The 72,089-nt window shown below is 47.3% G+C and overlaps 3 protein-coding genes across 6 annotated transcripts in view; all 3 read right to left on the minus strand.

Annotated features, from left to right (window-relative positions):
• The window catches only part of pxk (PX domain containing serine/threonine kinase), a 39,674-nt gene extending 33,103 nt beyond the window's left edge, over positions 1–6,571 (minus strand). The window contains exon 1 of one of the 2 annotated variants that reach the window (XM_078414584.1): positions 6,124–6,567. In XM_078414584.1, coding sequence (XP_078270710.1) covers positions 6,124–6,225 — 102 coding nt within the window. In that variant the 5' untranslated portion in view covers positions 6,226–6,567. Of the gene's footprint in view, positions 1–6,123 lie in introns of both variants that reach the window. The other variant, XM_078414585.1, reaches the window with a different exon arrangement.
• Positions 6,572–14,085: 7,514 nt separating this feature from the next.
• Positions 14,086–23,434, minus strand: rpp14 (ribonuclease P/MRP 14 subunit). Of its 2 annotated transcripts, XM_078414588.1 has the most exons (5): positions 23,303–23,434; positions 23,112–23,202; positions 20,305–20,381; positions 17,854–17,932; positions 16,209–16,396 (listed from the first exon to the last, which is right to left on the minus strand). In XM_078414588.1, exons 1-5 carry the CDS (start codon positions 23,392–23,394, stop codon positions 16,340–16,342), a joined length of 396 nt encoding a protein of 131 aa, XP_078270714.1. In that variant the 5' UTR covers positions 23,395–23,434; the 3' UTR covers positions 16,209–16,339. The 2 variants fall into 2 exon arrangements, with proteins under 2 accessions (XP_078270713.1, XP_078270714.1); XM_078414587.1 differs by lacking the exon at positions 20,305–20,381 and having other exon boundaries at positions 14,086–16,396; positions 23,303–23,350.
• A 4,058-nt stretch (positions 23,435–27,492) lies between these two features.
• On the minus strand, positions 27,493–52,632 carry abhd6a (abhydrolase domain containing 6, acylglycerol lipase a). Of its 2 annotated transcripts, XM_078414590.1 has the most exons (8): positions 52,503–52,632; positions 51,864–52,020; positions 48,388–48,501; positions 42,142–42,274; positions 39,226–39,383; positions 36,953–37,007; positions 33,484–33,584; positions 27,493–31,499 (listed from the first exon to the last, which is right to left on the minus strand). In XM_078414590.1, exons 1-8 carry the CDS (start codon positions 52,619–52,621, stop codon positions 31,317–31,319), a joined length of 1,020 nt encoding a protein of 339 aa, XP_078270716.1. In that variant the 5' UTR covers positions 52,622–52,632; the 3' UTR covers positions 27,493–31,316. The 2 variants fall into 2 exon arrangements, with proteins under 2 accessions (XP_078270716.1, XP_078270717.1); XM_078414591.1 differs by lacking the exon at positions 48,388–48,501.
• Positions 52,633–72,089: the final 19,457 nt, after the last annotated feature.

Genomic DNA, 72,089 nt, shown 5'->3' on the forward strand with positions numbered 1-72,089 from the left:
ATTTGCAGACTTCACAGCTGGTAAAACCAATTCAGAATTGAATTGAATTATAAGATACAGCAACTGAAACAGGCCCTTTGGCCCACTGAGTCCACGCCGACCAACGATCACCCATTTACATTAGTTCAATGTTATCACACTTTTGCATCCACTCCCTGCACACCATGGGGAATTTATGGAAGGCGGATTCACCTACAAACCTGCACGTCTTTGGGACGTGAGAGGAAACCGGAGTGGTTACCGCATGTGATCACAGGGAGAACATACTAACTTCACAGACAGCATCCGACATCGGGATCAAACCCGGTTTAGTTTAGTTTAGAGATACAGCGCGGAAACAGGCCCTTCAGCCCACCGAGTCCACGCCGACCAGCGATCCCCGCACACTAACACTATCCTACACACACTAGGGACAATTTACACATCCACCAAGCCAATTGGCCTACAAACCTGTACGTCTTTGGAATGTGGGAGGAAACCAAAGATCTTGGAGAAAACCCACTGCTCGAGGAGATAGTTGGGGTAGGTACTATAACAGATACGTGGATGGGAAAAGTTTAGAGAGATATGGGTCAAATGTGACTAGCTTAGATGGGCATCTTGGTCAGCATGAATGAGTTGGGCTGAAGGGCCTGTTTCCCTGCTGTATGACTCTGACATAATCTGGTCATTATTGGTTCTATTTACTGGTCTAAATTGGCAGGTAAGAGTGGGATCTTGAGAAAACACAGAATGGCAGAGGAGTTAAATCCATGCAGCAAATTAAGAGAATACGTAGCAGGAACTGATTTAGAATAGCCAAACTTTCCATCAAAACAGTTTCACGTGAGGGAACCAGGGTTTGATTTTATTCCCAGTAACCTCCAGATTTGTCCATTATGCAATAATGAAACTTAAACCGAGGAAACTAAACCTGGGAACTGCAGATGCTGGTTTACAAATAAAGATTGACAAAGTGATGGAGTAACTCAGCGGATCAGGCAGCATTCCCTGGAGAACATGGAATCAAAGCAACGAAAGGGAACATGGATAGGCAACGTTTCGGGTCAGGACCCTCCTTCAGACTAAACCTGTCAGGTACAGCTCAGAAATACGCACATTCTAGCAAAGTCTATAAATAAAAGCTGAAAAGAGGAAGCTTCCTCTTAAACCGTTACTAACTGAATAATTCAGAAACTCATAGTAACTACGAGGAATTCTCCAATCAATTCATAAAAAGAGTCAAATTATTAGATGGAAATGAAACATGCCTTTCCAGCGTATCCTTTCCAATGTGTGTTCTTAAAAACAGTAATGATTCAAAACTTTCTAAATATGACAGTAGCATTTGAGACTTTCAGTTAGACTCATGGGATTTGTATGCAATGCAGGGATATGGATTATGTGTAAGCAGATATGTGTTGGTCTTGGCATCATGTTGGGCAGTCATTGTGGGCCGAAGGGCATGTTCCTATGCTGCACTAGTCTATGTTCTATCCACCAAATGAATAAAATAATAAACAAATTTCAACGTTACAACTGAGACATAGCCAGAATTGTTACAAGAAATGCAGGAGTCAAGTCAATACGTAATTATAAGGCGGAGGTTGACAGATTCTTGATTAGTAATGGTGTCAGGGGTGATGGGGAGAAGGCAGGAGAATGGGGTTGAGAGGGAGAGATAGATCAGTCATGATTGAGGGGCCGAATGGTCTAATATTGCTCCTAGAACTTATGAGATGATTGTTCGCTGTCAGTCAGCCATAACTCCTTAAAATGATTTTATTAAAAGCTTTAAGGCATAAACATATTAAGAAGTATTGCCAAGTGTTTAAAATATTGAATAAGGTTAACAACTGTGAGACCTACAAAAACCTGCTTCAAAATGTTTGTTGGCATTAGTCAAGCCGAGTGGGTTGCACAGTGGTGCAGCGCGTGGGTTTTCTCCGAGATCTTCGATTTCCCCCCACACTCCAAAGACGTACAGGTATGTAGGTTAATTGGCTGGGTAAATGTAAAAAATTGTCCCTAGTGGGTGTAGGATAGTGTTAATGTACGGGGATCGTTGGGCGGCACGGACTTGGAGGGCCGAAAAGGCCTGTCTCCGGCTGTATATATATGATATGATATGATATGATATGATATGATAGAGCCGCTGCCTCACAGCACCAGAGACGGGTTTGCGATCCCGACCTCGGGTTCTGTCTTGTCTGGAGTTTGCATGCTTTCCTTGTGATCGCGCGAGTTTCCTCTGGCTTCCTCCTACATCCCAAAGACGTGCGGGTTTGTAGGTTAATTGGTCCTCTGTAAATTGCCCTTAATGTGCAGGGAGTGGATGAGAAAGTGAGATGACATAGAACTAGAGTGAACAGGCGATCGCTGGTCAGCGTGGACTCGGTGGGCCGAAGGGCCTGTTTCCATGACACATTTCTAAACAACTTAAATTCCTAAGGAATTCACAGCCAAGAACTTAATCTTTATCAAAGCCTCTATAATTCTAATTTCAAGCCTTCAAAATTCAGACTGGAATGAGAGAAGAGGCCAGTTCACTGCCGGAGACACAGGCTCATGCCTGCAATTTAGTATGGTAACACTCATAGAGTAGGCTTCTGCACAGCCCAACAAACTCAGCTTCTAATCCAGCCACATGCCCTCACAATTATCTCAGTACATCAACAACGGCCTTAAAGCTTAAACCATCCCACTTCTGCTGTAATGTGATAGCTGTGTTCCAAAGAAACCTTGTGTTATAGAAAATTGCATTACACACACAGTTATGTCAGAGGGGCAAAGGAGGTTAGGGACTAGAGAATTTCAGACTGGAAAAACACTTTTTTTTTCCCCACCCCCAGGATTTTCAACAGTAAGTTATTAGAAAGGCATTTTTGTTACTGCAAGCTAAAAATGCTAAAGGCTGCAAGTTACATTGCTTAATATGCCTTTCTAATAACTTATACTGTTGAAAGTCCTGGGGGTGGGGGGAAATAACTGTTTTTTTCAAATTTGAAATTCTCTAAAACTTAGAAACTGCGCAATCAAGGGATATGGGGAGAAGACAGGCATGGGTTATTGATTGTGGATGATCAGCCATGATCACAATGAATGGCGATGTTGACTTGAAGGGCCAAATGGTCTCCTCCTGCACCTTTTTTCTACGTTTTCTATGTTAATAGACTAATATTGCACAATTGTCAACATTGTCCATTTCACTTTTGCATCCACTCCCTGCACACCAGGGGCAATTTACAGAGGCCAATCAACCTACGTTTTTGGGATGTGGGAGGAAATCAGAGCGCCCCGAGGAAACCCACGTGGTCACGGGGAGAACGTGTAAACTCCACACTGACAGCACCCAAAGTCAGGATCAAACCCGGGCCTCTGGTGCCGAGAGGCAGTGGCTCTACCAGCTGCGACAACGTAACACCCTTAATTTGTGTTGTAGGTATGTGCATATTGGCAGAACGCCCTGCACTAAATTCAGTTCCTGGTGGAATCGGTGATTCATTTGATGTTTCCAGTTTTGTTTTACTGTGACATACTTTATTTCACTTTCATTTCTACAGTGTAATCATTTCTCATCTTGAAAGTGAGAGGAAATGAATTATCATCAAATGTCACCATGAAAGCATCAAACCTCTTTGAAAATTATGTTCCAGGGTATTACAGAACTAATCTGCTTTTGTGATAAACACTAATTAGAATCAAAGTATCGCAAAACAACAAAGGAATTAAGTACAATAGTAATAGCTAATATATAATTTCAACATTTGATGCCAGGATTTCGACTACCTGTTCACACTAGTTCTGTGTTATCCCACTTTCTCATCCCCTCCCTTCACACTAGGAACAATTTACAGAGGGCCAATTAACCTACAAACCTGCACCTTTGGAATGTGGGAGGAAACCGGAGCACCCGGAGGAAACACACGTGGTCACAGGGAGAACGTGCAAACTCCACACAGACAGCACCCGAGGACACTCCACATAGACAGCACCCGAAGTCAGGATCAAACCCGGGTCACTGGCGTTATGAGGCAGTAGTTCCACCAGCTGCACTATTGTGCCTCTGGATAGAGGAGGCAGAAATACTATGTGTGGCAATCAGTCCAACTAAAGGGAAGTGTTCCTGGCCCAGATGTCGGACGGGAATCAGTGGGAGACAGTGTACTCAGCAATGTCAAAGGGTGCAAAAAGGTCAGCAGAATTAAGATCAATTGTGCAACTCGCCCACAAAGATTATTATTTATGGACACACAAAAAAACAGTAGATGCTACAAATAGGAGCAAAACACAAAATGCTAGAACTCAGCGGGGCAGGTAGCACCTGGGGAGGGGATGGACAGGCGCCATTTTGAGTTGGGACCCTTTTGACTCACCCGCGCAGTTCCTCCAGCACTTGTTTTTTTTTAATTCCCAAAGACAGCTCCCTCCCATCTCTGTAAGGGTTACACCTTATGCAGGTAGCCAAAAGGGCAGAGATTCATAATTTGTATGATTTGTTTTGGGCTGGGACCCTTCTTCAGACTGACCTCTGCCATCTGAAGAAGGTGTCCTGATTCAAAACATTGCCTGCCCATTCCGTCCTCAGATGTCTGACCTGCTGAGTTCCTCCAGCACCTTTTGTTTTGATGTGCAGGAAAATAACTGCAGATGCTGGTACAAATCGAAGGTATCACAAAATGTTGGAGTAACTCAGCGGGTCAGGCAGCATCTGACCCGCTGAGTTACTCCAGCATTTTGTTTTGATGTCATTTATTATGACTTTGTTTAGGGCAATCTGAGGCAAAATAATTAAACTCCACCTCAAATGTGTAATTTTAAACTATACATATATTAAAATCCTACACTGCTTGTGCCTGTTCATTTGCTGTAACATCGTGGCTGGTTGCTAGACTTTGACCACACCAACAACTTTAAATATCTACTTTTAGGCAAATGAGACCTATAAATAAAACAGAGTAAACACATATCTGACATTATTATATTCCAGGAGACAAAGGAAGGAATAAGATAGACTAAACTGAAAATGTCAGCATAGTTTTGTGATGTTGCAACCGTTATGGGGATGGGTTATGGAGCAATCAAAGGATGGGGCAATACTTGATGCGAAACACAGTAATCCAGAGATGGGGTGATAGATGATGGGGAACACAGTAGTGCAGGGATGGGGTGATAGATGATGGGGAACACAGTAGTGCAGGGATGGGGTGATAGATGATGGGGAACACAGTAGTGCAGGGATGGGGTGATAGATGATGGGGAACACAGTAGTGCAGGGATGGGGCAGTTGTTTATGGGGCTGGGGGAAGACGGGATAGTTGGATGTGAGCGAGGTTCACGATTGATTGAACTGCTCCATCCCCAGGCTGGGATCTCCTGCGCGGCCGACAGTGACAGGGGGGGCCCCGGGGTAACCGGCCCTCCCTCTCCCCCTCCCCCTCCCCACACCGGGCCCCTGGGGTGACCACTGGACCCATAGTTACAGCCGCCACTCCCACTGGCCCCCGGGTTGTGGCCCTCCTCCTCACATTGGGCCCCGGGCCCTCATCCCCCACACACCGGGCCCTCTCCATACCCACCCCCACCCCCCACACCGCTCGGGCCCCGGGCCCTCATCCCCCCACACACCGGGCCCTCTCCATACCCACCCACCCCACCCCCCACACCGCTCGGGCCCCGGGCCCTCATCCCCCCACACACCGGGCCCTCTCCATACCCCCCCCACCCCCCACCCCCCACACCGCTCGGGCCCCGGGCCCTCATCCCCCCACACACCGGGCCCTCTCCATACCCCCCCCACCCCCCACCCCCCACACCGCTCGGGCCCCGGGCCCTCATCCCCCCACACACCGGGCCCTCTCCATACCCACCCACCCCACCCCCCACACCGCTCGGGCCCCGGGCCCTCATCCCCCCACACACCGGGCCCTCTCCATACCCCCCCCACCCCCCACACCGCTCGGGCCCCGGGCCATCTTCCCCCCCCACGCTCGGGCCCCGGGCCATCTTCCCCCCCCACACCGGGCCCCGGGCCATCTTCCCCCACCCCCCCCCCCCACACCGCTCGGGCCCCGGGCCATCTCCCCCCCCCCCCCCCCCCCACACCCACACCGCTCGGGCCCCGGGGGCCGGGCCGGGCCTCACCGTGTGCGACTGTAGGTTCTGGCTGGCCTCGATCACGCAGCGCAGCGGCACCGTGTCGTCCAGCAGCACCTTGCCCGTGCTCCGCTTCTCCATCAGCGCCATCCGTCCGTCCGTCCGTCCGCCCGGCCAGCGGGAGGGGAGAGAGGCCGCAGCCGACCCACCGACACCGACACCGCGACCCACCAGCGTCACCGTCACCGACGACCGACGGACGCTCGCTCGCTCGCTCACTGCCCGGCTCCCGCCCCCGCCAAGCGCCCGGCCTGCGCCGCCCGGTCCTAGCGCCGACCCTCCCTCACACCGGGTCCGCCGGGTCCCACCGCCCGCTCCCCAGCTGCCAGACCCAAGGCAGCGCCAACCGCACACAGCGTCCACCGGGTCCTAGCGCCGACCTCCCGTCACACGGGCTCCGCCGGCCAAGTGCCGCCTCCCGACCGACAGACCTCCACACTGGGTCCTAGTGCCCGCCTAACCGTGTCTCGCCGCCGCCACCAGGACCCGACCTCCCGTCCCGTCCACACCCGGGTCCTACCGCCCGCCCTCCAGCAGCCAGGCCCAAGCGCCCGCCAGCCAGCAACACAGACCCAGTTGATGAAATGTGCTACAATACAATACAATACAATATATCTTTATTGTCATTGTACAGGGGTACAACGAGATTGGGAATGCGCCTCCCATACGATGCAATAAATTAATTAGCCAGTCAGTATTAATTTATACAACCCAATGAAACAAAATTAGAAACAGTTTTAAAACAGAATAAAGTGCAAGTAGGTCTGTGCTGGATCACTGTGCGATGTGACCATCCGGCTCAGCAGGACCGGTTCATAGCAGCTATGGCCCTGGGGATGAAGCTGTTCCTGAGTCTGGAGGTGCGGGCGTAGAAGGCCTTGTAGCGTCTGCCCGATGGTAGAAGTTCAAACAGACTGTTGCAGGGGTGTGAAGAGTCTTTGTGGATGCTGGTGGCTTTTCTGAGGCATCGTGTGTTGTAGATGCCCTCCAAGGCTGGTAGCTGTGTTCCGATGGTCCTCTGAGCTCTATGGACTACCCGCTGAAGAGCTTTCCTCTCTGCCTCCGTGCAGCTGAGGTACCACACAGGGATGCCATATGTTAGGATGCTCTCTATGGTGCAGCGGTAGAAGGTCGACAGCAGCTGTTGGGGTAGACCAGACTTCTTCAGTGTTCTCAGGTAGAACAGTCGTTGCTGTGCCTTCTTGACCAGCGCAGCAGTGTTAGTGGATCATGTTAGGTCCTCCGAAATGTGAGTGCCCAGAAACAGATAGAGCTCTTAAGGATAGCGGAGTCAGGGGGTATGGGGAGAAGGCAGGAACGGGGTACTGATTTAGAATGATCAGCCATGATCACATTGAATGGCGGTGCTGGCTCGAAGGGCCGAATGGCCTCCTCCTGCACCTATTGTCTAAACGTGAAGCTGGACACTCTCTCCACACTGTCCCCGTTGATTAAGATCAAGGAACTGCAGATGCTGGTTTTACACAAAGTGCTGGAGTAACTCAGCTGGGCAGACAACATCTCGGGAGAGAAGCAATGGGTCAAGTCCCTTCTGCAGGAATCTCCGCCCAGAAATGTCTCTGCAACTCCAATCACCAAACCCTCAAAATGGAAAGCTGGTGGTTACCAAAGACTAGAGATGGATAAATAAAACACTTGCTCAGAAATAACTATTATATAAATATACCATCGACTGTTAGCAATTAAATGTACCCTCAATTGTTGCCAATTTAATGTATTTCTCAAAAATATAGCCTAGATATAAGTAAATAAAATACTTGCTCAGGAATAACTATTATATAAATATCCCCTCAACTGTTATCAAATAAAGAAGACAGACACAAAATGCTGGAGTAACTCAGCAGGACAGGCAGGCAGCATCTCTGGAGAGAAGGAATGGGTGACGTTTCGGGTCCAGACCCTTCTTCAGAATAAATATATCCTCAACTGGTATCAAATATTACATCCCAGATAATTTATTTTAAAAATAACAAAGTAGAACACGGCTAACATTCAAGAACCTAAACGATGAACAACCACCTTCAGTGGTCAGAGTCGCTCCACAAATCTGCAGGATCTCCACAAATAGATCTACAGGAGATAACGCCTCAGTAAGGCAGTCGACATCATCAGAGACCCACACCACCCTGACCATGCTCTCATTTCACTCCTGCCATTGGGAAGCAGATTTCGAAGCCTGAAAACTGCAACATCCAGGTTCAGGAACAGCTTCTTCTAAACAGAACAGTGAATCAACAGTGGAGTTGCTGCCTTACAGCACCATAGACCTGGGTTTGATCCTGACCACGGGTGCTGTCTGTACAGAATTTGCACATTCTCCCTGTGACTGTGTGGGTTTTCTCCAGGTGCTCCAGTTTACTCCCACGCTCCAAAAAGGTACAGGTTTGTAGGTTAATTGGCTTCTGTAAATTATCTGTAACGTGTAGGATAGTGCTAGTGTATGGTGTGATTGTTGGTGGGCCGAAGGGCTTGTTTTCACACAGTGATTATTCACCATATCTATGCCCCCTCATGAACTTGTTCACCACAATATGGTCACCTCCCAGCCTCCTACGCTCCGAAGAAAAACATCTCTATGTTTTGGTTGCTGAAAGAGCTGAGTGGAATGTTGCTGTATGCGTTGGTGAGTTGGCCTTGCCATGCTGGAGTTGGCTGGAACATTGTGTTAATTACAGGAACTGCAAAGTAAACGTCAGCGAGTGGTGTTCCATTGCCCAATGCTTACACTGCACAAAGTCCACACAACGGGGAATTATTGTTAACTTTTCCAGTAAGAACATTGCCAACTAACCTCCCAGTCACAGGCAGAAGATACAGAAGCTTGAAAGCTCGTACCACCAGTCTCAGGAACAGCTTCTTCCCCTCTGCGATCAGGCTTCTGAACGGCCCTTCCATAAGCTAGGGTACTGTCCGATTCACCTCTACCCCATTGCGGACATTGGATTTTGTCTATATCTTCCCCTTAGATCTACCTATTGTACTTGTTTGAACTGACTGTATTTATGTACAGTATCTGATCTGTGTGGATAGCATGCAAAACAAGCTTTTCACTGTAGCTTGGTACACATGTCAATACTAAACCTAAACAATATTGTTGCATCTACTACTCCCCAATGATTTCAGAAGAATTTACTTATAACTCATCAGTATGGAGAAGGGTCCCGACCCGAAACATAGTCTGTCCATTCCTTCCACAGATGCTGCCTGACCCATTGAGTTCCTCCAGCACACTGTGTTTTGCTAATGATTCCAGCATCTGCAGTTGCACACGTCTCCATTTACCAAACCGCTTACCTTCTCCATCTGGTAGAGCAGTGCAGGGGAATAACCCTTTCAACGTGTTATTGTCTTGAGACACAAGAGACTGCAGATGGGGAATGTGGAGCATGTGTAGTCACTCCCTCTCCCATCAGGCAAGAGGTACAGAAGTGTGAAAATACACACTTCCAAATATGCAGCAGGTATGATGTTGTAGGCATTACAGAGACGTGGCTTCAAGAGGATCAGAGCTCGGAGCCGAGTATTCAGGGGTATACATCCTATCGGAAATACAGAAAGGTGGGCAGAGGGGATGGGGTAGCTCTGTTTTTCAGGAATTAAATTCAGTCCTGAGCGAGAGGGTGACATAGGATCAGAAGATGTAGACTCATTGGGGATAGAGCTCAGAATCTATGGGTAAAAAGACCCTAATGGGAGGAATTTACAGGCCCCCAAACAGTAGCCAGAATATAGGGTACAAGTTACATCAGGAGATAAAATTGGCCTGTAAAAAAGGCAATGCTATGGTGGTTATGGGAGGTTTCAACATGCAGGTAGACTGGGGAAATCAGGTTGGTACTGGACCCCATGAAAGGGAATTTGTAGAGTGCCTCTGAGATGGATTCTTAGAGCAGCTTGTGGTGGAGCCTACCAGGGAAAAGGCAATTCTGGATTTAGTGTTATGTAATGTAATGAACCAGATTTGATAAGGGAAATCAAGATAAAGGAACCATTAGCAGATAGTGACCATAACATGATAAGTTTTAATCTGCAATTTTAGAGGGAGAAGATGAATGAATGAATTGGCCAAGTATGTGCATATACAAGGAATGTGCCTTGGTGCTCCGCTCACAAATGACAACACAAACATACAGTTAACAATTAAGAATAAAGCATAAACACATCAAAACAATAAGGATATAACATGTGGGTGAAAATAAACCAGAGCAAAAAAGAGACTACAGACTTTGGTTATTGAGTAGAACTATCGCTCGTGGAAAAAAGCTGTTTTTATGTCTGGCTGTGGCTGCTTTGAAAGTCCGGAGTTGCCTTCCAGAGGGAAGTGCTTCAAAGAGTTTGTGGCCAGGGTGAGAGGGGCCAGAGGTGATCTTGCCCGCTCGCTTCCTGGCCCTTGCAGTGTACAGTTCATCAATGGGGGGAAGGTTGCAGCCAACAACCTTCTCAGCTGTGCGAACATCCGTTGCAGCCTCCGGATGTCGTGCTTGGTGGCTGAGCCAACCAGACCATGATGGAGAAGGTCGAGGACGGACTCAATGATAGCAGTATAGAATTGGACCATCATTGCCTGTGGCAGATTGTGTTTCTTCAGTTGCCGCAGGAAGTACATCCTCTGTTGGGCCTTTTTGATTTTGGAGTCGATGGTGGCCCCCCATTTAAGGTCCCTGGAGATGATGGTTCCAAGGAACTTAAATGACTCCACAGATGTGACTATGGTGTTGTTGATGGTGAGTGGGGGGAGGGGAGGGGGATCTCTTCGAAAGTCTACAATTAGTTCCACTGTCTTGAGAGCATTGAGCTCCAGGTTGTTGCGATGGCACCAGGACGCCAGCTGTGATCGATGTGTCGGTATTGCAAAAGGGACTACAGAGGTATGAGGGAGAAGCTGGTCAAAGTTGACTGGAAAGGGACCCTAGCAGAGGTGACAGTGGAACAGCAATGGCAAGAATTTCTGGGAATAATTCAGAAGATACAGGATCTTTTCATTCCAAAGGGGAAGAAAGATTCTAGGGGGAGAAAGAGGCGACCGTGGCTGACAAGGGAAGTCAAGGACAGTATAAAACTAAAAAAGAAGGCGTATAACATAGCAAAGATTAGTGGTAAACCAGAGGATTGGGAAGCTTTTAAAGAACAACATACGGTAACTAAAAAGACAATACAGGGAGAAAAGTTTAAATACGAAGGTAAGGAGCCAATAATATAAAAGAGGATAGCACGAGGTTCTTCAGTTATATAAAGAGCAAGAAAGAGGCAAGAGTGGACATTGGACCGCTGGAGAATGATGCAGGAGAAGCGATAATGGGGAATAAAGAAATGGCAGAGGAGTTGAATAACCTTTTTGCGTCAGTCTTCACAGTGGAAGACACCAGCAACGTGCCTGAAATTCAAGAGAGTCAGGGGGTGGAAGTTAGTGGAGTGGCTATTACTAGGGAGAAAGTGCTTGGGAAGCTGAAAGGGCTGAAGGTGGATAAGTCACCTGGACCAGATGGACTGCACCCAAGGGTTCTGAAAGAGATGGCTTTAGAGATTGTGGAGGCATCGATAGTGATATTTCAAGAATCACTAGAGTCAGGAGAGGTCCCAGAATATTACCCCGCTGCGCAAGGGAGCAAAGCAGAATAGTGGGAACTGGTCTGACCAGTGGTTGGTAAGATTTTAAAGTGCATTAAAAGGATAAGGTTACAGAGTACTTAAAAGTTCACAATAAAATAAGTCAGCATGGCTTTGTGAAGGGGAGGTCTTGCTTGACAGATTTGCTGGAATTCTTTGAGGAAGTAAATAGCAGGACAGACAAAGGAGAGCCAGTAGATGTTGTTTACTTAGATTTTCAGAAAGCCTTAGATAAGGTACCACACATGAGGCTGCTTAGGAAGATGAGAGCCCACGGTATCAAAGGACAGATACTAGCATGGATAGCAGGTTGGCTGGATGGCAGAAGACAGAGTGGCAATAAAGGGGGCTGTTTCTGGTTGGCTGCCAGTGACTAGCGGAGTTCCGCAGGGCTCGGTGCTGGGGCCGCTACTCTTCACGTTGTGCATTAATGATTTGGATGATGGGATTACAAGCATTGTGGCCATGTTTGCGGGTGGTACGAAAATAGGTGGAAGGGCAGGTACATGTGACAATACAGTACCATTGAACCATTGAGAAAGTCCTTATAATTAATGGCATATCTATATCTGAGGAAAGACGTGCTGGCTGTGGAGAGGGTCCAGAGGAGGTTTACAAGATTAATCCCAGGAATGAGTAGGTTAACCCACGAAGAGCGTTTGTAAGCACTGGGCCTGTACTCGCTGGAGTTTAGAAGAATGAGGGGGACCTCATTGAACCATACAGAATAGTGAAAGGCTGATGAATCTGTGGATTTTTTTTGCCACAGAAGGCTGTGGAGGCCAAGTCAGTGGATATTTTTAAGGCAGAGATATATAGATTCTTGATCAATACGGGTGTTCGAGGTTATGGGGAGGAGGCAGGAGAATGGGGATAGGAGGGAGAGATAGATCAGCCATGATTGAATGGCGGAGTAAACATAATGGGCCGAATGGCCTAATTCTACTCCTATTACTTATGACTTTATGATTTAGGGGGTTTCTTCCCAACTCTATCAGGTAACGGAACCATCCTATCACCAGCCAGAGAGTGGTCCTGACCTACCACCTACCTAACTGGAGAACCTCGGCCTATCTTTAAACGGACTTTACTGGACTTTATCTTGCATGAAACGTTATTCCCTTTATCCTGTATCTGTACACGGTGGATGGCTTGATTGTAATCATGTATAGTCTTTCCGCTAAACTGGATAGCACGCAATAAAAAAGCTTTTCACTGTACCTCAGCACATAGGATAATGATAAACCAAACTAAACAATCTGCTGGAGGAACTCAACTGTTTGCACCGAGGAAAGGAATGGTGGACATTTCAGGTCAAAACCATGCATCAGGACTGAAAATGTATAGCTTAGAGATACAGTGCGGAAACAGGCCCTTTCGGCCCACCGGGTCCGTGCCGACCAACATTAACACCATCCTACACCCACTAGGGACAATTTTTACATTTACCAAGCCAATTTAGCTACAAACCTGCACGTCTTTGGAGTGGAAACCAAAGATCCCGGAGAAAACCCACGCAGGTCACTGGGAGAACGTACAAACTCCGTACAGACAGCACCCGTAGTGGGGATGGAACCCGGGTCTCCGGCGCTGCATTCGCTGCAAGGCAGCAACTCTACCGCCGCGCTGCCGTGCCACCCTGTTGAGAGGTGAGACGAACGCAAGAGATAATTGGTGTACCAGGAACAGGTGATGGAGCCAGGCAGGGGAGAGGGAGGGCTGGAGTTGGGAGATAGAGGAACCATGGCAGGAGGCAGGCAGAAGAGGCGAGCAGTGCTGTTAGCTGATATGACCTGACCCACTGAGTTCCCTCAGCACTTTGTGTTTTGTTTAAGATTCTAGCATCTGCAATTCCCTGTGTCTCTGAATCCTTCCTATTGTCAGCATTACCTCCAACATAATTCCTTCAGGATATATCCTGGATACATTGTCCTAATAAAGCTTATTATCCATTTAATCATAGGTAGGGCATCTGTAATAATGGAGTAAAATTATTCCCATCCCTAAATCATTACCTCCTGCGTTGATTCCTCTCCCCTACCCCAATATCAGGAATGATCACAATATTTAATGCGTGCAAGCATTCACCTACCCCCAGAGGGTAAATTCAAACCTTTGATATTGGTCATGACCCAGGATGGTTAAATGTTTAGCTACAGTAAAAATGCAACTAGAAAAACATGTTTTAAAAAAAGACACAAAGTGCTGGAATAACTGGAATAAGATCAGGTCTGTAGGGTCTCGACCTGAAACGTCACCCATTCCTTCTCTCCAGAGATGCTGCCTGTCCCGCTGAGTTACTCCAGCATTTTGTGTCTACCTGGAATAACCTAGATGGTCAGGCAGCATCTCTGGAGAACCTGGATAGGTGATGAATTGAGAAAGGGTCTCGGCCCACATCAGCTCAAGGGAGCCGATCCAAACACCTGTTCATGTTCTCCAGATGCCACCTGACCCACTGAGTTAGTCCGGTACTTTGTCTTTTTTTATATAAACCATCATCTGCAGTTCCTTGTTTCTAGAAGATTGTTACAATACAATACATCTTTATTGTCATTGTACAGGGGTACAACGAGATTGGGAATGCGCCTCCCATACGATGCAATAAATGAATGAGCTAGTCAGTATTAATTTAAACAACCCAATAAAACAAATTAGAACAGTTTTAAAACAGAATAAAGTGCAAGTAGATCTGTGCCGGTTCACTGTGCCATGTGACCATCCGGCTCAGCAGGACCGGTTCATAGCAGCTATGGCCCTGGGGATGAAGCTGTTCCCGAGTCTGGACGTGCGGGCGTAGAAGGCCTTGTATCGTCTGCCCGATGGAAGGAGTTCGAACAGACCGTTGCAGGGGTGTGAAGAGTCTCTGTGGATGCTGGTGGCTTTTCTGAGGCATCGTGTGTTGTAGATGCCTTCCAAGGCTGGTAGCTGTGTTCCGATGGTCCTCTGAGCTCTATGGACTATGAGCTCTATTAGACGTTGCAGTAAAAATTAAACTGGTCTCTCCTCTTTAGAAATACTTACATGAAATCACAGGGATAATGAATGGCCATCTATCATTTAAGTGTTCAAACATATGAACACACCAGGCTGCATTTTGTTCCATTTATATTTCGTGTAAGCCAGCATTAATGATCCTTACCGCCATCATGTGTCCAGTTCATGCATTACAATCAGTAATGGAGCATTTAATTTTGGGTCCTTGGATGGAGTTGAGGGGGGAGGTAAAGGTAAATAATTACAATGAGTAATGTCATCTATTTCGGGCTGAAAAAGCCTTCCAAATCTTATTGGGCATTGCAGTCTTGCATTGTACACATGAAATAACGAAATTCAAAACTAGAAGGGCCAAAAAAATTTTTGTAGGAGTGTTTGATATATTAATATATTTAGAAAATAACTTTTAACACTTCCTGTAAAGCTCTGGGACAGTTAAATAATGGGCTAGATATGGCAATGTGGCACAGCGGGTAGAGTTGCTGCCTTATAACGCCAGAGGCCCGGGTTCGATCCTGACTGCATGTGCTGTCTATATGGAGTTTGTACGTTCTCCCCGTTGGTTTCCCCCAGGTGCTCTGGTTTGTATGTTAATTGGCTTCGGTAAAATTGTAAATTGCCCCTAGAGTGTAAGATAGCGCTAGTGTACAGGGTGCTCGCCGGTTGGCATGGACTGTGGGCCAAAGGGCCTGTTTCCACACTGTATCTCAAAACTAAACACAGGATTTATAAAAGATTTAATACCAAAGCTTGATTTCCATGCTCGTAGTATTGGAATAACACGCTCAAATTTACACCTGGCAGCGTAGTCACGTATACGTTGAATCCACACGTTTTTGAATTACCTCCGCTACGTTTCAAGAACGTAATCCCCAGGTGAAATGCAAGGTGCCCGAATTGTCCATTTTCACATCACATGTTTTTAACAACTTGTACAGAATATACAATGATAGCATTCAAAGAAAAGTGTTCACAAATCTCTCAGATTTCAGTCGAATTACACATTTTCACCTTTATCTTCCGGCAGCATTACCCTGACCTCCCCTTTCAAAATGACTGTCTTATTTTCTTTGATAATACACGACACTGCAATCCAGGCAATGGACCTCTTTATTTTGACGATCTCCACGGTGGCCAGGACCTCTTCCCCTGGATGCAGAGGCGTGAGGAAACGCAGCTCTTGTGACAGAAGAATGCAGCCAGGTATTTTGGTTCCCAGAACTGCAGATATTAACCCACCAACCAAAGCGCCGTGCACAACTGGCTTTTCAAACCTGTGGGTTTGGGCATAATCCGTGCTCAGGTGAAGTGGATTAGTATCGCCTGTTAATTCTGAAAATGCAAATACGTCATTCTGGGTAAATACTCTGGTAAGTTCAGCTTTCTCTCCAGCTTGAATATGCACAGACCTGAGAAAATTGTCTTGCAGCACCACAGTGCCACCTGCATGCCACTGGCCCAAGTTCAATGTTCTCCGGAATACACCAAACATCATTCTTGGACCACTGGAAAACATTCTTCCAAAAATCTTACAACTCAGTATGGATGAAGTTACTTCGAACATCACTTATCAAAGTTCTCAATCCAAGAGAAATTCTCTGCTGTTGCCTGCTAGTGCAAGAAGAAATGGGGAGACCTAGACAAGAGAAATAAAAAGGCAATTAATTCATTGGTGCAAACCCAATGGTCGGCAGCATTTTCAAAGTAAAATAAACTATTAAAGATCAGTTTCTTAGTTCATCGTCCTTAAAAGACAACATTTTAATCAACAACTTAGTTTCAGGGAGAAAGCCACAGAGTGCTGGAGTAACTCAGCGGGCCAGGCAGCATCTCCGGAGAACATGGATTGGTGACTTTTCGGGTCGGGACCCTTCTCCAGAGACATGTTCTCCACAGATGCTGTCTAACATGCTGAGTTACTCCAGCATTTTGTGTCTTTCTTTGCACTTCCTTATTATTAATTTCAGGGAGGACAGAAATAAACATTAACTTTATATCAGTGCATTCATCTTGACACACATTTCATTTTTCTTTCCAATCAGATGCACTGCCTATCTGTACTGAATTCATGAATGTTTCACTTACACCTAGTCCTTAGTGAATTGCTGGATGGAATTACTGACTTAGCCGAACTATTAAACCAGCCCATCACACAACAATACTAAAGCTTTTTGTAAGATGGCATAACTTCACAGCAACATTGGCAGATTATTTGTTGAACGGAGACAGTTACCCGACTGGTTCCTATTAAATCTTTCCCCCTCACCTTAAACCAATGTCCTCTGTTTCTCGATTCCCCTACCCTGGGTAATCTAGTTTTAATTGAACTGTTTTGCAGAACATTGAACTTTAGCTCTAAAATCGTGACTTTTTTTCCCCTTGCATGCGCCATTCTGAATTTAAAATTGAAAGTAGGCAGAATCTATGAAGGGATCATAGGTGGGCCAGATGAGACCACTGTGTGTGTTCGGACTAGTGTCAGCAGCAACAGGGGCCTTGGATCAACTACATCCCAGTGACTTCCAATACAACGAACACACACTTCCATTTTCATGTTTGCAAATTATTTTTGTAAACTTTCAGCAACGGCTTAGAAAAGGAAATAACTAGGAAATTTTAAATTCAAAATGGCATATGCTAGGAAAAAAATTTGTCATGATTTTATGTTCAATGCTAACTCTGTGTTCTGCAAAACTGTTACATTAAAACTAAGTTGCCCAGGGTGGGAGAATCGACAACCAGAGGACATAAGTTTAAGGTGAGGGGGGAAAGATTTAAAAGGAACCTAAATGGTAGTGTTTTTTTACACAAAGGGTGGGGGGTGTATGGAACGAGCTGCCAGTGGAGGTAGTTAAGGCAGGGACCATCGCAACGTTTAAGAAACATTTAGACAGGTACATGGATAGGAAAGCTTTAGAGGGATATGGGCCAAACGCAGGCACGTGGGACTAGTGTATGTTGGGGCATGTTGGTCTGTGTGGGCAAGTTGGGCCGAAGGGCCAGTTTCCACGTTGTGAGACTCTAGCCAATTTACCTATGGATTGTCTTCTGCAAGTAAATAACTTAGATTTTAACCATTTAAACATACAATACCTGAATGACTCTGAAAGCACACTTCTTATCTTTACAAGATACCACGAGGGTCAATGCACTCCACACCTTCACCAGGTCACTGTAAACAAGCACACATTGCAGCAGTTTAGACTGTAATGATCATTTTAACAAGGGTCTCGACCCGAAACATCACCCATTCCTTCTCTCCCGAGATGCTGCCTGACCTGCTGAGTTACTCCAGCATTTTGTGAATAAATACCTTCGATTTGTACCAGCATCTGCAGTTATTTTCTTATTTTAACAAGCACCTATGAAATCAACCATTGCATGGCACATCAATGAAGAGAATGTATTTGGAGGTATAACCAAAATTATTAGCAATATTAAGGTTTTAAAGCAAAGGAGAAAACCACTGAAGCAGAAGAGATAAGTAATGGGATGGTAACTAATAGATGAATGAAGAAAATGAACACTTCAAAGGACAGGAATTGGGGTTTTTTTAAATGCAGCTGCTGGAAATGCAAAAAGAAAAACAGACAGTGTTCTGAGGGATCTTCACTGTGAAATGTTAACACCTTTTCCCTTTCACTGTGGGCCAAAAGGCCAGTTCCTCAGATGTACATTTCTGAGAACTATACTCCACACTCGGTATCCTTACCTTTAGACAATAGGTGCAGGAGGAGGCCATTCGGCCCTTCGAGCCAGCACCGCCATTCAATGTGATCATGGCTGATCATTCTCAATCAGTACCCCGTTCCTGCCTTCTCCCCATACCCCCTGACTCCGCTATCCTTAAGAGCTCTATCCAGCTCTCTCTTGAATGCATTCAGAGAATTGGCCTCCACTGCCTCTGAGGCAGAGAATTCCACAGATTCACAACTCTCTGACTGAAAAAGTTTTTCCTCATCTCGGTTCTAAATGGCCTATCCCTTATTCTTAAACTGTGGCCCCTTGTTCTGGACTCCCCCAACATTGGGAACATGTTTCCTGCCTCTAACGTGTCCAACCCCTTAATAATCTGATACGTTTCGATAAGATCTCCTCTCATCCTTCTAAATTCCAGTGCTGTCTATTGTACTTGAGTTTGATTTGATTATATTCAACTCAACAACCTCTTTGGTTGTTGAGCTCTTCTCAAAACCAAAAATGTATAGCCTCCTTTTGCCCTGGTATTTTATTTCATTCTTCACGTTTAAATTGTAACGTTTTATTCTTAATTTTCATATTTTTTTATTTTCATATTTCAGATACAGCGCGGAAACAGGCCTTTTCGGCCCTCCAAGTCCGCACCGCCCAGCGATCCCCACACATTAACACTATCCTACACACACTAGGGACAATTTTTACATTTACCCAGTCAATTAACCTACATACCTGTACGTCTTTGGAGTGTGGGAGGAAACCGAAGATCTCGGAGAAAACCCACACAGGTCACGGGGAGAACGTACAAACTCCTTACAGTACAGCGCCCGTAGTCAGGATCGAACCTGAGTCTCCGGCGCTGCATTCGCTGTAAGGCAGCAACTCTACCGCTGCGCCACCGTGTGAGAAAAGCACCAAGGCAAATTCCTTGTATGTATACATACTTGGCTAATAAAATTTATTCAATTCAATATTCATGTACGGTATTATCTGAGCTGACTGGATGGAATGCAAAACAAGGCTTCTCACTGTATGTCGGTGCACGTGAATGAGGATGGTGAAAATCAGGTGCAATGGAGGAAAGAGAGAAAGCACAGAGTGTCCAAGTGGGAAAAATAAGAGATACATTAGATGAACGTTCTGGGCAAGCCTTGTATTCATAAGTTCATAAGTAATAGGAGCAGAATTAGGCCATTCGTCCCATCAAGTCTTCTCCACCATTCAATCATGGCTGATCTATCTTTCCCTCTCAATCCCATTCTCCTGCCTTCTCCCCATAACCCCTGACACCTGGTTTAGCAGTGTGGAATGGAGCAGATCAAAATAGGAGACTTACCCATCCACTCAATCTAAACAAAAGTCTAGGGACCCCTCATAAGTAGTTGGAATTGAGGATGGCAAAAGTAAGTTTAACAAGATAGTTGCCATTGGAGAAACAAAACAATTAGTCCTCCAGAATAAAGTGTTGTTTTGATAGAAAAGGCTACAGACAGACTACTCAAAATGCTGGAAAAACTCAGCGGGTCAGGCAACATCTCTGGAGGAAAGGAATAGGTGACGTTTCGGGTTGGAATGTCCGATCTAAGACGTCACCTATTGCTTTTCTCCAGAGATGCTGCCTGACCTGCTGAGTTACTCCAGCATTTTGTGTCTATCTTCGGTGTGAGCCAGCATCTGCAGTTCCTTCCTATACAGGCCAGACTATTCAATTTGCTTATGGAATCTAAACCGGTTTTGTGTTACATATGCACGTGATAGGATTGTGTTGATATTTTAAAAGGGCACTACAGTACTGATATTAATGTATTCAAAGCAGCAACTGTCTCTGAGGATCACTATTGTACCCACCTTCCTCGTACCCTCAGAATGGCCGTTAATGATCGCTCTTCAAATTTTAGAACGTCAACAGGTAAGGCAGCTCCAATCTGCAACATCAACATTCACACCACAATCATTCCTGAAGCACCTGGTTTCCATTTCTATTTCAGATTCCAATGCATTTTAAAGATAAGTTTACATAACGATTGATCACTGTAACCACTAACTGTGCAACAACCACATAAATAAGCAATAGACAGAAAAAGAGATTGTAAATGCAAGATCTTTTCTCGCCTCCAGTTTATTCCCCCCCCCCACCCCTACTTTCCATGCCATATCACTCTATGTTAGAGGGCTAACATGAATGTGCTGTGGTGGCTAGCACAGAGTCTGTGGGCCAAAGGGCCCATTTCCATACTGTATGACTCTATGTTAGAGGGCTATGGGCCAAATGGGACTAGCCCAATATGCCAAAGGGGCTGGCATGGACGCTGTGGGCCGAAGGACCTGGCCCTGCACTGTATGACAACGTTAGAGGATTGACATGGATGTTTTGCGATGACTGGTGCAGACTCTGTGGGCTGAAGGGCCTGATTCCATCCTGTATGACTCTGCGTTAGAGGACTGATGGCCAAAGCAGACTAGCCTACTGTATTGTGGGGGCTAGTATAGACTCTGTGGGTCGAGGGGCCTGATTGCATGCTGCATGACTCTAGACACAGAAAGCTGGAGTAACTCAGCAGGACACGCAGCATCTCTGGAGTATGCTGCCTGTCCCACTGAGTTACTCCAACTTTATGTGTTTTTCTTTGGTTTAAACCAGCGTCTGCAGTTCCTTCATACACTATATGACTCTAAGTTAGAGGGCCGGCATGGATGTTCTGTGGTGGCTAGTAAAGACCCATTGGGCCAAATGGGGACTATCCCCAACGTGCTGAGGCGGCTAGTATAGAGTATATGGGCCAAAAGTGCTAGTACCATATGCAAAGTTGGCTAGTATAGACTCTGTGGGCCGAAGGGGACTAGCCCCATGTGCAAAGGTGGCTAGTAGAGACTCTGTGGGCCGAAGGGGACTAGCCCCATGTGCAAAGGTGGCTAGTAGAGACTGTGTGGGCCGAAGGGGACTAGGCCCATGTGCAAAGGTGGCTAGTAGAGACTCTGTGGGCCGAAGGGGACTAGCCCCATGTGCAAAGGTGGCTAGTAGAGACTGTGTGGGCCGAAGGGGACTAGGCCCATGTGCAAAGGTGGCTAGTAGAGACTCTGTGGGCCGAAGGGGACTAGCCCCATGTGCAGAGGTGGCCAGTATAGACTCTATGGGCTGAAGGGGACTAGCCCCATGTGCACAGGTGGCGAGTAGAGACTCTATTGGACGAAGGGGCTAGCCCCATGTGCAGTAACGGGATCATTCCGAGTCAGGATGGATTTACGAAGGGGAAATCATGCTTGACAAATCTACTGGAATTTTTTGAGGATGTAACTAGGAAAATTGACAGGGGAGAGTCAGTGGATGTGGTGTACCTCGACTTTCAGAAAGCCTTCGACAAGGTCCCACATAGGAGATTAGTGGGCAAAATTAGGGCACATGGTATTGGGGGTAGGGTACTGACATGGATAGAAAATTGGTTGACAGACAGAAAGCAAAGAGTGGGGATAAATGGGTCCCTTTCGGAATGGCAGGCAGTGATCAGTGGGGTACCGCAAGGTTCGGTGCTGGGACCCCAGCTATTTACGATATACATTAATGACTTAGACGAAGGGATTAAAAGTACCATTAGCAAATTTGCAGATGATACTAAGCTGGGGGGTAGTGTGAATTGTGAGGAAGATGCAATAAGGCTGCAGGGTGACTTGGACAGGTTGTGTGAGTGGGCAAGGATACATGGCAGATGCAGTTTAATGTAGATAAGTGTGAGGTTATTCACTTTGGAAGTAAGAATAGAAAGGCAGATTATTATCTGAATGGTGTCAAGTTAGGAGGAGGGGGAGTTCAACGAGATCTGGGTGTCCTAGTGCATCAGTCAATGAAAGGAAGCATGCAGGTACAGCAGGCAGTGAAGAAAGCCAATGGAATGTTGGCCTTCGTAACAAGAGGAGTTGAGTATAGGAGCAAAGAGGTCCTTCTACAGTTGTACCGGGCCCTGGTGAGACCGCACCTGGAGTACTGTGTGCAGTTTTGGTCTCCAAATTTGAGGAAGGATATTCTTGCTATGGAGGGCGTGCAGCGTAGGTTCACTAGGTTAATTCCCGGAATGGCGGGACTGTCGTATGTTGAAAGGCTGGAGCGATTGGGCTTGTATACACTGGAATTTAGAAGGATGAGGGGGGATCTTATTGAAACATATAAGATAATTAGGGGATTGGACACATTAGAGGCAGGAAACATGTTCCCAATGTTGGGGGAGTCCAGAACAAGGGGCCACAGTTTAAGAATAAGGGGTAGGCCATTTAGAACGGAGATGAGGAAGAACTTTTTCAGTCAGAGAGTTGTGAAGGTGTGGAATTCTCTGCCTCAGAAGGCAGTGGAGGCCAGTTCGTTGGATGCTTTCAAGAGAGAGCTGGATAGAGCTCTTAAGGATAGCGGAGTGAGGGGGTATGGGGAGAAGGCAGGAACGGGGTACTGATTGAGAGTGATCAGCCATGATAGCATTGAATGGCGGTGCTGGCTCGAAGGGCTGAATGGCCTACTCCTGCACCTATTGTCTATAGTAGGGACTCTGTGGGCCGAAGGGGACTAGCCCAATGGTCTGTGATAGCTAGTAGACTGTGTGGGCCGAAGGGACTGTCTTTCCCCCCCCCCCCCCTCCCCGCTCTGTGCTGGCCGTGGGCTGCGCTCCTACCTCGCCGTGCAAGCCCCTGAGGGCGGCCACGATCGTCTGCTTGAAGGCGGCGTCGCTGAGCCGGAGCCCGGGGCCGCGGGCCTCGCACACCCTGCGGGTTTACACACAAAACAACCAGTCAGCGGTGGGGGGGACCGGGAGACGTGAGGGGGGGGACGGGACGGAGCGCGGCTTCTCTCTCTCTCACTCACAGGCCGACCTTCAGGTACTGGTAGTGGGAGGGGTTGCGGTGAACAAGCCGCTCAGCGGCGGAGCACCCCCGCTCCACGCCCGGGCGGCTCATCGTCCGGCCGGGCCTGCGGTCGGTAGGCCCCACTTCCGGTGCCGGGCTCCACGGCGTCACTGCCGGTCTGCTGCTGTCCAATGGGCGTTCGGTTACCGCCCCGAGGGGGTGGGACCTGGGCCGTTGAGTGACGGGTGAGAGGAGCGATGGGTGGATAAAGGCAGGGCTGGGGGTGGGCCAAGGAGGACAACATGGTGGGCCAAGGAGGACAACATGGTGGGCCAAGGAGGACAACATGGTGGGCCAAGGAGGACAACATGGTGGGCCAAGGAGGACAACATGGTGGGCCTGAAGGAGGTAAAAATGAGGCGGAATGGCGAGGACGCAGGACTAAAGGAGGCGAAAGTGTGAAAAAATGGGCCAAAAGGAGGCAAAAAGTCGAGAAAAGGGGACTAAAGGAGACACAAGAAGGGGGGGTCTCGACACAAAACGTCACCTATCCACGTTCTCCAGAGATGCTACCTGTGCCCTGGGGAGACCACACCTGGAGTATTGTGTGCAGTTTTGGTCTCCTAATTTGAGGAAGGACATTCTTGCAATTGAGGGAGTGTAGCGTAGGTTCACCAGGTTAATTCCCGGGATGGCGGGACTGACATATGATGTAAGAATACAGCGACTGGGCTTGTATTCAATGGAATTTAGAAGGATGAGAGGGGATCTTATAGAAACATGTTAAATTCTTAAGGGATTGGACAGGCTAGATGCAGGAAAAATGTTCCCGATGCTGGGGTAGTCCAGAAACAGGGACCACATTTAAGAATAAGGGGTAAGCCATTTAGAACTGAGATGAGGAACACCACCCATTCCTTCTCTCCAGAGATGCTGCCTGTCCCGCTGAGTTATTCCAGCATTTTGTGTCTATCAAAGATCTGCAGTTGCCGGTTTATACCAAAGATAGACACAAGGTGCTGGAGTAGCTCAGCGGGTCAGGCAGTATTCTCTAGAAATGTTGCCTGTCCCGTTGAGTTACTCCAGCACTTTGTGAAACGTTACCTATCCATGTTCTCCAGAGATGCTGCCTGACTCGCTAAGTTACACCAGCACTCTGTGAAATGTCACCTATCCATGTTCTCCAGAGAGCTGCCTAACCCGCTGAGTTACTCTAGCTTTATGTGTTTATCTAAAAGAGTGAAAAGTGTGGAAAAAAAGGGGCCTAAAGGAGACAAAAAGAAGGCAAAAGTGTGAAAAAATGAGACTAAAGTGTAACAAAAGGGGATCAATTGAGACATAAATAAGTTAAAGGGTGAGAAAATGGTGACAAAATGGAATTAAAGGAGACAACAGTGTCAGATAGGGAGAATCATAGTATAAAAACAGGCCCTTTGCCAAACCAAGTCTGAAGAAGGGTCTCGATCTGAAACGTCACGCTTTCCTTCTCTTTAGAGATGCTGCCTGTCCTGCTGTTACTGCAGCTTTTTGTGTCTATCTTCGGTTCCAATCAAGATGCCCCATCTACACTAGAACTGTCTACCTGCGTTTGGCCAGTCTGCCTTTAGCCCTTTCCTATCCATGTACCGTGTCTTTTGAACTTTGCGACAGTACCTTCAACTATCTCCTTTAGCAGCTCGTTCCATATACACTCTCCCCTCTGTGTGAGAAAGTTGCTCTCGGGTTCCTATTAATTACTTCCCCTCTCACCTTAAACCAATTCCCTCTGGTCCTTGGTTCCCCTACTCTCTGCATTCACCCTATCTATTCCACAAATTGCCTAATTCTACTCCTATCACATGATCTTATGGGGAGAAGGCAGAAGATTGGGGTTAGGCGGGATAGATGAGCCATGATTGAATGTCGGAGTAGACTTGATGGGCCGAATGGTCTAATTCTACTCCTATCCCTTATGATCATATGACATGGATGATTTGGGCTGAAGGGCCTGTTTCCATACCGCTGCTACATGGAAGAGGAAGGCAGGAAATTACTTAAATGGTTTCTTTAATGTCACATGTACCAGGTACAGTGAAATATTGTTTTCATAGACTTGCTGAGCTGCATGCAAAAAATGTATCTCACTGTACCTAATACCTGTGACATTAAAGAAACCATAGAAACCACTGAAGCGATTTCCTGCCTTATGAATATTTGAGCTGGCATTTGCATGTGATGTTGCTCAATGATATCGAGCTGTTTTCACAGTGCTGCTGTTCAGTAGTGCTGCCTGAACCGTGTATCCCATTACATCTACGTTTATTATTGTTCACAGCTACGTTCACAAGCTCAAGTGAAAAGCTTTGTTTTGCATGCTATCCCACAATCAGATAATAATGTACATAAATACAATGAAGCCAAACTCCAGCGACACAGCAGTAGATTTGCTGCCTCACAGCGCCAACGACCGGGATCCGATCCTGACCTCAGGTACTGTCCTGTGTGGAGTTTGCACGTTCTCCCTGTGACAGCGTGGGTTTCCTCCCACATCCCAAAGACCTGCGGGTTTGTAGATTAATTGCCCCTCTGTAATTTGCCCTGAGTGTGTAGGAAGTGGGACAACATAGAACTAGTGTGAATGGGTGATCGATGGTCGGTGTCGACTCGGTGGGCCGAAGGGCCTGTTTCTGTGCCTTATCTTTCAATCAATCAAAAGCGACTTTTAAAAAATGGCATGCACGGAGCTGGAAATCAGGATTTCAGACAACGTTTGAATCACAGATTGTCGTGAAAGAAAGTCTTTATTAAGATATTACTGGACATGATTTGTGAATTACATAAGGAATTCTGTAGTGTTAAAACAAAGGTCATAAGATATTTGTTTAAGTCATTTTCATTTGTTTGAAAACATGCACATTTAATACCACACATCGATCTCTCGTGGTTGCAGCCAAAATGGAAGAGGTTAAAAAAGTTTATTTACATCCTTCTCTACAACCAACATTTGTTCTTCTACGATCAAGTACGTTGAGATAAAACAAAGATTAGTCAGGATAACTAAAACAATTGCTCACAACTGCAACACAGAGTGAATTACTGGGGGTGAAACAATGAATAGGGATTGTCAAGAAGTTTTACTTAATTAAAATTCTATGGGTGAAACATATTTTTTGCGCCTCTTGGATTATTCTAGCGGCTATTCACAGTTATTTCTAACAAGCTTTAATGCATTCTTGATTGCACCTTTGCCAAATTCACAAATCTACCACAAACACCAGAGGGGCTACGCCACAAACTCTAAGGTGAAAAGACACTTTCTTCACCAATGGAGTAAACTTGTGTGGCCAATTACCCTCCAATTGATTTTTAACTAGAAAATAATTCTAAAATTGAAACTAATCATCATATCTTATGTACGAACGCTATGGAAGACAATTAAAAGTTAAATGAAACGTGCGTTAGCTTTGTAGATTGTAACCCCTTTAAAATATAAACAAGTAATATAGGACCAGGGTTGCCAACTGTCCCGTATTAGCCGGGACATCCCGTATTTTGGGCTAAATTGGTTTGTCCCGTATGGGACCGCCCTTGTCTCGTATTCGGCCCGTGGGCCGCTGTCGGCCGGGACAGTGTAGGCTAACAGAGTGTGTTCGGGGAGCGAGGCCGAGTGTGTTTGTCTAATGGAGGTTGCATAGCAACCCGCCTCCCGGCCCGGGCGGCCGCCATTGGTAGAGCGGGAGCACGTGGCCGCTGGCTGGGTGAGGTCACGTGGGGCGCTGGGCGGTGATGTCACCTTGTCCCATATTTGGGAGTGAGGAAGTTGGCAACCCCTATACAGGCCAAACGTCCAAAATGCAAAGTTTCCTGAATTCAAACCCCCACGTGCATCAGCTTAGGAACATCAGCCTCACAGGATACTTTCTTTTCTGTAGTTCCATATTCCCAATATCTACATGAATCACATTTGTCAGAGTAGTAAATTCCATTTATTTCAATGACGTTAACTTTTCAAAAGGAAGAAAAAACAAAGTATTTTGTATTCAGCGCTGGCTTAGAGAGATGATTCCGATCATCAAAAACAAAGCCAATATTAATTAATATAGAAGATAGACACAAAATGCCAGAGTAACTCAGAGGGTCAGGCAGCATCTCTGGAGAGAAGGAATGGGTGACTCTTTGGGTCGAGACCCTTTTTCAGACTGAAGAAGGGTCTCGACCCGAAACGTCACCCCTTCCTTTTCTCCAGAGATGCTGCCTGTACCGCTGAGTTACTCCGGCATTTTGTGTCTATCTTTGGGTGTAAACCAGCATCTGCAGTTCCTTCCTGCCAATATTAATATATTTACAATGTGTTACAGCAAATAATGGATAGCTTTCATAGCAAAACTTACATTGTTCCAGTTAGCATCTTGAGTTTAAAGTATGCACTGACAAAAAAATATATATTAATCTGTTATTAATAGTTTAGTCACAATGCATTAGATTTAGTCACATTTACTTTCACATTCGTGATGAACAAGTTCATGAACAGCTTCTTTCCGACAACCATCAGGCTCTTGAACAAGCCTGACATTGACTCTGAACTATGGACTGCACTTGGCTGCAATAAAGACATTGCATTTTTGTTTTCACTAGTACTAGGCTTATTTAGTGAATATTAGTTTATTATATACTATCTATGCGTATTGTGTTTACAGGCATGTTATGCTGCTGCAGATAAGAATTTCATTCTTCCATTGTCGGTACAAATGACAATTTAAACATTTTTTACTCTCTTGACATGAACGCTTTGTCTCTTTATTTCTGGCCTTTGTCCAAGTCATCTGCCTATCAAATGCTCCCCACCTCACCCCCCACCTCTATCCATATGTCCATAAGAAGGGTCCCGACCTGAAACATCACCCATGTTCTCCAGAGATGCTGCCTGACCCACTGAGTTACTCCAGCACTCTGTGAAACGTCACCTATCCATGTTCTCCACAGATGCTGCCTGACCCGCTGAGTTACTCCAGCACTGTGCGTGCCTTTTGTTTTGTAAACAAGCATCTGCAGTTCCTGGTGTCTACCTTCTCCGCCTATCACTTACCAGGTGTTATCCCGCCCCACCTCTCTTCCAGCTATCTCCTCCCCACCACAGTTGGTCTGAAGAAGGGTCCCGACCCAAAGTGTTGCCTATCCATGTTCCCCAGAGATGCTGCCCCACAGTCGCTGAATTACTCCTGCACTCTGTGGGGTTTTTTTTGTAAACCGGCATCTGCAGTTGCTTGTGCCTCCACATTAGAGCACAGACAAACCTGATCGTCTGCTCAGAGCACAAGAGTAAAACATATGGGTGCTTTCTGCAACCTCCAAAAAATAATCCAGCCTTTGACTTCCAGAACAAATAAGGCTCTCTCCATGATCTTTAGTGACAAAGTAATTGATGCCCACCAGATTATCTCATTTGATTAGTACGGGTACGGGTGTCAGGGGTTATGGGGAGAAGACAGGAGAATGGGGTTAGGAGGGAGAGATAGATCAGCCATGATTGAATGGTGGAGTAGACTTGAGGAGGGCAAATGGCCCAATTCTGCTCCGATCACTGTTGAGCCTATTGATTGTGCACCAGACATATTTAAGGTATAATCTCAGCAACATTAATAGAATTCACAGAATTCAGAATTCATTCACGGATTAAACTAATAATAACCGGGGCGTGTATTAATGTCAGGAAACTGCCGCTGGTGATACGAGCGATGATTTCACCTCTGCATCTGCAAGGATGCACATCAGACACAGCGACTGTACAAGGCTAGAAGTCCACCAACTATGATCTTTCTTAAAACATTTCCCTGGAATGAAAGGTGTAGAGGCAGCGGAAACAATGATGGCTCAGCCTCCACCAGGGCAAGGGCAGCCAAGGGCCTCCATGAGAAACTCAAGCAGCATTCTACTTATTGGCAGCAAACCAATAAGTTTGGAGAAGGCAGGAACTGGGTACTGATTGAGAGTGATCAGCCATGATCGCATTGAATGGCGGTGCTGGCTCGAAGGGCTGAATGGCCTACTCCTGCACCTATTGTCTATTGTCTATTGTCAAACCACGCGTTAAACTAAAACTGCAAGATCAAAAGTTAAATCAAAATGATTTTTTTCGTTTGTTTAATCTACTTAAATCAATGCCCATTTTTATTTTTCGAAATATTAAATTGAACAGGTCTGTGAAAAGTTTATTCAACGTGAAGACAACGTTAATGCAATCGGTTATAGACAATAGGTGCAGGAGGAGGCCATTCGGCCCTTCGAGCCAGCACCGCCATTCAATGTGATCATGGCTGATCATTCTCAATCAGTACCCCGTTCCTGCCTTCTCCCCATACCCCCTGACTCCGCTATCCTTAAGAGCTCTATCTAGCTCTCTCTTGAATGCATTCAGAGAATTGGCCTCCACTGCCTTCTGAGGCAGAGAATTCTACAGATTCACAACTCGCTGACTGAAAAAGTTTTTCCTCATCTCAGTTCTAAATGGCCTACCCCTTATTCTTAAACTGTGGCCCCTTGTTCTGGACTCCCCCAACATTGGGAACATGTTTCCTGCCTCTTACGTGTCCAACCCCTTAATAATAATAATAATTATTATTCTCCAGATGTTGTTGCATTTTGTATACATGGAGCACGGAATAGGTCAGCACTGGGACCTGACCTTCAGCACACAAAGTTTGTGCCGAGGACCATGCCAGGTGAAAGTAATCGCCTCTGGCTGCACGTGATCCATATCCCTTCGTCCCCTGCGTATCCATGTGCCGGTCCAAAAGCACTTAAACACCGCTGTTGTTTCTGTCACCACCACCCCTGGCAGCGTGTTCCAGGTATTCATTGCCCTCTGTATCTCTTTTCAACTTGCCTTAATGCTATGCCTTCCAGTCTTTGACATTTGCACCCTGGGGAAAAAAGGTACTGACTGTCTACTCTATCGATGCCTCTCATCATTTTTGCAATACTTCTATCCCCTCAACCTCCAGCACGCCAGAGAAAATGACCCAGGTGTGTCCAGCTTCTCCCTGGAGCCAACACCCTCTACCCCAGGCAGCGTCCTGGTAAACCTCCCCTGTAAAGCTCTGCAAAGCATCCCCATTCTTTCCGTAAATGGGCTGACCGGATCTGCACACAATACTCCAAATAGAAACATAGAAAAATAGGTGCAGGAGCAGGCCATTCGGCCCTTTGAGCCAGCACCGCCATTCATTGTGATCATGGCTGATTATCCAGAATCAGTACCCCGTTCCTGCTTTCTCCCCATATCCCTTGATTCCGCCAGCCCCCAAGAGCTAAATCTAACTCTCTCTCTTGAATATGTCATGTGGCCTGGACGACCATAAAGTATTTGGTTCACAATATATAAAATAAAAAGTCAGTGCAGTGGCCAAATGCAACTGTTTGTGAGCAACTTTTACAAAAGGTTCCCTATCGAACCTACAAGAACATCTTCACTGTGTATTGTTGATTGCATCTGTCACTCTCCAGTGTTATTTGACTTTTCGACTCAAATAAAGACTTATTTGAACTACCTCTACAGAGTTAAACGTGAACGCTAATCAGACAATAAGGAACAAATTAATAAATAACAAACTAACCGTTATAACTTAAATATAAATTACACATTTAATGTTTTATATAATCAGTTATGCATTTTGGGGAAAATCTACCTTGGAAAAATGGAAACATATTACAGTTTTATTGCCTGTGACTGGCATAATTAATAAAGTTTAAATCTTTTTTGATAAAGCGTGGGCAATTTTGGACAAGGTTGTCTTTTTCTATGATTTCCGTGATCATATGATTCTATGACTTTAAATACTGCATGCTTTAATTAGCTGGTAATGATCTGAGTATTTCAAAGCCATGTTACTATATGTTTTGAACGCACCATCAAACGCTGTAAAATAATACTCCTCATAATCAGGGACTTTAGGCATTCATTCCAATCAGAAGTGTTTCCTTGGGAATTGTGAGAACGTTGCATTTTATTACCAGTCCACAGCGTTACAGCGTTGTTTGGGGGGAGGGGGGGTGGGTTAGGCCAATTTCTTGCTGCTCTCTGATTTTCTGCCTTGCAGCCAGTTTGAGAACTCCAGCAGCAGCTTGGCACTTTTCCGGGGCCTCTCCATCACCACCGAATGGCCGCAGTTTTCCAGGAAATCCACCCGGCAGCCGGGAATGTTCTCAGCAAGCACGCCGGCTCCAGAAACATCGAGGACCTGCGCGCCCAAGGGGAACAAGGAGCCTTTAGATGACTCCATCAATAGACAATAGACAATAGGTGCAGAAGGAGGCCATTCGGCCCTTCGAGCCAGCACCGCCATTCAATGTGATCATGGCTGATCATTCTCAATCAGTACCCCGTTCCTGCCTTCTCCCCATACCCCCCTGACTCCGCTATCCTTAAGAGCTCTATCTAGCTCTCTCTTGAATGCATTCAGAGAATTGGCCTCCACTGCCTTCTGAGGCAGAGAATTCCACAGATTCACAACTCTCTGACTGAAAAAGTTTTTCCTCATCTCAGTTCTAAATGGCCTACCCCTTATTCTTAAACTGTGGCCCCTTGTTCTGGGACTCCCCCAACATTGGGAACATGTTTCCTGCCTCTAACGTGTTCAACCCCTTAATAATCTTATACGTTTCGATAAGATCTCCTCTCATCCTTCTAAATTCCAGTGTATATCAAGGTAAACCTTCCAATCGACCAGTCGAAAGATACGGCAGGGAAACAGGCCCCCACGGCCCAACCAGTGTCCACGCCGGCGATTCATCGATCGCCCCTTCACGCTCGTTCCCGAGTTATCCCACTTTCTCATCCACTCCCGACCTCCTCCTCTGGCAGTTTGATCCATACACCCACCACCCTCTGTGTGAAAAAGTTGCCCATCGCATTCCTATTAAAAGTTGCCCCTCGCATTCCTATTAAAAGTTGCCCCTCTCATTCCTATTAAGAATACTCTTGGCCCAGCTCCTCCATGCCGACCGGGATGTCCCATCCAAACTCCCCCCTTGTGCCTGTGGTGAGCCCACATCCCTCTAAACCTTTCCTATCCGCGTACCTGTCCAGGTGCCCTGAGTAATATCTTAGAAAGAAGTGAGACCGATTAATTGCCCCACTAATCACAGGCAGGATTTATCTTGACTAAGGGGCAATTTGCAGAAGGCCAATTAACCTGCAAACCCGCACGTCTTTGGGATGTGGGAGGCACCCGGAGCACCCGGAGGAAACCCACGTGGTCACAGGGAGAACGTCCAAACTCCACACAGGTCTCTGGTGCTGTGAGGCAGCAGCTCCACCCAGTAATGGATTGATCTCCTATTCACATAATGACCCAAATTTACGTTCAAATTCATCCACTGACTCTTAATTGATTCTGCAGACCAGATATTTATTTTTCCTATTCATTATCCAATTGTTTAGCTTCCAGGTGAATGTTTTGAATGAATACTTGTTTGACTGAAGATAATATCAAGTGCTGCAAGGAACAGCTCCATCCAAGACCGCAGGAAATTGCAGAGAACTGTGGACGCAGCCCAGACCGTCACTCAAATCAACATCCCTTCCATGGACTCCATCTACACTTCACGCTGCCTTGGCAAGGCCAGCAACAGAATCAAATCTCACCCTGGACACTCCCTCTTCTCCTCTCGGCACGGTGGCGCAGCGGTAGAGTTGCTGCCTTACAGCCAATGCAGCGCCTGAGACTCAGGTTCGATCCTGACTACGGGCGCCGTCTGTACGGAGTTTGTACGTTCTCCCCGTGACCTGCGTGGGTTTTCTCCGAGATCTTCAGTTTCCTCCCACACTCCAAAGACGTACAGGTATGTAGGTTAATTGGCTGGGTAAATGTAAAAATTGTCCGTAGTGTGTGTAGGATAGTGTTAATGTGCGGGGATCGCTGGGCGGCGCGGACCCGGTGGGCCGAAGGGCCTGTTTCTGCGCTCTATCTCTAAATCTAAAAAAATCTAAAATCTCTCCCATCAGGCAAGAAGTACAGGGTGGCAAAATACTGGAGTAACTCAGCAGGACAGGCAGCATCTCTGGAGAGAAGGAATGGGTGACCTTTTGGGTAGCGATCCTTTTTCAGACACGAAACGTCACCCATTCCTTCTTTCCAGAGATGCTGCCTGTCCCGCTGAGTTACTCCAGCAATTTGTGTCTACATCACAATATGTGCTCAATGTAATATTCCCAGAACTTACCTGGTCTTGCTTTCCCCAGATGACTTGTGTTGGAGCCTTGATTTGGTTCATGTGTTCCTGTAAAGTATGCCTTGATTTTTCTCCAGCTATTTCCAGAAATACTGCGCACAATTACAGGGGGAAGGAATCGGAAGAGGTTACAAAAATTAAAATCGTAACTCTGTTTTTTGTCAGGCTAGTCTCACCGTCTCGCAATCTGTTAATCGACAAACCAGGCAACTATGTACAAGACAGATTGGTCTTAGTGAGCTGAGGTTGAGTTTGAGATCAGTTTATTCTCACGTGTACTGAGGTACAGCGAAAAGCTTTTTTTGTTGCGTGCTAACCAGACAGCAGAAAGACTATACATGATTACAATCGAGCTGCCCGCAGTGTACAGATACACGATAAAGGGGAAAAAGTGAATAACGTTTGGTGCAAGATAAAAGTCCAGTAAAGTCCGATCTTAGGCAGTCCAAGGGTCTCCAATGAGATAGATATTAGCTCAGCACGGCTCTCTAGTTGTTGGTAGGATGATTCAGTTGCCTGATAACAGCTGGGAAGAAACTGTCCCTGAATCTAGAGTGAGGATGGAGCGTGGCTTGGAAAGACATTTCGAGTGTCATGTTCCCCAGCACCCTTGCTTACAGAGCTGGTGAACCTATGGGGCACCGCTGCCAAAGTGGCTTTTGACTAAAAATCACATTGGATTATATCTAATAACTCAACACGACCCTTTATGCCCCAAGTTCAAGATTCTCTTCTGCAATTAGGGATGAAAGACTGAAGCAGGAAAGAGAAACAAACTTTTTAAAAAAGAGTAGCAGAGAGAAATAACGAGAGAGGCACCAGGAACTGCAGATGCCGGAGTCTTGAACAAAGCGCACGATGCTGGAGGAACTCCACAGCATCTGTGGAGTTAATGGACAGATGATGTTTTGGGTCGGGACCCTTCTTCAGACTGGAATAACGTCTGAGTTTCAATTAGAAGCAAGAATACTGTAGATTCATTTTTTCAGTTCAGTTTATTGTCACGTGTACCGAGGTACATCGAAAAGCTTTTATGTTGCGTGCTAACCAGTCAGCGGAAAGACAATGCAGGGCCACAGTTAAGCCGTCCACAGTGTGTGTGCTAACCCAAAATATCACCTGTCCATTCTCCCCACAGATGCTGCCCGACCTGCTAAGTTCCTCCGGCACTTTGTTTTTTGTTCAAGATTCCAGCACCTGCAGTTCCTTGTGTCTCTATCATAATTCCTCTCTGTTTCTCTTTGTGTTCATGGCACACCATAACTGAGTTTTTAAAATAATTATATCCATGACATTTTACATTTCTTCAATGACTAATTTACAACAACGTCACGAGAATATACATGGTATAATTTTCAAATCTGTTCTAAATACAGACTTCCTTTCAAAGTACATTAAATGCTAACAAGCACATCAATGGGTGTGAATGGTTATTGCAGACAACGGTCACCACACGGAATAAACTGAGAAACGCAAGAGTTGACGAAATAAAAACCCGAAACGTCACCTATTCCTTTTCTCCAGAGATGCTGCCTGACCTGCTGAGTTTCTCCAGCTTTCTGTGTCTATCTTCATGTTTTATTGTCATATACGTCCCAAAATGGAACAATGAAATTCTTATTTATAGCAGCACAACAGTATACATATGTGAATATTGTATTCTGTGTAAGACAAAAAGTGCTGGAGTAACTCAGCAGGTCGGGCAGCATCTCGGGGGAATACCAGTCGTAGAGAGTCATAGAGTGATACAGTGTGGAAACAGGCCCTTCGGCCCAACTCGCCCACACCGGCCAACATGTCCCAGCTACACTAGTCCCACCTACACTAGTCCCACCTGCCTGCGCTTGGTCCATATCCCTCCAAACCTGCCCAATCCATGTACCTGTCCAACTGTTTCTTAAACGATGGGATAGTCCCAGCCTCAACTACCTCCTCTGGCAGCTTGATCCACACACCCAACACCCTCTGTGTAAAAAGGTTGCCCCTCGGATTCCTATTAAAAGTTACCCCTCGGATTCCTATTAAAAATACTCTTTGCCCAGCTCCTCCATGCCGACCGGAATGTCCCATCTAAACTCCTCCCTTGTGCCTGTGGTGAGCCCACACCCCGCGTACCTGTCCGAGTGTCCTGAGTAATATCTTAGAAAGAAGTGAGACCGATTAATTGCCCCATGAATCACAGGCAGGATTTACCTTGACTTGGACTTTAGACTATACCTTGCACGAAATGTTATTCCCAATACCCTGTACCTGTACACTGCAGACAGCCTGACTGTAATCATGTAATCATGTAATCATGTAATCATTTAATCATGTAATCATGTAATCATGCCTGTACACTGCAGACAGCCTGACTGTAATCATGTAATCATGCCTGTACACTGCAGACAGCCTGACTGTAATCATGTAATCATGTAATCATGCCTGTACACTGCAGACAGCCTGACTGTAATCATGTAATCATGCCTGTACACTGCAGACAGCCTGACTGTAATCATGTAATCATGTAATCATGCCTGTACACTGCAGACAGCCTGACTGTAATCATGTAATCATGCCTGTACACTGCAGACAGCCTGACTGTAATCATGTAATCATGTAATCATGCCTGTACACTGCAGACAGCCTGACTGTAATCATGTAATCATGCCTGTACACTGCAGACAGCCTGACTGTAATCATGTAATCATGCCTGTACACTGCAGACAGCCTGACTGTAATCATGTAATCATGCCTGTACACTGCAGACAGCCTGACTGTAATCATGTAATCATGCCTGTACACTGCAGACAGCCTGACTGTAATCATGTAATCATGCCTGTACACTGCAGACAGCCTGACTGTAATCATGTAATCATGCCTGTACACTGCAGACAGCCTGACTATAATCATGTAATCATGCCTGTACACTGCAGACAGCCTGACTGTAATCATGTAATCATGCCTGTACACTGCAGACAGCCTGACTATAATCATGTAATCATGCCTGTACACTGCAGACAGCCTGACTGTAATCATGTAATCATGCCTGTACACTGCAGACAGCCTGACTATAATCATGTAATCATGCCTGTACACTGCAGACAGCCTGACTGTAATCATGTAATCATGCCTGTACACTGCAGACAGCCTGACTATAATCATGTAATCATGCCTGTACACTGCAGACAGCCTGACTGTAATCATGTAATCATGCCTGTACACTGCAGACAGCCTGACTGTAATCATGTAATCATGCCTGTACACTGCAGACAGCCTGACTATAATCATGTAATCATGCCTGTACACTGCAGACAGCCTGACTATAATCATGTATATCATGTATATCCCTTTCACTGACTGGTTAGCACGCGACAAAAAAAGATTTTCGGCGTACCTCGGTGTACACATGACAATAATAAACTAAACTAAATCATTTTATTTAATGAACGTTGCAATTATTTTTTTAAATCGTACTCACATTGGCGGTAGAAGTCATTGTGAGGCAATCGGACGTCCACAAGGCCCTGAAGAATCTAAGAAACACACGGCAAATAAATTGTTGTTATGGGTGTTATCCATATGGAGTCTGTACGTTCCCCCTGTGACCTGTGTGGGTTTTCTCCGGGTGTTCAGGTTTCTTCCCACACTGCAAAGACGTGCAGGCTTGTCGGTTAATTGGCTCCGGTAAAATTGTGACTGGTGTGTAGGATAGAACTAGTGTTTGGAGTGAACGCTGGTCGGCACGGACTCAGTGGGCCGAAGGGCCTGTTTCCACGCTGTTTCTCTGAAGTCTGAAGTCGAAAGATTGAACTCCAGTGAAAATTCAATTTACTTTTAGTTTTGTGTTTCATTTATTGAATGCGTCTCTGTTTCAGAAGCTGACAAGTCTAATGCTGGTAGACACAAAATGCTGGAGTAACTCAGCGGGACAGGCAGCATCTCGGGAGAGAAGGAACGGGTGACGTTTCGGGTCGAGACCCTTCTTCCGACTGAGCAAAAGGGTCTCGAACCGAAACGTCACCCATTCCTTCTCTCCAGAGATGCTGCCTGACCCGCTGAGTTACTCCAGCATTTTGTGTCTACCTTCGATTTAAACCAGCATCTGCAGTTTTTTTTTCCTGCTAAGTTTAATGCTGGCTTTTATTTACGTGGTTTCGGCATTATCTTCATTCAACTTTGAGAGGATTTGCACTGCTGGCTGAGTAGAGTTTAACGATACAGTGCGGAAACAGGCCCTTCGGCCCATCGAGTCCACGCCCACCAGCCATCACCCGGACACAAGCAGTAACCTACCTACACACTAGGGAAAATTCACAGAAACCAATTAAAGTGTGGGATGAAATCGGAGCACCCGGGGAAAACCCACGACGGTCAGGGGGGGAGCGTACAAACTCCGTACCTGAATGGCATAGTAGATGTGATGGGCCGAATGGCCTAATTCTACTCCTATCACTCATGACCTTATGACAAGTGAAACTCCTAATTTATTTCAGAATGGAACCTTGAACATTCTGAAAGTGGAATTAAACCCAAATCTTTTGTAAATCCTGTGTTTAGTTTCGAGATACAGTGTGGAAACAGGCCCTTTGGCCCACTGAGTCCATGCCAACCGGCAATCACCCTGTACACTAGCGCTATCTTGCACACTAGGGGCAATTTACCATTTTACCGAAGCCAATTAACATGCAAACCAGAGGTATTTATTTCACAAAATGCTGGAGTAACTCAGCAGGTCAGGCAGCATCTCAGTCTGAAGAAGGGTCTCGACCCGAAACGTCACCCATTCCTTCTCTCCTGAGATGCTGCCTGACCCGCTGAGTTACTCCAGCATTTTGTGAAATAAATACCTTCGATTTGTACCAGCATCTGCAGTTATTTTCTTACATTTAACATACAAACCAGAGCACCTGGGGAAAACCCAGGCAGGTCACGGGGAGAACGTACAAACACCGTGTAGACAGCACCCGCAGTCAGGATCGGACCCGGGTCTCGGGCGCTGTAAGGCAGCAACTCTACCGCTGCGCCACCTTATAAATGTATTCCTGTTTTCACATCTCACACAGGCTGCCTCTCCCCTTTTTTTTAAAATGCAGGTAGTTGACTGTTTGATTGCAGCTCTGCCCCGTGTAGCTGTTTACAGCGTGGCAGATGGGGTCAGAGTGATTCATGGCACTCCGCCCCCTCGGAAACATGCCCGGCTGTTATCGATGGGGCGAGCAACTTCCAGGCACTTAACGGATGGAATCAGGTTAGTCTACACTCGCTGCTGTGTGCCAGGGACACCGTTCCTCCGGCCGCGGTGAAACAAATAGTGAACGGCCCGGATAGAGTGGAAGCGGGGAGGATGTTTCCACAAGTGGGAGAGTCCAGGTCCAGAGGGCAAGGCCGCAGAATGAAAGGACGTTCCCTCAGGGAAGGAGATGAGGAGGAATTTCTGCAGTCAGAGGGTGGTGAATCTGCAGAATTCATTGCCACAGACGGCTGTGGAGGCCCAAGTCAGTGGATATTTTTAAGGCAGATAGATAGATAGGTTCTTGATCAGTGCGGGTGTCAGGGGTTACGGGGAGAAGGCAGGAGAATGGGGTTAGGAGGGAGAGATAGATCAGCATATCTCTGCTTTATATACATCTGCCGGCTTGGCCTCCACAGCCACCTGTGGAACGTTCTGCACCAGGTATGGGGACTTGTCCTCCACAGCCACCGGTGGAAGGAGGGCAGGTTCTGCACCAGGTACGAGCCGCCAACGCCTACCTGCTGAGGTACTTTGAAGCGGACGTAGGAACAGAGTTTCAGCATCTCCTCCATCTCGTCCGGGGTGGAGGGGATGAGGGGGACCTTGCTCACGTCTCCTGTCTGCTCCAGCGACCTTAACCCTTTGACAAACTTGCTCTCCTTGGGACATTCCAGACCTGCGTGCAGAAAGGGAGATCACATCACGTTAAAATGTAGCAGCCCCACATCAACCCACCCCCCCTCTCATGGTTACTGAATGTAGATGTGGAAGTCAATGAGGAAGGGTCTCGCCCCGAAACGTCACCCGTTCCTTCTCTCCGGAGATGCTGCCTGTCCCCCTGAGTTACTCCAGCATTTTGTGTCTGTCTTCGGTTTAAACCAGCATCTGCAGTTCCTTCCTACATATTTCTCCTGGGGAAGCGTGTGAAGGCTCCAGAGGTAGGGTCCCGACCCAGAGCATCACCCATCCATCTTCTCCAGGGTCACTGCTAGAGGGGGAGTGAAATGTGAAGCCAGGGTGAAGGGGAAACGAGGGTCTACGACTACATATCACTCCTCTTCTCCCCTTGCCCGACACACTCTGTCTCCTCTTCAAAGGAGGACCCGGCACGGGGGTGCTTTGTAACTTTGCCAGCGCCCTTTACGTGGCGACTCTTTGCATACCTTGGGTATGTGACTTGCCACATGTGACAATAAAGGATTCATTCATTCATCAATTCACCTCCAGCCTGCGTCACTCACTCCACCCACCTGCCAATAAAACCCGCCTCACCTGTACCCACCTATCTCTTTTTAATTTTCACATAGACCTGTGTTAAGTGCATAAATTCAAAAGTGAGGGGAGCAGAATTAGGGCATTCAGCCCATAGAAACATAGAAAATAGGTGCAGGAGGAGGCCATTCGGCCCTTCGAGTAAGCACCGACATTCAATGTGATCATGGCTGATCATCCACAATCAGTACCCCGTTCCTGCTTTCTCCCCATATCCCTTGATTCCGTTAGCCCTAAGAGCTACATCTAACTCTCTCTGGAAAACATCTGGTGAATTGGCCTCCACTGCCTTCTGTGGCAGAGAATTCCACAGATTCACAACTCTCTGGGTGAAAAATAGACAATAGACAACAGGTGCAGGAGGAGGCCATTCGGCCCTTCGAGCCAGCACCGCCATTCAATGTGATCATGGCTGATCATCCACAATCAGTACCCCATTCCTGCCTTCTCCCCATACCCCCTGACTCCGCTATCCTTAAGAGCTCTATCTAGCTCTCTCTTGAATGCATTCAGAGAATTGGCCTCCACTGCCTTCTGAGGCAGAGAATTCCACAGATTTACAACTCTCTGACTGAAAAAGTTTTTCCTCATCTCAGTTCTAAATGGCCTACCCCTTATTCTTAAACTGTGGCCCTTTGTACTGGACTCCCCCAACATTGGGAACATGTTTCCTGCCTCTAACGTGTCCAACCCCTTAATAATCTTATACGTTTCGATAAGATCTCCTCTCATCCTTCTAAATTCCAGTGTATACAAGCCTAGTCGATCCAGTCTTTCAATATACGACAGTCCCGCCATTCCAGGAATGAACCTAGTAAACCTACGCTGCACGCCCTCAATAGCACGTTTTTCCTCATCTCAGTCCTAAATGGCCAACCACTTATTCTTAAATTGTGACCCCTGGTCCCAACATCGGGAACATTTTTCCTGCATCTACCCTGTACAATCCTCTAAGAATTTTATATGTTTCTATAAGATCCCCTCTCATCCTAAATTCCAGCGAATACAAGCCCAGTCGACCCATTCTTTCATCATACGTCAGTCCTGCCATCCCGGGAATTAACCTGGTGAACCTGCGCTGCACGCCCTCAATAACAATAACGTCCTTCCTCAAATTAGGAGACCAAAACTGCACACAATACTCCAGGTGCGGTTTCACCAGGGCCCTGTACAACTGCAGTAGGACCTCCTTGCTCCTAAACTCAAATCCTCTCGCAATGAAGGCCAACATGCCATTAGCTTTCTCCACTGCCTGCTGTACCTGCATGCTTACTTTCAGTGACTGATGTACAAGCACACCCAGGTCTTGTTGCACCTCCCCTTCTCCTAATCTGACATAATTCAGATAATAATCTGCCTTCCTGTTCTTGCCAACAAAGTAGATAACCTCACATTTATCCACATTATACTGCATCTGCCACGCATCTGCCCACTCACCCAACCTGTCCAAGTCACCCTGCATCCTCATAGCATCCTCCTCGCAGCTCACACTGCCACCCAGCTTTGTGTCACCCTCAAACTTAGAGATGTTACATTTAATTCCCTCGTATAAATGGTTAATAAATATTGTAAACAACTGGGGTCCCAGCACCGAGCCTTACGGCACCCCACTAGTCACTGCCTGCCATTCTGAAAAGGACCCATTCATTCCTACTCTTTGCTTTCTGTCTGCCAACCATTTCTCTATCCATGTCAATACCCTACCCCTAATACCATGTGCTCTAATTTTGCACACTAATCTCTTGTGTGGGACCGTGTGGGGCTTTTTGAAAGTCCAGATATACCACATCCACTGGCTCTCCCTTACCCATTCTACTTGTTACCCCATCAAAAAATTCCAAAAGATCAGTCAAACATGATTTCCCCTTCATAAATCCATGCTGACTTTGACCGATCCTGTCACTGCTTTCCATCAAGTCTACTCCGCCATTCAATCATGGCTGATCTATCTCCCCTGCCTTCCCCCCATAACCCCTGACGGGCCGTACTAATCAAGAATTGATCCGTCTCTGCTTTTAAAAATTGACCTGGCCTCCACAGCAATGAATTCCACAGATTCACCGCCCTGGTGGAGGCTTGGTCCTGCCTTCTCCCCGTCACCTTTGACAGTCAGGGTGTAGTCCTGCCTTAGCCTGGAGGGTTGGAGGCGGTGAAAGAAGTACCTGCCGGGCAGATGAGCGTTAGTCCGCAGAGGTCGGTGGGATGTCGTGCGGCGTAAACACCAGCGACATTGCCGCCCATCGAGGTGCCGATCAGATGGAACGGTTTCCTGTTCAACCCAATGCATTCCACAAACTGGAAAAGAGAGGAGAAAAAAACCTTCAACTCAAAGGCGGCCTGACCTAGATCTACCCGACTCAGTAACAGCTTCTTACCCTCTGTTATCAAATTCTGGACGGTCTGACTCGCAGTCACACGGCACGGAAGCAGGTCCTTCGGCCAAACTCGTCCCTGCCGAGCTGCCAAGATGGCCCACCTAAGCTAGTCCCACCTGCCCGTGTATGTTCTATATCCTCCTAGATCTTCCCTATCCATGTACCTGTCTTTATGAATGAATACTTAATTGTCACAAGTGACAACTCACAGTGTGGCAGTCACGGTGGCACAGCAGCGGCAGAGTTGCTGCCTTACAGCGAATGCAGCGCCGGAGACCCGGGTTCCATCCCGACTGCGGGCGCTGTCTGTACGGAGTTTGTACGTTCTCCCCGTGATCTGCGTGGGTTTTCTCCGAGATCTTTGGTTTCCTCCCACACTCCAAAGACGTGCAGGTTTGTAGGTTAATTGGCTTGGTGTAATATAAATTGTCCCTAGTGGGTGTAGGATAGTGTTAGTGTGCGGGGATCGCTGGTCAGCGCGGACCCGGTGGGCCGAAGGGCCTGTTTCTACGCAGTATCTCTAAACTAAACAGTTAAATTCTTAGCTTGCACACCCATGGTATGCAAGTAGTTGCCACCTAAAGGGCACCAACAAATTTACAAAGTATCCGCGCCAGGTCCCCCCCTGTTGTCCTCCCCCCCCCCCCTCACGGCGGTCCCCCCCACTCCGGGTCCTCCTTTGTTCCTAGTACCAATCTTCCAACCAACCTCATCGCAACATTGGGCTTTTTCCCTGGAACTGTTACTCTACAATGCTGAAAAACTATATTCTGCATTTTGGTATTTTTCTCTTCACTCTACCTATTGTACTTGTGTTTGGCTTGGTTGGATAGCACACAAGCCAAGCTTTTCACTGTACCTCGGTACACGTGATAATCATTAAACCTCCGACTCTAAATTCAGAAACGAGATTCTGAGCTCAGTAATAGTTTGCTGGGAGATAGAACACTCCGTCTTTACTACACCTGGGGAATAAAAGGGATAGGCTTTTGCAAATAGGGTTTTAGTTTAGTTTTAGTTGGAGATACAGCATGGCAACAGGCCCTTCTGCCCATCGAGTCCATGCCGACCATCGATCACCCGTTCAATGTTATCCCACTTTCTCATCCACTCACTACACACTAGGGGACAATTTACAAAGGGGCCAATTAAGCTCCAAACCCACACGTCTTTGGGATGAGGGAGGAAACCAGAGCACCCAGAGGTCACATGTGCAGCACCCGAGGTCAGGATTGAACCCCGGGTCTCTGGCGCTGTGCGGCAGAGGCTCTCCCTGTGGGTGACCCCACCGTGCCGCCCCAAACAGTAAAACACAGATCTGTAAAGTAAACACACATTTATTTTCCAGTGCGGTCACGGTGGTGCAGCGGTAGAGTTGCCGCCTTACAGCGAATGCAGCGCCGGAGACCCGGGTTCCATCCCGACTACGGGTGCCGTCTGTACGGAGTTTGTACGTTCTCCCCGTGACCTGCGTGGGTTTTCTCCGAAATCTTCGGTTTCCTCCCACACTCCAAAGACGTACAGGTTTGATGGTTAATTGGCTTGGTATAAGTGTAAATTGTCTCTAGTGGGTGTAGGATAGTGTTAATGTGTGCGGGGATCGCCGGTCAGGACAGACCCGGTGGGCCGAAGGGCCTGTTTCCATGCTGTATCTCTAAACTAAAAACTAAACTACACTGAAGCCTTAAATTAAACAGCACTTCAGTGCAATTCAATTTTAAATTTCCTCAACCCTAGAATATCATCTGTTTTAGAAAATTTATTAGATGACTATAAATCAAGGATTATTGTTTGAAGCCCGACTGAAAAGATCAGCTTATGAATTTAATCCACTTCAGACACAATCCTTTATACATTAGAGGATGATGTAGAATTAGTTAAAGCATTTGGAAGACATTACTGTCGACTGTATGGTGTACAATCATGCACTTTTCCCTTCCGCAAATAAATTATCGCTGTTTCCTGATTAGAAACATAACCATAAGGTCATGTGTTAGGAGCAGAATTAGGCCATTCGGCCCATCACATCTACTCCGCCATTCAATCATGGTTGATCTTTCGCCCCCTCCAACCCCCATTCTCCTGCCTTCTCCCCATAACCTCTGACACCCCGTATCAACCAAGAATCTATCTGAAGATGGGTCTCGACCCGAAACTTCGACCCATTCCTTCTCTCCAGAGTTGCTGCCTGTCCCGATGAGTTACTCCAGCTTTTTGTATCTGTCTTTGATTTAAACCAGCATCTGCAGTTCCTTCCCACACAATCATCCATCTATCTCTGCCTTAAAAATGTCCATTGCCTTGGTCTCCACAGCCTTCTGTGGCAAAGAATTCCACAGATTCACCACCCTCTGACTAAAGAAATTCCTCCTCATCTCCTTCCTAAAGGAACATCATAGCATAACTCTGAATTAAATTAAGTTGTGATGTTTATTGGCTCTAGTGAGTCAATGCATAAAAGATTCCAGATTCCATTCATTTGTTCTACATCTCTCCACATCACCGTCTATATCTCTCATTTCCCTTTCTCCTCACTCTCAGGCTGAAGAAGGGCCTCGACCCGAAACGTCACCTATTCCTTTTCTCCAGAGATGCTGCCTGTCCCACTGAGTTACTCCAGCTTTTTCTTTCTGGCTTTGGTTTAAACCAGCATCTGTAGTTCCTTCCAACCCAGAATAGACCTTGTTCTATTCAAGGCAATAGGCACGTTGCCATGGAGATAAGCTTATTTACCATGGAAGCACAAGTTCACATGTTTAGAATGTTAATTAAAATCCTTACAGCATTTGACGCCTCATTAAAGCATTAGGCTCCTGATGCAAAAGATCTTGTACACTTATAGGGGTGTATTAATTAAATATAGACCGCCAAATAGGGAACGAGAATTGGAAGAGCAAATATGTAAGGAGATAGCAGATATTAGTAGTAAGCACAGAGTGGTGATTGTGGGTGATTTCAATTTTCCGTATATAGACTGGGAATCACATTCTGTTAAAGGGCTGGATGGTTTGGAGTTTGTAAAATGTGTGCAGGATAGTTTTTTGCAGCAATACGTAGAGGTGCCTACCAGAGAAGGGGCAGTGTTGGACCTCCTGTTAGGAAATGAGATGGGTCAGGTGACGGAGGTATGTGTTGAGGAGCACTTTGGGTCTAGTGATCATAATGCCATTAGTTTCAATATCATTATGGAGAAGGTCAAATCTGGACCAAGGGTTGAGATTTTGGATTGGAGAAAGGCTAATTTTGAGGAGATGAGAAAGGATTTAAAAGGAGTGAAATGGAAATTGTTGTTTTATGAAAAGGATATAATAGAGAAATGGAGGATATTTAAAGGTGAAATTTTGAGAGTACAGAGTCTTTATGTCCCTGTTCGGTGGAAAGGAAAGAATAATAATTTGAAAGAGCCGTGGTTTTCCAGGGGAAATTGGACACTTGGTTCGGAAAAAGAGGGAGATATACAATAAATATAAGCGGCAGGGAGTAAATGAGGTTTTTGAGGAATATAAAGAATGTAAAAGGAATCTTAAAAAGGAAATTAGAAAAGCGAAAAAAAGATATGAGGCTGCTTTGGCAAGTAATGTAAAAGTAAACCCCAAGGGGTTCTACAGATATGTCAATAGCAAAAGGATAGTGAGGGATAAAATTGGTCCATTAGAGAGTCAGAGTGGACAGCTATGTGCTGAGCCGGAAGAAATGGGGGAGATATTAAACAATTTCTTTTCTTCGGTATTTACCGAGGAGAAGGATATTGAATTATGTGAGGTAAGCGAAACAAGTAGAGTAGTGATGGAAATTAGGAGGATTAAAGAAGAGGAGGTACGGACACTTCTGAAGAATATAAAAGTGGATAAGTCTCCAGGTCCTGATAGGATATTCCCTAGGACATTGAGGGAAGTTAGTGCAGAAATAGCAGGGGCTATGACGGAAATATTTCAAACGTCATTAGAAACAGGGATGGTGCCGGAAGATTGGCGCATTGCGCATGTTGTGCCTTTGTTTAAAAAAGGTTCTAAAAGTAAACCTAGCAATTATAGACCTATTAGTTTGACGTCTGTGGTGGGAAAATTAATGGAAAAGATACTTAGGGACAATATATATAATTATTTGGATAATCAAGGCCTGATTAGAAACAGTCAACATGGATTTGTGCCTGGAAGGTCATGTTTGACTAATCTTCTTGAATTTTTTGAAGAGGTTACCAGGGAAATTGATAAGGGCAAGGCTGTGGATGTTGTCTATATGGACTTCAGTAAGGCATTTGACAAGGTTCCACATGGAAGGTTGATTAAGAAGGTTAAATCGTTGGGTATTAATAGTGAGGTTGCAAGATGGATTCAACAATGGCTGAATGGGAGATACCAGAGGGTAATGGTTGACAATTGTATGTCAGGTTGGAGGCCAGTGTCTAGTGGAGTGCCCCAAGGATCTGTGTTGGGTCCACTGTTGTTTGTCATTTACATTAATGATCTGGATGATGGTGTGGCAAATTGGATTAGTAAATATGCAGATGATACTAAGATAGGTGGAGTAGTTGATAGTGAGGTAGATTTTCAAAGTCTACAGAGAGACTTGGGCCTTTTGGAAGGGTGGGCTGAAAGATGGCAGATGGAGTTTAATGCTGATAAGTGTGAGGTGCTGCATTTTGGTAGGACAAATCAAAATAGGACGTACAGGGTAAATGGTAGGGAATTGAGGAATGCAGTGGAACAGAGGGATCTGGGAATAACTGTGCATTGTTCCCTGAAGGTGGAATCTCATGTGGATAGGGTGGTGAAGAAGGCGTTTGGTATGCTTGCCTTTATAAATCAGAGCATCGAGTATAGAAGTTGGGATGTAATGTTGAAATTGTACAGGGCATTGGTGAGGCCGAATCTGGAGTATGATGTGCAGTTCTGGTCGCCAAATTATAGGAAGGATGTCGACAAAATGGAGAGGGTACAGAGGAGATTTACTAGAATGTTGCCTGGGTTTCAGCACTTAGGCTACAGAGAGAGGTTGAATAGGTTGGGTCTTTATTCTTTGGAGCGTAGAAGGTTGAGGGGGGACTTGATAGAGGTTTTTTAAATTTTGAGAGGGACGGACAGAGTTGACGTGGGTAGGCTTTTCCCTTTGAGAGTGGGGAAGATTCCAACAAGGGGACATAGCTTCAGAATTGAGGGACAAAGGTTTAGGGGTAACATGAGGGGGAACTTCTTTACTCAGAGGGTTGTGGCTGTATGGAATGGGCTTCCGGTGGAAGTGGTGGAGGCTGGCTCGATTTTATTATTTAAGAGTAAATTGGATAGGTATATGGATAGGAGGGGATTGGAGGGTTATGGTCTGAGTGCAGGTAGATGAGACTAGGTCAGGGAGAATGGTCGGCGTGGACTGGTAGGGCCGGACAGGCCTGTTTCCATGCTGTAGTTGTTATATGTTATATGTTAATTAACCTACATACCTGTACTTTCAACAAATTATTACACTCTGCAGCGATTGGCGATTTTAGTTTATTATTAGTTTAGGTTAGTTTATTGTCAGGTGTACCGAGCGAGGTACAGTGGAAAGCTTTTTTGTGGCGTGTTATCCAGTCAGCGGAAAGACTATACATGATTACACGCTCGCCTGAGGTAAAGCGGTCTCCTGACAGTTCCATTGTGTTCAGTTCTGGGCACCATGTTATAGGAAAGATATTGTCAAGCTTGAAAGGTTTCAGAAAAGAATAAGGGGTAGGCCATTTAGAACTGAGATGAGGAAAAACCTTTTCAGTCAGAGAATTGCTGCCAGAGGAGGTAGTTGAGGCTGGGACTATCCCATTGTTTAAGAAACAGTTGGACAAGTACATGGATAGGACAGGTTTGGAGGGATATGGACCAAGCGCAGGCAAGTGGGACTAGTGTAGCCGGAACATTGTTGGCCGGTGTGGGCGAGTTGGGCCGAAGGGCCTGTTTCCACACTGTATCACTCTGACTCTACGACTCTATGACAGAGGTGGTTTTCAGCCAAGCTGGGACTCCACAGGTGAAATTCAAAGCGGGAGACGGAGTAAGGGCTCACCTGATGGATTCTGTTCACCTGCCCGTCTATGGAGTAATCATCGATACAGGTGCGTGTCGTTCCCTCGTGCCCCGGCATGTCGATGCAGATCAGATGCAAGTTCTTGGGCAGAAACTGTGGGAGAGAACAATGCACAGTGCAGTGAACAATGCACAGTGCAGTGAACAATGCACCGTGCAGTGAACAATGCACAACCGTGCAGTGAACAATGCACCGTGCAGTGAACAATGCACAGTGCAGTGAACAATGCACAACCGGGCAATGAACAATGCACAGTGCAGTGAACAATGCACAACCGGGCAATGAACAATGCACAGTGCAGTGAACAATACACAGTGCAGTGAACAATGCACAGTGCAGTGAACAATGCACCGTGCAGTGAACAATGCACAACCGTGCAGTGAACAATGCACCGTGCAGTGAACAATGCACAGTGCAGTGAACAATGCACAACCGGGCAATGAACAATGCACAGTGCAGTGAACAATGCACAACCGGGCAATGAACAATGCACAGTGCAGTGAACAATACACAGTGCAGTGAACAATGCACAGTGCAGTGAACAATGCACCGTGCAGTGAACAATGCACCGTGCAGTGAACAATGCACCGTGCAGTGAACAATGCACAACCGGGCAATGAACAATGCACCGTGCAGTGAACAATGCACCGTGCAGTGAACAATGCACCGTGCAGTGAACAATGCACCGTGCAGTGAACAATGCACAACCGGGCAATGAACAATGCACCGTGCAGTGAACAATGCACCGTGCAGTGAACAATGCACCGTGCAGTGAACAATGCACCGTGCAGTGAACAATGCACAACCGTGCAGTGAACAATGCACCGTGCAGTGAACAATGCACAGTGCAGTGAACAATGCACCGTGCAGTGAACAATGCACCGTGCAGTGAACAATGCACCGTGCAGTGAACAATGCACAACCGGGCAATGAACAATGCACCGTGCAGTGAACAATGCACCGTGCAGTGAACAATGCACCGTGCAGTGAACAATGCACCGTGCAGTGAACAATGCACCGTGCAGTGAACAATGCACCGTGCAGTGAACAATGCACAGTGCAAGCACAACCGGGCAATGTGTCGGGCTGGGTGAAAACCAGAGTGCAACCTTTTGGAAGGTCAAGGATTGGACAGGTTGGAGATGGGCAGTTGGGTATCACTTTGCAGAAACAAAGAATTGCAGATGCTGGTTTATACCAAAGAATAGCCCCCAAGTGCTGAAGTAACTCAGCCGGTCAGGAAGCATCTGTGGAGAAAAAGGGTGGGTGATGTTTTGGATCGGGGCCCTTCTTCAGATGGTCTAAAGAAGGGTCCCAACCTGAAACGTCACCTATTCTTTATCGCCAAAGATCTGCCTGACTTGCTGAGTTACTCCAGCACTCTGTGAAACGTCACCTATCCATGTTCTCCAGAGATGCTGCCTGGGCTGCTGAGTTACATCGCTGAGAAACATCGAAACAAAGAAAATGGTTGCAGGAGGAGGCCATTCAGCCCTTCGAGCCAGCGCCGACATTCAAGGATGAGAGGAGATCTTATCGAAACGTATAAGATTATTAAGGGGTTGGACACGTTAGAGGCAGGAAACATGTTCCCAATGTTGGGGGAGTCCAGAACAAGGGGCCACAGTTTAAGAATAAGGGGTAGGCCATTTAGAACTGAGATGAGGAAAAACTCTTTCAGTCAGAGAGTTGTGAATCTGTGGAATTCTCTGCCTCAGAAGGCAGTGGAGGCCAATTCTCTGAATGCATTAAAGAGAGAGCTAGATAAAGCTCTTAAGGATAGCGGAGTCAGGGGGTATGGGGAGAAGGCAGGAACGGGGTACTGATTGAGAATGATCAGCCATGATCACATTGAATGGCGGTGCTGGCTCGAAGGGCCGAATGGCCTCCTCCTGCACCTATTGTCTATTGTCAATATGATCATGGCTGATCATCCACAATCAGTACCCCGTTCCTGCTTTTTTCCCCATAACCTTTGATTCCGTTAGCCCTAAGAACTATATCTAACTCTCTTGTGAAAACATCCAGTGAATTGGCCTCCACTCCCTTCTGTGGCAGAGAATTCCACACAGATTCACAACTCTCTAGGTGAAAAAGGTTTTCCTCATCTCAGTCCTAAATGGCCTACCACTTACTATTAAACTGTGACCCCCCTGGTTCGGGACTCCCCCAACATGGGGAACATTTTTCCTGCATCTAGCCTGTCCAGTCCCTTAAGAATTTGATATGTTTCTACAAGCTCCCCTCTCGTCCTTCTAAATTCCAGTGAATACAAGCCCAGTCGACCCAGTCTTTCATCATATGTCACGACGATCGCTGGTCGTGTGTTCTCGGTGGGCCGAAGGGCCTCTCTCCATGCTGTATCTCTCAATCAATTCAATCAATCTATTATAACATATGATAAAGCTGATTCGATCAAAATATCATATTGATATAGATATCAATCCATCAAGTTTAGGTAGACGCAAAATGCTGGAGTAACTCAGCGGGTCAGGCAGCATCTCGGGAGAGAAGGAATGGGTGACATTTCGGGTAGAGACCCTTCTTCTGACTGAGGACAAAGTCCCGCCCCCTCCCCTGACATCAGTCTGAAGAAGGGACTCGAGTAAGGGGTAGGCCATTTAGAACTGAGATGAGGAAAAACATTTTCAGTCAGAGAGTTGTGAATCTGTGGAATTCTCTGCCTCAGAAGGCAGTGGAGGCCAATTCTCTGAATGCATTCAAGAGAGAGCTAGATAGAGCTCTTAAGGATAGCGGAGTCAGGGGGTATGGGGAGAAGGCAGGTACAGGGTACTGATTGAGAATGATCAGCCATGATCACATTGAATGGTGGTGCTGGCTCGAAGGGCCGAATGGCCTACTCCTGCACCTATTGTCTATTGTCTATTGATCCGAAACGTCACCCATTCCTTCTCTCCAGAGATGCTGCCTGACCCACTGATTTACTCCAGCATTTTGTGAAATAAATATCTAAACTTGATTTGTAGGAAAAAAACTGCAGATGCTGGTTAAAATCGAAGGTAGACACTGCGGGACAGGCAGCATCTATGGAGAGAAGGAATGGGTGACGTTTCGGGGTCGAGATCCGAAGTTTAGATATTTGGTGAAGTGAAGATGAACTGGGCGGCACGGTAGCGCAGCGGTAGAGTTGCTGCTTTACAGCGAATGCAGCGCCGGAGACTCAGGTTCGATCCTGACTACGGGTGCTGCACTGTAAGGAGTTTGTACGTTCTCCCCGTGACCTGCGTGGGTTTTCTCCGAGATCTTCGGTTTCCTCCCACACTCCAAAGACGTACAGGTATGTAGGTTAATTGGCTGGGCAAATGTAAAAATTGTCCCTAGTGGGTGTAGGATAGTGTTAATGTGCGGGGATCGCTGGGCGGTGCGGACTTGGTGGGCCGAAAAGGCCTGTTTCCGGCTGTATATATATGATATGATATGGAGATGGGACCAACCTTCACGACAGACAACCACATGTCCTTGTGAGCTGAGAAGCCATGCAGCATGAGGATGGACGGTTTATTTCCAGGCTTCCCCCGGGTGGAATAGCAGAATCGATAGTTGCCGTAGTCGGCGTTTTTCACCTGCATGCTGAGTGTTGTTCTCCAGTACCTACACAAAGCACAACGTCAGGCCATCGCACATGACCACCTTTAATGATGAATCGAAGGGAAATCTCTGAGGACACTCTGGTAAAGACGGCTGGATTCAAGAAATGGTGGCGCAGCGGTAGAGTTACTGCCTTACAGCGAATGCAGCGCCGGAGACCCGGGATCAATCCCGACTAAGGGGGCTGTCCGTACGGAGTTTGTACTTTCTCCCCGTGACCTGCGTGGGTTTTCTCCCAGATCTTAGTTTTCCTCCCGCACTCCCAAGACGAACAGGTTTGTAGGTTAATTGGCTTGGTAAATGTAAAAATTGTCCCTAGTGTGTGTGTGTGTGGGATAGTGTTAGTGTGCGGGGATCGCTGGTCGGCGCGGGCTCGGTGGGGCGAAGGGGCCTGTTTCCGCGCTGTATCTCTACACTATAGTAGATGAGGATGGTGAACGAGTGTTTCTGAACCCTGGTCACCAAGGCCCCAACGCGTTGCTTACCAGTAATAGAACCTGATGAGAGCAGCAGGGCACAGGAGGAAGGAGGCAACGAAGGCCAGGATGGGAATGGCCAGCGTGCCTCCCGCCAGCACAAACATGTTCACCAAATCCAGATCCATCGTCCCGCTCTCACACCTGACGTGAAAAAAACAAAAGAATAATAATGAAAGGAAAGTCATACACAGAAACCCATTCTGCTTTGTTTAGTTTATTGTGTAACATCGAGGAGCTCGCAGTCTCGGGTTGAGACTGACGTCGGGAAGCTCCAAAGCCATATGAGGTTCGACTTGTCCTGACCCGGGGTAGATCGCCCGGCATGGGGGAGCTGAGACCCCCCTCCCGATGCAGGGGCTTGATCGTCCCGACCGCCGGCTACGGGAGTCAAGATCGTCCCGGCAACGGAAGGCTCGAGGCCCACGACCGCGGGAGGACAAAGAAGGGAAGAGATTGAACTTTTTTTCGCCTTCCATCACAGTGAGGCACACAGTGAGGGCGGCACGGTGGCGCAGCGGTAGAGTTGCTGCTTTACAGCGAATGCAGCGCCGGAGACTCAGGTTCGATCCTGACTACGGGTGCTGCACTGTAAGGAGTTTGTACGTTCTCCCCGTGACCTGCGTGGGTTTTCTCCGAGATCTTCGGTTTCCTCCCACACTCCAAAAACGTACAGGTATGTAGGTTAATTGGCTGGGTAAATGTAAAAATTGTCCCTAGTGTGTGTAGGATAGTGTTAATGTGCGGGGATCGCTGGGCGGCGTGGACCCGGTGGGCCGAAGGGCCTGTTTCCGCGCTGTATCTCTAAACCTAAAAAGAAAATTGCTGGAGTAACTCAGCAGGACAGGCAGCATCTCTGGAGAGAAGGAATGGGTGACGTTTCGGGTTATCTCAACCCATTCCTTCTCTCCAGAGATGCTGCCTTTTCCGCTAATTTACTCCAGCATTTTGTGTCTATCTTTGGTTTATACCAGCATCTGCAGTTCCTTCCGACACATGATTACAATTGATCCATTTACAGAGTACAGATACATGATGAGGGAATAACGTTTGGTGCAAGGTAAAGCCAGCAAAGTCCCGTCCTGGGTAGACTGGGGGTCAATAGACATAGGTGCAGGAGGAGGCCATTCGGCCCATCGAGCCAGCACCGCCATTCAATGTGATCATGGCTGATCATTCTCAATCAGTACCCCGTTCCTGCCTTCTCCTCATACCCTCTGACTCCGCTATCCTTAAGAGCTCTATCTAGCTCTCTCTCATCAATGAGCTAGCTCTCTGGTTGTGGTAGGTTGGTTCAGTTGCCTGGTAAGTGCTTTGGGTGCTCACTCAACCAGTGCCTTTAGTTTAGAGATACAGCGAGGAAGCAGGCCCTTTGGCCCACCGGGTCCGTACCGATTGTGATCCTATGCATTTTTCGGTGACTATTACGGGACAGTTGGCAACCCTAGGCTTACCTGAGAGAAGTCCTGAGCAGTTAAGTCAAACCAAGCAGCCTGAAACAACATAGGAAAGGCAGAGCCCTCCCTCCACAGTGGAGTCCTGCATTCAATTAGTCAGCATTGAAACAACTCGGTAAAAGTTTTGGAGAGATGCAAAACAAGGGAAAAGTTGCAAATCGATCATCCCGTCACTCTACAGCGGATTGTCCTTCACACAAACGTAACATCGAGACAAGGCTAACTGTGTGGAACTGGTGTGGTGGTAAACCCTCCCCTTAACAGCAACGAGCTCAAACCTCCAGTACCTTCCAGATTTGAAACGCCACTGCATTGTTACATCATCAATCAGAAGCAGTAAGGCAGTAAAAAAGCACAAAGTACCGGAGGAACTCAGCGGGTCAGGCAGCAGCTGTGGAGGCACAGGACAGGCGACGTTTCGGGGTCAGGCCTGTGGGCGTGTGTCTGGTGGAATACATTGCCACTGACGGCTGTGGAGGCAAGTCAGTGGATCATTTCATGGAAGAGACTGGCAGAGTGTTTTATTGTCAGAAAATAACTGCAGATGCTGGTACAAATCGAAGGTATTTATTCATAAAATGCTGGAGTAACTCAGCGGGTCAGGCAGCATCTCAGGAGAGAAGGAACGGCGACGTTTCGGGTCGAGACCCTTCTTCAGACTGATGTCAGGGGGGCGGGACAAAGGAAGGATATAGGTGGAGACAGGAAGATAGAGGGAGAACTGGGAAGGGGGAGGGGAAGAGAGGGACAATCTAAAGTTGGAGAAGTCGATGTTCATACCGCTGGGCTGCAAGCTGCCCAAGCGAAATATGAGGTGCTGTTCCTCCAATTTCCGGTGGGCCTCACTATGGCACTGGAGGAGGCCCATGACAGAAAGGTCAGACTGGGAGTGGGAGGGGGAGTTGAAGTGCTCAGCCACCGGGAGATCAGGTTGGTTAAGGCGACGGTGTTGAGCGAAACGATCGCCGAGCCTGCGCTTGGTTTTGCCGATGTAAATAAGTTGACATCTAGAGCAGCGGATGCAATAGATGAGGTTGGAGGAGGTGCAGGTGAACCTCTGTCTCATCTGGAAAGACTGTTTGGGTCCTTGGATGGAGTTGAGGGGGGAAGGTAATGGGACAGGTGTTGCAGATGGAACAATGAAATTCTTACTTGCAGCAGCACAACATATCATGTAAACATAGTATACTAAATACAATAAACGAGAAAAAAAAGTTCAACACACACACACGCAGACACACACACACACACACACACACACACACAATAATAGTGCAAAAAGTCAAAACAAATGCCTCCATCTATGTAGTTCAGAGCTTATTGGAGGTGTATAATTGTTGATTAGTGCGGGTGTCAGGGGTTATGGGGTGAAGGCAGGAGAATGGGGTTGAGAGGGATAGATCAGCCTTGATTGAATCGCAGAGTAGACTTGATGGGCCGAATGGCCTCGTTCTGCTCCCCGAACTTATAAACCTAGGGTGGGCGAGGCAGATATGATATAGCAAGGATTTTGGATAGGCAATCTGAAGAAGGGTCCCGACACAAAACGTCACCTATTCACTTTCTCATGAGATGCTGCCTGACCCGCTGAGTTGCTCCAGCACTCTGTGCATATTTGTTTAGATAGGCACGGGGATAGGCAGAGAATGGAGGGATGTGGATCACGGGCAGGCTGAGGAGATTGGTTTAACTTAGCATCATGTTCAGCATGGACACTGTGGGCTGAAGGGCCTCTTGCTGTGCTGTATTGCTCTCTGTTCTCAGAATCAAGGATTAGTTGGTAAATAGCTCTCAGAAGTATCATGTATTGTGCAGTAATGGAAAAGGGCAGGTGAATGGAATTAGGTCACTGATCAGCCACAGTCTGAATAACCAGCAGAGCGGGTTTAAGAGGCGGAAACAAAGACCTGCACATGCTGGTTGTATAAGAAAATAACTGCAGATGCTGGTACAAATCAAAGGTATTTATTTACAAAATGCTGGAGTAACTCAGCAGGTCAGGCAGCATCTCGGGAGAGAAGGAATGGGTGACGTTTCGGGTCGAGACCATTCTTCAGACATGCTGGTTAATACACAAAAGGACAGTGCTGGAGTAACTCAGCGGGTCAGGCAGCATCTCTGGAGAACATGGATAGGTGACGTTTCACAGAGTGCTGGAGTAACTCAGCGGGTCAGGCAGCATCTCTGGAGATGCCATTCAATCATGGCTGATCTCTGCCTCCTAATCCCATTTTCCTGCCTTCTCCCCATAACCTTGACACCCGTTCTAATCAAGAATTTGTCTACCTCTGCCTTAAATTCAATTCAATTCAATCCAATTCCCACTGATCACAAACATGGGGCCCTGTCAGACAGGTTCTGTTGGTTAGGAGCCGCTCAGAGACTGTTGAAGATCAAAGCAGTGTGATGAGATTGATTATCTTCTAAGGAGCAACAAATCCTTAATCCCTGGCCACTCGTCCCTTCCTACCCAAACCACCCTCTTCCCCAGGTACTTTCCCCTGCAACCACAGGAGATGCAACACCTGTCCCTTTACCTCCCCCCTCGACTCCATCCAAGGACCCCGACAGTCTTTCCAGGTGAGACAGAGGTTCACCTGCACCTCCTCCAACCTCATCTATTGTATCCGCTGCTCCAGATGTCAACTTCTCTACATCGGCGAAACCAAACGCAGGCTCGGCGATCTTTTCGCTGAACACCTCCGCTCAGACTGTCTTAACCAACCTGATCTCCCGGTGGCTGAGCACTTCAACCCCCCCCCTCTCCCCCTCCCATTCCCAGTCGGACCTTTATGTTCTGGGCCTCTTCTATTGTCAGAGAGAGGCCCAGCGCAAATTGGAGGTACAGCACCTCATATTTCGCTTGGGTAGTTTACACCCCAGCGGTATGAACATTGATATCTCTAAGGTACCATAAAAAGCAGGAGAAACTCAGCGGGTCAGGCAGCATCTCAGGAGAGATGGAATGGGTGACGTTTCGGGACGAGACCCTTCTTCAGACCCGACCCGAAACGTCATCCATTCCTTCTCTCCTGAGATGCTGCCTGACCCGCTGAGTTACTCCAGCTTTTTGTGGTGCCTTTGATTTGTACCAGCATCTGCAGTTATTTTCCTACATTGATTTCTCTAACTTCAGATAGTCCTTGCTTTCCCTCTCTCTCCATCCCCTCCCCCTTCCCAGTTCTCCCACTAGTCTATATAATATAAGAAAATAACTGCAGATGCTGGTACAAATCGATTTATTCACAAAATGCTGGAGTAACTCAGCAGGTCAGGCAGCATCTCGGGAGAGAAGGAATGGGTGACGTTTCGGGTCGAGACCCTTCTTCAGACTGAAGAAGGGTCTCGACCCGAAACGTCACCCATTCCTTCTCTCCCGAGATGCTGCCTGACCTGCTGAGTTACTCCAGCATTTTGTGAATAAATCTCCCACTAGTCTTCCTGTCTCCGACTACATCCTATCTTTGTCCCGCCCCCTCCCCTGACATCAGTCTGAAGAAGGGTCTCGACCTGAAACGTCACCCATTCCTTCTCTCCAGAGATGCTGTCTGACCCGCTGAGTTACTCCAACATTTTGTGTCTCCCTTCGATTTAAACCAGCATCTGCAGTTTTTTTCCAACACATCCTTAAATTGTTTATGACCCCACATTTGCTTCATATATATGTTGATGCACGATGTGGTGGTTTCCTTTAATAGGAGTACTGGTTTCCACATTCTGGGCAGCGGAAAAGGAGTAATAACATTTAAACAATGCATGTTGGAAGGTTGAATAAACAATCTTCTGTTGTGCAGGTTTCCCGGTGGAGAATGGCAATCCCTTGTTGATATTCCTCTCAGAAGCTTAAATCAACTGAGCAGAAACGAAGTGGTTCACAGAAAAGCACTTGAACAATCCGCACGCTATTTCCTTCCAGCCACCAGCTTCCTTCAGAGATTGTCTCCCCTTCCTCTTGAGGTGACAGGGATGTTTAGTCTGAAGAAGGGTCTCGACCCGAAACGTCACCCATTCCTTCTCTCCAGAGATGCTGCCTGACCTGCTGAGTTACTCCAGCTTTTCGTGTCTGCCTTACGTTTAGTTTAGATCTGTTTAGAGATGCAGCACGGAAACAGGCCCTTCAGCCCACCGTGCCCATACCGTCCAGCGATCCCCGCACACTAACACTATCCTACACCCACTGGGGACAATTTCTACATTTATACCAAGCCAATTAACCTACACATTGCACGTCTTTGGAATGTGGGAGGAAACCGGAGCACCCGGAGAAAACCCACGCAGATCAATAGACAATAGACAACAGACAATAGGTGCAGGAGGAGGCCATTCGGCCCTTCAAGCCAGCACCGCCATTCAATGTGATCATGGCTGATCATTCTCAATCAGTACCCCGTTCCTGCCATCTCCCCATACCCCCTAACTCCGCTATCCTTAAGAGCTCTATCTAGCTCTCTCTTGAATGCATTCAGAGAATTGCCCTCCACTGCCTTCTGAGGCAGAGAATTCCACTGATTCACAACTCTCTGACTGAAAAAGTTTTTCCTCATCTCAGTTCTAAATGTCCTACCCCTTATTCTTAAACTGTGGCCCCTGGTTCTGGACTCCCCCAACATTAGGAACATGTTTCATGCCTCTAACGTGTCCAACCCCTTATTAATCTTATATGTTTCGATAAGATCCCCTCTCATCCTTCTAAATTCCAGTGTATACAAGCCTAGTCGCTCCAGTCTTTCAACATATGACAGTCCCGCCATTCCGGGAATTAACCTAGTAAACCTACGCTGCATGCCCTCAATAGCAAGAATATCCATCCTCAAATTTGGAGACCAAAACTGCACCCAGTACTCCAGGTGCGGTCTCACTAGGGCCCTGTACAACTGCAGAAGGACCTCTTTGCTCCTATACTCAACTCCTCTTGTTCTGAAGGCCAACATTCCATTGGCTTTCTTCACTGCCTGCTGTACCTGCATGCTTCCTTTCAGTGACCGGTACCTGCATGCTTCCTTTCAGTGACTGGTCAAGTCACGGGGAGAACGGACAAACTACATACAGACAGCACCCGTAGTCAGGTTCGAACCCGGGACCCTGGCGCTGTAAGGCAGCAACTCTACCACTGCGCCACCGTGCCCATGACGGCAGATGCGAAGTATCCATCTGGCATCTTATCCACCATTAGCGCTTTCATTTGCCTCCTCCGTATAGAGTAGGGACAAAACACAAAGTGCTGGAGGAACTCAGCGGGTCAAGCAGGTGGCATTTCAGGTCAGGACCCTTCTTCAGACAATATAGGACTAGGCTTGTGATGTAAAAAATAAAACAATGGTTGTGTTATTTACATGTGGAAACATGAGAATTAAAATATAAAACATTCTGTATTGACGCATGAACTCTACACACGTCTTCAACTTTGTACAAATTGCACCAGCAGTCGTTCACCTGCTCCACATCACAAGTTCACACAGGGTATAGGAGAATTAGGCCATTGAGCCCATCTACACCACCAGTCAGTCATGGCTGATCTCTGCCTCCTAACCCCATTTTCCTGCCTTCTCCCCCATAACCCTTGACACCCGTTCTAGCTAAGAATTTGTCTGTCTCTGCCTTAAAAATATCCACTGACTTGGCCTCCACAGCCCTCTGCGGCAATGAGTTCCACAGATTCACCGCCCTCTGACTAAAGAAGTTCCTCCTCACCTCCTTTCTAAAAGAGCGCCCTTTAATTCTGAGGCTGTGACCTCTGGTCCTGGACTCTCCCACCTGTGGAAACATCCTCTCCACATCCACTCTATCTAAGCCTTGTATTATTCTGTAAGTTTCAATGAGGTTCATCCTCAACCTTCTGAACTCCAGTGAGTACAGGCCCAGTGCCGACAAATACTCATCATGTGCTAACCCACTCATTCCTGGAATCATTCTTGTAAACCTCCTCTGGAGCCCATTACAGGAAGGAGGTGGAGGCTTTGTTGAGGGTGCAGAAGACGTTACCCAAAATGCTGCCGGGGTTACAGGGTATTACAGATAAGGAAAGGTTGGACTGACTTCAAGTGTTTTCCCTGGAACGGTGAATGCTGAAGGCAGATCTGAGATAAGTGTATAAAACTATGATGGGACCCGCTGCCAGGGGTGGTGGTGGTGGAGTAGGGTTGCCAACTTTCTCACTCCCAAATAAGGGACAAAAGGTGACATCAGTGCCCCACGCCCCACGTGACCTCGCCCAGCCAGCGGCCACGTGCTCCCGCTCCACAATGGCGGCCGCCCGGGCCGGGAGGCAGGTTGCTATGCAACCTCCGTTAGGCGAAAACACTCGAACCCGCTCCCCAAACACAGTCCATTAGCCTACTGTCCAGGCCTACAGCGGCCCCCGGGCCTACAGTGTTCGGACCTACACTGTCCAGGCCTACAGCGCCCTCCGGGCCTACAGCGGCCCCCGGGCCTACAGTGTCCGGGCCTATACTGTCCGGGCCTATACTGTCCGGGCCTACAGGGGCCCCCGGGCCTACAGTGTCCGGGCCTACAGTGGCTCCCGGGCCTACAGTGTCCGGGCCTATACTGTCCGGGCCTACAGTGGTCCTGGCCTACACTGTCTGGGCCTACAACGGTCCCCGGGCCTAATATCGGACAAGTGCGGACCCGTACGGGACAAACCAATTTAGCCCAATATGCGGGATGTCCCGGCTAATACGGGACAGTTGGCAACCCTATGGTGGAGGCAGATATGATAGTGGTGTTTAAGAGGTTTGTAGACAGGCGCATGGATATGCAGGGAATGGAGGGACATCAATCACGTGCAGGTGGAGGAGATTGGTTTATCTTGGCATCATGTTTGGCACGGACATTGTGGGCTGAAGGGCCTGTCCCTGTGCCCAAGACCTGAAACGTCACCCATTCCTTCTCTCCAGGGATGCTACCTGACCCACTGAGTTCCTCCAGCATTTTGTGTCTATTTTCAGTGTAAACCAGCATCTGCAGTTCCTTTCTACACATAGTGTAAGAAAATAACGGCAGATGCTGGTACAAATCGAAGGTATTTATTCACAAAATGCTGGAGTAACTCAGCAGGTCAGGCAGCATCTCAGGAGAGAAGGAATGAGTGACGTTTTGGGTCGAGACCCTCTCTTCCCCTCCCCCTTCCCAGTTCTCCCACTGTTGTCCCGTCTCCACCTATATCCTTCCTTTGTCCCGCCCCCCCTGACATCAGTCTGAAGAAGGGTCTCGACCCGAAACGTCACCCATTCCTTCTCTCCTGAGATGCTGCCTGACCTGCTGAGTTACTCCAGCATTTTGTGAATAAATCCTTTCTACACACGATCGGTTAAAAATGTCTTTCCCTCCCACGATAACATTTAACCTCTCAGAATCTATATTAGTTAGAGTAATCTGAAATAAAATGCAAAAGGATATTTCATATGGACTATAGACATTTCTTAGAAAACCGGGGCAGGATGTTGGCACAGTAGGACACATAAACAGTGACATCAGGCTGACAGTAGCAAGCTGATAATCCAGGACCAGTGATGCATTTCATTCTGTTAATGTTTTGCTACATAAATTACAGCAGTGATAGACAGGAGATTGTAACGCCAGTTCAAGGATAAATACAACCGGGCATTTCTAACTCAGCAAATGATGAGCTTGATTGAGTTCATTAAAGCAGGTCAAAGATAGGTCTGTATAAATAATTTAAACACCGCAAGCCATCTTCCAAGTGTCAGAAACTCAGCCGTACATAATGCATACGAAAGGCACAGATAGAGTGGGTGTGGAGAGGATGTTTCCACAGGTGGGAGAGTCTAGGACCAGAGGTCACAGCCTCAGAATTAAAGGGCGCTCTTTTCGAAAGGAGGTGAGGGGGAACTTCTTTAGCCAGAGGGCGGCGAATCTGTGGAACTCATTGCCACAGAGGGCTGTGGAGGCCAAGCTAGTGGATATATTTAAGGCACAGACAGACAAATTCTTGATTAGAACGGGTGTCAAGGGTTATGGGGAGAAGGCAGGAGAATGGCTTTAGGAAGCAGAGATCAGCCATGATTGAATGGCGGAGTGGGCTCGATGGGCCGAATGGCCTAATTCTACTCCTATAACCTGTGAACTTGTGACCTATTAACTATTAGACAGAAATGTGTAGGAAGGAATTGCAGATCCTGGTTTACACCGAAAATAGACTCAAAATGCTGGAGTAACTCAGCGGGACAGGCGGCATCTCTGGACAGAAGGAATGATGGACCTTCAGAAGAAGGGTCTCGACTCAAAACGTCACCCACTCCTTCTCTCCAGAGATGCTGCCTGTCCCGCTGAGTTACTCCAGCGTTTTGTGTCCATCTTCATTAGTCTTCTTCAGTCAGAGGGCGGTGAATCTGTGGAACTCTTTGCCACAGATGGCTGTGGAGGCCAAGTCAGTGGATATATTTAAAGCAGAGATATACAGATTCTCGATTAGTACGGGCGTCAGAGGTTATGGGGAGAAGGCAGGAGAATGGGGCTAGGAGGGAGAGATAGATCAGCCATGATTGAATGGCAGAGTAGACCTGATGGGCCGAATGGCCTAATTCTACTCCTATCACTTATGATCGTCATAAGGCAGAAATTGTTTATGGGAAAAATATATATTTGAGAAAGGATGCATCTAATTCTGTCCGATCCATTTGCCAACTGATGTTTCCATTTCAAGGTCTTTCCTTGTAATCATCTCGAGAGAATTTCCTGCAATCTACAAGATGCTTAGCGTTTGCTTATCTTTCAAGGCACTGGAACTCTGTGTACCATCCAGACCGTCAGCACGGCTGACAGCAGCTAACGCAGCAAGGGGGTTTGGAATGAAACTCGATACAGTCCCAGTCTGAACAGTTGCAACCACTGCAACATTGTGTAAGCAATCCAACTTCAGTCTGTGTAGGAAAAAACTACAGATGCTGGTTTGAAATCGAAGGTAGACACAAAATACTGGAGTAACTCAGAGCGGGTCAGGCAGCATCTCTGGAGAGAAGGAATGGGTGACTTTTCGGGTCGAGACCCTTCTTCAGACTGAAGAAGGGTCTCGACCCGAAACGTCACCCATTCCTTCTCTCCAGAGATGCTGTCCAACTTCAGTCTGTGACCACTTTTCCAGCCCAGTCTCGTGCTTCAGTAATCAAAGGTCACAAGGTCTATTTATTTGTGTCATTACGTTTGAACCTTCTTAAAATCAACTTAAAAATCATTGAGTTTGAACTTTGCTGTTTGCAGACTTTTCCTTTGACTGCATTTGTTTTTTAGTTTAGTTTAGTTTTAGTGATACAGCGCGGTAACAGGCCCTTCGGCCCACCGAGTCCGTGCCGACCAGCGATCCCCGCGCACTAACACCATCCTACACGCACCAGGAACAATTTACATTTATACCAAGCCAATTAACCCTCAAACCTGCATGTCTTCTGAGTGTGGGAGGAAACCGAAAATCTCGGAGAAAACCCACGCAGGTCACGGGGAGAACGTGCAAACTCCGTACAGACGGCGCCTGAGGTCAGGATGGAACCCGGGTCTCTGGCGCCGTGAGGCAGCAGCTCTACCCGCTGCACCGCCAGAGATCCATCTGACCACAGTGTTCCATCCTGCTGCTGGCTTGTGCTTTGACATGGCAGCTGGATGCAAACACTCTTACCCAAGTAGCTAATGCTAATCTAATGATTCTAAATTGATAGGATCTGCATTGAGTGATTCCCTGGTTCACCTTTCCCTTTGATGCATTGGTGCAGTGTCTGCATGTGTGTTTGGTAGGGGTTGCCAACTGTCCCGTATTAGCCGGGACTTCCCGTATTTTGGGCTAAATTGGTTTGTCCCGTACGGGACCGCCCTTGTCCCGTATTAGTAGGGTTGCCAACTTCCTCACTCTCAAATAAGGGACAATGGGCGACGTCACCACCCCGCGCCCCACGTGACTTCACCCAGCCAGCGGCCACGTGCTCCCGCTCCACCAATGGCGGCCGCCCGGGTCGGGCGATGGGAGCACGTGGCCGCTGGCTGGGTGAGGTCACGTGGGGCGCGGGGCGGTGGCGTCACCTTGTCCCGTATTTGGGAGTGAGGAAGTTGGCAACCCTAGTGTTCGTTCTCCTCCCCATGGACCTATAGACCTCGAGTCCGGATGGGGAACAGCCCAATCCCAGAGAATAAGGGGATTTACATCAATCTCTAGTCAGCCACTGCGCAGGAAGGAACTGCAGATGCTGGGGTTTAAACCAAAGATAGACCTCAATGGGGGGGGGGGGGGTGTGGGTGTGCGTGTGCGTGTGTGCGTGTGTGCGTGTGTGTGTGGAGTTTGCACGTTCTCCCTGTGACTGTGTGGGTTTCCTCCTGGTGCTCCGGTTTCCTCCCACATCCCAAAGGCGCGCAGGTTTGCAGGTTAATTGGCCCTCCGTAAATTGCCCCAGAGTCTGTAGGGGGTGGATGAGAAAATGGGATAACATAGAACCAGGGCGATCGATGGCCAGCATTGACTCGATGGGCCGAAGGATCTGTTTCCATGTTGTATCGCTAAAAAAGGACTTATTCCAGTTAGCTGATATCCTCCCGTCATATCCTCTCTCAGTCTGAAGAATGGTCTCGACCCGAAACGTCACCTATTCCTTTTCTCCAGAGCTGCTGCCTGACCCGCTGAGTTACTCCAGCTTTTTGTGTCTCTCTTTAGATTATAATGCTGGTTGATAAGTAGGTTGTGCAGAAGTGTATCTGTAAAGTGTGTGTACACTGAGAAATATTAGATATATGGGTTTATGTTAGTAAAAGTATCTTCACTAATAATCGGAGGACAAGTTGATTTTTAAACACTACACTTATTTATCATGCACCTCTGATTTGACCACACGTTCTATCCATTCAGTTCACGGCGTGACATAGAACAATAGATCAGAGAACAGTCCAGCACAGGAACAGGCCCTTCGGCCCACAATGCCCATGCCGAACACAATGCCAAGATAAACTAATCTCCTCTGCCTGCACGTGATCCATATCCCTCCACTCCCGTCTTCTGCTGAGAAATATCTGTCGTTCTTCACAGTGTTATAGTGGTGACATCTTGTGTAAGAAACAGCAGCACTTCATTAAAAGTCTTGCATCTGACAATTTTGGTGTTAACCCAATAGAAAAGTGAGATCAGGATAAGGAGACGGCTTCCCTTCTTGTAGCTCCACAGCTCCAAAGATTAGACGTATCATGTGCTGTGTCCTTTCTGTTTAGAGTTTTTTTTTAGATTTAGAGATACAGCGCGGAAACAGGCCCTTCGGCCCACCGGGTCCGCGCCGCACCAGCGATCCCCGCACATTAGCACTCTCCTACACCCACTTGGGACAATCTTTACATTTGCCCAGCTAATTAACCTACAAACCTGTACGTCTTTGGAGTGTGGGAGGAAACTGAAGATCTCGGAGAAAACCCACGCAGGTCACGGGGAGAACGTACAAACTCCGTACAGAAGGCACCCGTAGTCAGGATCGAACCCTGAGTCTCAGGCACTGAATTCGCTGTAAGGCAGCAACTCTACCGCTGCCCCACCGTGCCGCCATAGACAGTCTATATCCAGAGTAGGGGGATCAAGAACCAGAGGACACAGGCTTAAGGTGAGAGGGGACAGATTTAATAGGAACCTGAGGGGCCACGTTTTCACACAGAGGGTGGTGGATTTACAGAACAAGCTGCCAGAGGAGGTAGTTGAGGCAGATACTATAGCAACATTTGGACAGGTACATGGATAGGACAGGTTTAGAGGGATATGGGCCAATCGCAGGCAGGTGGGACTAGTGTAGCTGGGACATGTTGGTCAGCATAGACAAAGGGAAGAAGGGCCTGTTTCCACGCTGTATGGCTCTATGACTCATTGATACACCACGGAAACAGGCCCCTCAGCCCAACTTGCCCACACCTGCAAGTTGGCCCATATCCCTCCAAACCTGTCCTGTCCATGTACCTGTCGAACTGTTTCTCAAATGTTGGGATAGTCCCAGCCTCAACTATCTCCTCTGGCAGCTTGTCCCATACACCCACCACCCTCTGTGTGGTAAAGGTCACCCCTCAGATTTCTATTAAAAATCGTTTCCCCTTCACCTTTAAACCTATGTCCTCTGATCCTCGATTCAAGAGGTCTTGGGCAAGATACAGTCTCTGGGCAAGAGTGCTGTTCCTACTGTTTGTGTGTGATTCACTCAAGTGCAGTATAATCCAGCTCATTAGAACCAGTGGGAACAGGCACAAAATCTTTCTTAATCATTTTATTGATCCAACAAAGGTTATTGACATCAAAGATTGCAGGTTCAAGATAAAAAACAGATGGATAAGGCGAAGCCGATGAATTATGGCAGACACTGTAAGTCCAAAGTTCTAAAACAGCAACACCTTAATACATTTAAATGAACTTCAGTGCTTCACACATGATGTCCAAACCAAGGGAAAAACAAAATCACTATTCCTGATTTGCATTTATTTAGCGCAGTGAAAAATGGAAAGGCATTTCTTTACAAAGGAACATGAGGGTGAATGCACAGGCTTTTATCAGGGTGTGGGAATCAGTGGACACTGGGTCAAGGTGAGAGGGACAAGATTTAATAAGAACCTGAGGGGCAACCTTTTCACACAGTGGGTGGTTGGAGTATGGAATGAGCTGCCAGAGGAGGTAGTTGGGGCAGTAGGGTTGACAACTTCCTCACTCCCAAATAAGGGACAAAGGGTGACGTCTCTGCCCCACGTGACCTCACCCAGCCAACGGCCATGTGCTCCCGCTCCACCAATGGTGGCTGCCCGGGCCGAGAGGCAGGTTGCTATGCAACCTCCGTCAGGCGGTTCCTGGGCCTCCGGGCCTACACTGTCCGGGCCTACAGTGTCCAGGCCTACAGTGTCCGGGCCTACAGTGTCCGGGCCTACAGCACCCCCTGAGCCTAATACAGGACAAGGGCAGTCCCGTATGGGGCAAACCAATTTAGCCCAAAATATGGGATGTCCCGGCTAATACGGGACAGTTGGCAACCATATGGGGCAGGTATTATATCAGCATTTAAACAACACTTGGACAGGTACATTGATAGGAAAGGTTTAGAGGGATATGGGCCAAACACAGGCAAATGGGAACAGCTTAGATGGGACAGCTTGGACCTGTCCAAGTGATTTGTAAATGCTGTTACTGTGGGCCGAAGGGCCAGTTTCCGTGCAGTATCACTAAACTAAACAGAATAAGCAGTGCACATTTACAGAGGTGGAAACAAGTCTTAGTGAGGACATGGCTGGGCTGTATGAAGCTAATCTGTTTTAAGATCGGAAACATGCTGAATCTTTCAATTCTATCATTAAAGTAAAATGAGAATCAAAAACTAGGACATGTGGGAGAAAGTTCTGGAAACCAATAAAGTGTCAGAAACAGCTGATAGGACAGTGTGTGGTTTAGCAACAATGAGGTCTTGGCCTACTTTGTCATTGGCGGTGAGATTGGAAGGGATGTGGTGATATATTTTGTACTAGTCAGGCAAATCCGAGGTGGTTTTACAACGCAGGAGAACACTGGGCAACTCTAGTTGAGGGAAGGGCATGATAGGGCATGACAATCTGCCCAGATGTGGCTGAGTAGGGCATGGCAATCTGCCCAGATGTGTGGCTGAGTAGGGCATGACAATATGCCCAGATGTGGCTGAGTAGGGCATGACAATATGCCCAGAAGTGGCTACGTCGGGCATGACAATCTGTCCAGATGTGTGGCTGAGTAGGGCATGACAATATGCCCAGATGTGGCTGAGTAGGGCATGACAATATGCCCAGATGTGGCTACGTAGGGCATGACAATCTGCCCAGATGTGTGGCTGAGTAGGGCATGGCAATATGCCCAGATGTGGCTGAGTAGGGCATGACAATCTGCCCAGATGTGGCTGACTAGGGCGTGACAATCTGCCCAGATGTGGCTGAGTAGGGCATGACAATCTGCCCAGATGTGGCTGAGTAGGGCATGACAATCTGCCCAGATGTGGCTGTAGGGTATGACAATCTGCCCAGATGTGGCTGAGTGGGAACATTGAGACCAGATGTGTTCAGTTCTGGGCACCGTGTTATAGGAAAGATGTTGTCAAGCTGGAAAGGCTGAAGAGAAGATTTACGAGGATGTTCCCAGGACTCTAGAGTCTGAGCTACAGGGAGTGGTTGGGTAGGCTGAAGCAGGAAATCATGAGAGCAACAGATCGGGTCAACACACATAGCGTCTCTTAGCCAGAGTAAGTGAATCGAGGACCAGAGGACATACCTTTAAGATGAGGAGGTAAAGATTTAATAGGAACCTGATAGGTAACTTTTTTTTTTACACAAAGGATTGAAGGTGTGTGGAACAAGCTGCTGAAGGAGGTAGTTGAGGCAGGGACTATCACAACATTTAAGAAACATTTAGACTGGTGTATGGATAGGACGGATTTGGAGAGATATGGACCAAACGCAGGCAGGTGGGACTAGTGTAGATGGGACATGTTGGCCGGTGTGGGAAAGTTGTGCCGAGGGGCCTGTTTCCACGCTGAATCACTCTGTGACTCTCTGTAATCACAGACCAAGGGTCTCCGAGCCACAAAGAGAAACAAAATGTTTTAAAGGAATCAAAGATTCTTTAATAGACACAAAAAGGTTAGCGGGACGAGCAGTATCTCTGGATGAAAGGAATGGGGTGACGTTTCGGGTCGAGACCCTTCTTCAGACATTTGAGCTCAGACCATAACATGCACATGAAAAGGCACAAGGAATTTCACGGGCACATGCCAGTGACTCGGCTTGTACTCGCTGGAATTTAGAAGATTGAGGGGGGATCTTATAGAAACTTACAAAATTCTTAAGGGGTTGGACAGGCTAGATGCAGGAAGATTGTTCCCGATGTTGGGGAAGTCCAGAACAAGGGGTCACAGTTTAAGGATAAGGGGGAAGTCTTTTAGGACCGAGATGAGAACGTTTTTTTTCACACAGAGAGTGGTGAATCTGTGGAATTCTCTGCCACAGAAGGTAGTTGAGGCCAGTTCATTGGCTATATTTAAGAGGGAGTTAGATGTGGCCCTTGTGGCAAAAGGGATCAGGGGGTATGGAGAGAAGGCAGGTACGGGATACTGAGTTGGATGATCAGCCATGATCATATTGAATGGCGGTGCAGGCTCGAAGGGCCGAATGGCCTACTCCTGCACCTATTTTCTATGTTTCTATGTTTCTATGTAACTATGGAATTAGTGGGATAACGCAGAACTAGTGTGAACGGGTGATCGATGGTCGGCACGGACTCGGTGGGCCGAAGGGCCTGTTCTCGTGCTGTATCTTTAAACTAAACCAGGTTTCATAAGGAATAGGAGCAGAATTAGGCCATTCGGCCCATCAAGTCTACACCGCCATTCAATCATGGCTGATCTATCTCTCCCTCCTAACCCCATTCTCCTGCCTTCCCATGACCCCTGACACCTGCCTTCTCCCCGTGACCCCTGACACCTGTACAGGTACAGAACCCTAGTTCCTGAGTCATCCTTTTATACCTCTTGTCGCCCTCTCCCCTGACTCTCAGCCTGAAGAAGGGTCTCGATCTGAAACGTCACCCGTTCCTTCTCCCCAGAGATGCTGCCTGACCCGCTGAGTTACTCCTGCACATTGTGTCTGTCTTCGATCTAAACTGGGTTTCCAGTTGTTACCAGGGGTGACTCAGGTGAAGGTAGATACGATAGTGGTGTTTCGGAGGTGTGCAGACAAGCACATGGATATGCAGGGAAATGGAGGGATATGGATCACGTGCGGGCAGAGTCAAGTCAAGTCAATTTTATTTGTATAGCACATTTAAAAACAACCCACGTTGACCAAAGTGCTGTACATCTGATTAGGTACTAAGGAAAAAAATGAAACATACAGTAGCACGCAAACAGTTCACAGCGCCTCCTCAATGAGCCTCAAACGCTAGGGAGTAGAAATAGGTTTTGAGCCTGGACTTAAAGGGGTCGATGGAGGGGGCAGTTCTGATGGGGAGAGGGATGCTGTTCCACAGTCTAGGAGCTGCAACCGCAAAAGCGCGGTCACCCCTGAGCTTAAGCCTAGACCGCGGGATAGTGAGTAGCCCCAAGTCGGCCGACCTGAGGGACCTGGAGTTAGAGAGGGGGGTTAGAAGATTTTTGATGTAGGGGGGGGAATGTCCATTTAGGGCTTTATATGTAAATAGGAGGAGCTTGAAGTTGATTCTGTACCGTACAGGGAGCCAGTGGAGAGAGGCCAGAATCGGGGTGATGTGGTCCCTTTTAAGGGTACCCGTCAGGAGTCTCGCTGCGGCGTTTTGGACCAGTTGCAGGCGGGACAGGGAAGATTGGCTGATCCCAGTGTATAGGGAGTTGCAGTAGTCTAGGCGGGAGGAAATGAAAGCGTGAATGATTTTTTCAGTGTCGTCGAATTGGAGGAAAGGAGGAGAGGGGATTAGTTTAACGGCATCGTGTTCAGCATGGACATTGTGGGCCGAAGGGCCTGTTCCTGTGCTGTACTGCTCCATGTTCAGAGCCGTTACGCTGTCTTGAGTACAATACAGTCTTGAAGAACCAAGAACAAGAACGCCAACAAGCAATGCCGTTACGATGCAAGCAATCGCTTGACAGAAACTCAATGTCACTATGCAACAAAATCACAGGGACACAGTCACATTTCCACCGAGGATACACAGACCAGTACCAACTCACAATGAGGGGGCAAGGTGGATTTGAAGGAAGTCATCCCCCCCCCTCACCCCCACCCACACCCCCACCTCACCACCATATTCCTTGTTGCTGTCTCTGCATGATGTTTGTAAACAAGCCATCATCTCTTGCCCACCGGCACAGCCCCGGTATACACACACACTGACACACACACACACATGCACACACACACACACACACACCCATACACACACACACTGACACACACACACACCCCACACACAAGCACACACACACACAAGCACACACACTGACACACACACACCCATACACACACACACTGACACACACACACTGACACACACACACACCCATACACACACACACTGACACACACACACTAACACAGCCACACTGACACACACACTGACATACACACACTGACACACATACACACTGACACACAGACATACACACACACACAGACACAGCCACACTGACACACACACACTGACACACATATACACACACACTGACAAACAGACATACACATACACACATACAGCCACACTGACACACACACAAACTGACACACACAAACTGACACACACATGCACAAACTGACAAACACACAAACTGACACACAGACACTGACATACACACAGACTGACACACACACACACACACACACTGACACACACACACACACACACTGACACACACACACACACACACACACACACACAAGGGCTGGCGGTGAGACGACACACAACAGCGGCTCCAAGCGCGAAGGGGACAAGCTTGGTGGTAACACAGACACAGAGTGCTGGAGTAACTCAGAGGGTCAGGCAGCATCTGTGGAGAGAAGGAATGGGTGACGTTTCTTCAGTCTGAAGAAGGGTCTCGACCCGAAACGTCGCCCATTCCTTCCCTCCTGAGATGCTGCCTGACCTGCTGAGTTACTCCAGCACTCTGTGAATAAATACCTTCGGTTTAAATCAGCATCTGCGGTTCCTTCCCACACATTCGACCATCACCAACATCACATCACCGCCACCAACATCAGTGCCAGGGTCACAGAGACATGGACAACAGGTACAGGAGGAGGCCACTCGGCCCTTCGAGCCAGCCCCGCCATTTACTGTGATCATGGGTGATAACCAGGGTCAGGGTCAAGGGTCATGGTCAGGGCCAGGGTCAGGGTCCCACCAGGTTACCTGGTGGAGTTGGTCCATTCACAGCAACAGCAGCAGCAGCTGCAAGAAGGGCCGGGAAACGCCAGTGGGACTGGAGGGGCATTTGGTGCAACCCCCATGTGCCAAGGCAGGCTGTACAGGAGGGGCAGCAGGGACTGGGGACATTGGATATATAGAGACAACAGAGTGCTGGAGGCACTCAGCGGGACAGGCAGCATCTCTGGGGGGAATGGGGGGTGTGTGTGAGTGTGTGTGCCAGTGAGTCTGTGTGAGTGTGTCAGTGATTGTGTGTGTGTCAGTGAGTGTGTGCCTGTAAGT

The sequence above is a fragment of the Rhinoraja longicauda genome, chromosome 17, assembly GCF_053455715.1.
Source record: "Rhinoraja longicauda isolate Sanriku21f chromosome 17, sRhiLon1.1, whole genome shotgun sequence".
NCBI lineage: Eukaryota > Metazoa > Chordata > Chondrichthyes > Rajiformes > Arhynchobatidae > Rhinoraja > Rhinoraja longicauda.

Coding starts and splice junctions, on each gene's coding strand:
- rpp14 (XM_078414587.1), bottom strand. CDS start 16,324: ATGTTCGAAGTAACTTCATCCATACTGAGTTGTAAGATTTTTGGAAGA.
- abhd6a (XM_078414590.1), bottom strand. CDS start 52,621: ATGGATCTGGATTTGGTGAACATGTTTGTGCTGGCGGGAGGCACGCTG. Junction 48,502..51,863: donor TGTGGTTGTCTGTCGTGAAG/GTTGGTCCCATC, acceptor TCTCTCCCACAG/TTTCTGCCCAAGAACTTGCA. Junction 37,008..39,225: donor GCTTCAAAGTACCTCAGCAG/GTAGGCGTTGGC, acceptor TGTGTTTCTTAG/ATTCTTCAGGGCCTTGTGGA.